The sequence below is a fragment of the Culex pipiens genome, chromosome 3, assembly GCF_016801865.2.
Source record: "Culex pipiens pallens isolate TS chromosome 3, TS_CPP_V2, whole genome shotgun sequence".
Classification (NCBI taxonomy): domain Eukaryota; kingdom Metazoa; phylum Arthropoda; class Insecta; order Diptera; family Culicidae; genus Culex; species Culex pipiens.
This window is the reverse complement of record NC_068939.1, coordinates 144,430,674-144,502,108: the sequence shown is the minus strand read 5'-3', so window position 1 is coordinate 144,502,108 and position 71,435 is coordinate 144,430,674. Positions and strand designations below refer to the sequence as shown.

Here is a 71,435-nt window from a genome sequence, read left to right as displayed (position 1 = left end):
ATAGCTGCGTCATGTGCCATGGTAAATGAATCGAGAAATTTAAAAGCCACTGCTTGATCTATTAAAAATATAGAGCAACCTTGCTCTATAGCAGGTACTAGTAGTGTGTTCAAAGTTTCATTTGATTTGCTCATATTGATCAGAATGCTTGGAAGGTTGGTCTGGAATGCATCATTTTTAAACAATTGACAAATAGTATAGCTACCAAGAGATAGCAAAGCATCTGCAAAGTTTTGTTTAGTTAAATTAGGTTAGCTGAAACTGCGGGCGTTTGCTTACAGATGTAATTTATGAAAAACTCAACGGATTCTCCACTTTGATTGAAATCGTCTTTAACCTCCATTTCTACCGAACTACTCGCACCACAAAGTGTAACAATTGCTAGAACCAGTTATTATAGCTGAACATTCGTGACCTTATTGGAGCCAATACTACAATAATTGCCTACCGTAAATGTTTATCGTACGATTTATAAACTCATTAAACTAATGAAAACATTGCGTAGTGTTTACAACATTCTTATCAATTGCTCATCATCTGGCTTCTCTTCAAATGTGTTCATCCCTATGTTCTAATTGCAGTACTACAATTGAAAAGCCTAATTGATTAACATGATAAAATGGCTAATTCAGCAAATTCTTAGAGGGTGTCGGGGATTGTGGAATGTGTTTATAGAGTGACAGCTAAATACATACTTTTTGGCCCATACCTTTGTCCAATACCATTTCCAATAATAAGTGTTATTGCCAAACATGAGCCAAATTGATTAAGGTTTAGGAGCAGCTTCATAAATGTCTTTGACTGCATCGGTAGTTGATAAGATAAGGAAATAGGGTAATTCTCTGCCAACTCACATAAAATCGGGAAAAGTTGCCCCGACTCCTCTTCGATTTGCGTAAAACTTTGTCCCTGATCACGAATCCGAGGTCCTTTTTTTGATATCTCGTGGCGATGGGCCGGAACGACCCATTCAATTTTTGAACATACTAAAAATATATGTTTTTCAATAATTTGCAGCCTAAAAAGGTAATGAGATGGAAATTTTTGAGTCGATGGGACTTTTATGTAAATTTGGACGCCTGATTTGATGGCGTACACTATTTTTTAAATTCTGCCATATCCCGTTATTTAACTGTACTTTTTTTGGAACATGTCTTTTAAAGGAAAATTTAATAAAGTTTTCGAATCTTCATTAACCCTGAAGGTATTTTTTTTCATTTAGAACAAAATTTTCCATTTTTAAATTTCGTGTTTTTCTTACATTTCAGGGTTAGTTTTCAGAGTGTAATAATGTTCTACAAAGTTGTAGCGCAGGTAATTACAAAAAAAAAATATACATAAACATAAGGGGTTTGTGTATAACCATCACGAATAATCGCGATTTTACGAAAAAAAAACTATTTTTTTTAATTTTCTGCTTCACAACTGTGTAGAATATTAGTATTACACACTAAAAAAGTTAAAAAAAACACGAAATTTTAAAATGAAAACTTTTGTTCTAAATGAAAAAATTACCCTTCTGGGTTAATGTAGATTTTTACCTTAAATTTCCCTAAAAATGACGTGTTCCAATTTTTTGACAGTTCAGTAAGGCCGTTGCAAATATTTTTCAAAGTTTATGTCGCCCCCCCCCCCCCCTTCAAAATTGGTCTGAAAAATCAGAAGGCAAAAAAAAATATTTTTACAAAAACCTTCAAAATTTCCATGAAAATATTAGTCTAATCAACTGAAAACAATCAAAAATGCATTTTTCTGCATTGATAATCATATTAAGCATGTTTGTGCTTGTTTAAAAATGTTTTCAATTTTTATAAAATTCAGATGCACAGAACCGCAAAAAAAAATATTTTTCGCAAAATATATAATTTTTGTCAATGCTTAGATATTTTGGAAATTAATGATGGCAAAACAACTGGACAGGTGTATAACGCATTTTAAAACACTTTTTTTTTTATTCAAATGTTGAAACCATGGCTCGTAATTTCAATTTTTATACTTTTTTTTTATTTTTTTGACCCCCCCTCCCCCTCAAGCTTGATCAAAGTCGAGGGACATAAACTTCAAAAAATATTTGCAACGGTTTAAATAAAAGAAAAAGATTCCTCCATATTTTTTTTTGAAATTCAGCAACACAAACTCTACTGAACGATTTTGCTCGAAATTTGTCCGAAGTTTGTGGTATCGCTTTTGTCTCGTAAGCGGTTGATCGGGGTTCAAATCCCGGCTCAGATAAACACAACTGGTGATCTGGATGATCTGGATTCGATTTCTAAGTAAAGGGAAGGTGTATCATCACAAGCTGGACCTTGTCACGACACCTTAGGGAAGGCGACCTATGGAATTTTAACATTAACATTGCACTAGCGTGCCCAGAGCCTCAAGGTAAGGTGGGCAACACTATAAGCGTTTTCCAAATTTCGTTGGTTATGGAGACCCCAGACTAATTTTAAAACAAATTTCCCTCCACCCTGTGCACGCAAGTGATCAACATTAACATGTTAATATTAAGTTAAGCAATAGCTACTGAATCTGCTTTTTAAATGCGGCCCCGATACTCTTCATGGGTCATGGGAACAATTTACTTTTACTTTTCTCGAAATTTGTGAAAGGAATAGAAACAAGGAGTGGGTCTAGTTTTTATGTTAAGTTGTCACCCTGACATGTTATGGTGAAACTTCACGTCCTCATTCTAAGATAAAGGGGTTTTTTTTTAAACAAACTGCCTTTCCTTTAATTTGAAGAAATTTGATTTATACGCAAATAGCGTACACGTCATTCCACGATAAATATGCAGAGTGGGAAATTTACTGTTGATTATAATAAAATATCTTGAATTTATATATGTATATATTATAGTTCAGCGCAATCAACCTGCCTTTTCAAAGTTTTAGAAAGTCTACACAAATATTCTACTCTTCTAGTAACCGTTGTCTTCCAAAACGAATAATTATTTCCAAAACAAAAACTACAACTGCAATAAGGTAACCTATGCCCAGAATTATGAGTCCCCCCGTGATGTCCTCCACCACGAATGGCTTCAGCTCGTTCGGCGGATGATCCCGGGAGTGCGCAATAGAAGTTTTTTTTTTTTTTTTTTTTTTTTTTTTTTTTGTTTTTTTTTTTTAATTCCGAATTTCTCACTCCACAGCAAAGCTGGGAACATTCACCTACCTCTATGTTTATTTTGAGGTGAGGCTCGGACGGCTTGCACAATCCAGTGAGATATATATCTCTGTTAAGGATGTGCATCTTCAACAATTACAGATAATTATTTATATACTAATATTATGTTGTTCGGTGAACAATAAGTGACGATAAGGATGATCGTCGGTGGGCGGGCGATGTGCGTTGAGCGGTGGGCGGCGGGCGTGGGCGAAGGGCGGCGGGCGGCGGGCTTGAGCGGTGGGCGGCGAGCGGTAGGCGGCGGGCGGTGGGCGGTTTCCACCCAGTAGTCCATGTAGTTGTACACTTCGTTCAGCTCAACGTACTGGTACAGACAGGCATCCCGGATCCACATGGTCAAATAGTCGAACCGATCCAGCATCGGCCACGTTTTTGTGGCGTATCCGGTGTCGTACTCAAAGTATATAAACTCAGTCATAAGTCGGTAGTTTTCTACGTTCTGAGCGGTGACCCAGGTCCCGACCATGTAGTGACCGTAGTTGAGTTCGGCCATGACTAGCGCCTCGGAGCCTTCGTTGGCTTTGGTGTGCAGGTCGGGAATCGGTGCCACGCGAAAGGTGGTCAGGATTTTCTTGACGTAGGGCTGTTGAATGAGTTGAAACATTAGTAGGTGATCCGGAAGGGACTGTTCAAAGAGTTACATTTTCGGTGCCCACCAGGGCATACATCCAAGCCTCGTGAGGTGCGTTCCATGGGATTTCACTGACGGCTAGATCGTAGATGGTATCGATAGGCGGCTGGAAGATGGGAAACGCCAGAATGCTATGAATCTTGCTTATGTAGATCGATGCAACAAGAAGGCAGAAGCTGAGCAAAGCGACTACAAAGATGACATCGGATGGTCGATTTCTTCGCAATGGTGCTGGTAACAATAGTAATGATGCAAGGACGCTTAAGAAGCACCGCGATAGATCTTTGGATTGAGTTGTTGGGTCGTTTGGGTTCATAACTTTTGGTATGACGTACAACAGTAACGAACAAAGGATGAAGGTAGCGATCAGAACGAACCAGACGGGTTTGGAGAACATGAGAAAGATAATGGTCCAAGAAGGAATCAGCCTGCAAAAAATAATTTAGAGAGGTCACAATTTTCAAGCCTCTTTTTTGAATCCTACTCGGGTTTTGGAGCTAAGCTGGTAACTCCAATCCATTGAATTGGTGTTGAAAAACTAAAATATTTAAACAGTTGAAACCAGCCACCAACAGCGCCGATTGCAAAGTCCACTTTGCGCTCAACCAAAGCTCCAATCATTCCATTTCCGGTGTGATTCTCAAATACCTGTCCGTACTGCCAGTACTGGTCTGGGGATGCAAGTGAATCTATAGTTCCTTTAATACTTTGTATAATTGATACACATACCCACCGAGAGATCCCATGTGCAGTTATACCACTGACAGAACTGAACCAAAATGTGTCCGTCCAACCCGTCGATCGTGTACGTTTGGTTCAAATATTGCACGATGCCGTCGTCCGTCTTGCGCATCATTGCCCACGGAAGCAAGTAGAACGTTGCCACCTTCATTGTTTTACCCATCAAGTCATCAAATTTGTTCGGAAAGAGGTATGCTTCGTTAAGAAATGAATCATTTTCTGGAAAGTATTTATCCAGCAGTAGGAAATCCAAACATTCCGGTGGATTACCGACCCAACGGTGCGTTATCAGTTCGAAGGAATCGTCGACAGTGACGACAAGTAGAAGATTCGCTATTTCTAGAATTGCGGGATGGTTTTGGATATCGTCGAGCAGCTGCTTTTGGACAGACCCAGTGCATCCGATGGAAACGATCAGGTATTTCACCGGGTTTCGAAACATACATTCATCGTGAGCCGGAATGAACAAATCAAGAAAATTGAGTACAGATCCTTCATCGGTTAAAAACACAGTACTTCCCAAGTTGATGGCATCAATCAAAGTGCTGTTGGTACTTTTATCATCAAAGTTTACGACAGTCATTGGCAAAGCGGTTTGTATCGCTGGTAATGGAGTTATGGTGATGTTTCTTTGGATAACTCTACATATGGTATAGACTCCAAAAAAATACGTGTACACTGAAAAGATATCAATGTTGATGAATTAAGTCATTCGTACCTATTCGTGATATTTGTATTACATTTTTGAAAGTCGTTTAGTTTATTGGGTGATATTATGAGTTGAACAAATCAAATAGCTTCATAAATGTTTAAACTGGAATGTGCTTAAAATGTGATTTATTTTCTAATTTGTTTATAGTCATCAAGTCATTGTAGAATTAGCATAAGGTCTTTTTAACATGGGTTTTAAAGTAACCGTTTGATTGATTTATCAATTTTATTTCAAAAATATTCCCTTTAGATCATGTTTGACTACCACACGGGCTTTCCATTTTGTGGCTAGTCTTTTGACTAGACGTTTTCTTTCAAAATATTTAAAGACAAACTCAAAGATAAACGAAACAAAGGCCATGAAGTAACCCACTCCAATAATAATCAAACCGCTCTCGATATCTCCAACCTTAAACGGTTTAAGCTCACTCTTTTGGCGATCTCTGGAATGTTTGATGGAAGTTTGCACCCTGTAGTCCATATAGCGGAAAACGTCCACCAACTCCACGTACTGGAACAGACAAACATCGCGCATCCAACCGGTGAGATCATCAAAGTTCGGCAGCAATGGCCAAGTTTTGGTGGCATATGCCGTGTCATACTCAAAGTACAGGTACTCGGACATCATTCGGTAGTTTTCAATATTATCAGCCGTGAACCAGGGTCCTACCATGAAATTTCCGTTGTGAAGCGCGGCCATACAGAGTGGTTCGTTGCCTTCGTCAGCTAAAGTCTTCAGGGCTGGTATAGGGGCCACGTGAAATGCCGACAGAATCATTTTCATGTATGGCTAAAATGAGGCTTACTTTTAGTAGATATTAAATGCGGAAACACAGGCATTACATCTTGAGATTGGCTAATCATGTAGGTCCACACTTCGTGTGGGGCATTCCATCTTAGATTGCTTAATGCCAAGTCCTTAACAGTGTCCACCGGAGGTTGGAACACCGGGAATGCTCGAATGCTGTGGGTTTGGCCTATGTATACATATCCGACAATGAGCGTAAATATGTGCAGAGTTATGGAAACGATAACTTCCGAAGCTCGGCTACGTCGGGAAACAGATGGTAGCAACAGAAAACCGGCAAATACATTCAACAAGTTCCATGTGATACCCTTCTTATTACGGGCTGAGTTGCGGCCAATTGAAGTTGGTAGCAGATATAAAAAGGTAGAATAAAATATGTATGTCACTATTACCAAAGTCCACACTGGTCCGGAGAACATCAGGAATATGATCTTCCAGGCCGGAATCAATCTGCAATGGAAACATTGTAACGGATCCTTTCCTTTAAATTACATTAAGCGCATACTTGGGTTTTGGAGTCAGAGTGGTGATCCCGATCCACTGAATGGAAATCGAGAAGCTGAAGTATTTGAATAGTTGAAACCAACTACCCATTGCTGCTAGAGCAAAATCTACCTTTCGTGCGACCAAGGCCCCGGTCATTCCATTTCCGGTACGATTCTCAAACACTTGTCCATACTGCCAGTATTGATCTAGAATCGATTCATAGCTGAGTTTATGCAAACCCACATAGTCCACGTAGCAACAAGTAATGAAATCTACAAAAGCTCTTCAAGATAGCTACAGCATAACGTCATGATTCGAAATCCGGACACTTAGTAGCATATCATTTTTGTTATAGCTGGCAAAAAATCATGTAATTAGTTGGAAATGTAGAATCAGGATGTAGTATAAACAGTCAGTTTTAAGAGAATGCATGCATAATATGTCTTTTCAAACAATTTTTCTTCAGAATTTGAAAATTAAAATGACTTGTTGTGCTTCGAATCCCGGACACTCGATTTTGCTTATGAAAATTTGGACTGAAATGTTTGTGAATGGCATTCTTTAGGTCTCAAATAAGCTGTTAACGTCGAAACAATCGATATTTTATATAAAATAGTAGTTTATGCAACAAGTTGCAAAAAGAGGATTTTTTCAGCACGAATCGTACTGAAAAGTTCAACTTTTTAGCACCCATTTCAGTGCTGAAAAGTAGAACTTTTCAGCATTTATTTTGAAAAGTGTTGCTATTCGATTCTGTTATTTTTGGTACAGAAAAGTAGGCTATTTTGTCTTTTAAGAATGACAGGAAAAGTAAGTAGTTTCACGACGGAATTGCAAAAATATATATTATATTATATAAAAATGCTACAATTTAAGGAAATCGCATTTTTGGTTAACTTATAATTTTATTTTACTTCATTGTTTTGGCATAAACAACAGCGTTCAAACAAACTTTAAATGAATGTTGATGTTAGAATTCATCAAATAACAGAGTTTTGACATTCATAATGTGAACTTATATCCAAATATTTGATAAAAAAGATGAGGTGTCCGGGTTTCGAAGCTTCCGGGAATCATGACGTTAGCAGTGTAGACCGCATCAGAATACAATTCTCTAAAAACTTCTGTAAGGGTTTGGCAAAATATTTGATGAGAGTTTCATTCTGTCACAGTCCAAACTGCTATGCTGTAGATACATATCTTCAAGAGCTCTCGTAGAACTCCTCATGCTTTCTGTGTTGCTGCCACTTACCAACTGATAAATCCCAAGTGCAGTTGAATCGTATACAAAACTGTACCAGCATGTACCCGTCGATACCATCTATAGTGTACGATTGATTCAGATACCGTACGACTCCATCATCTTTTTGACGCATCATGATCCAAGGAAGCAGATAGAATGCCGCAAGCCGGATTGTCTTACCCATCAGATTGTTCATCTTGTCCGGGAACAGGTCATTGCCATCAACGAATGTGCCACTGTCCGGTTGATAAGTATCCAAATGTAGCAACTCCAACGCCCCCGGGGGATCCCCTACCCAACGATGGGTAATCAATTCAAACACTTTGCCATTCGGAACGACGATGAGCAAATTCGCAATCTCAAGAATTGTTGGATGCAATCGTATTTTCTCCAGTAGATCATTAGCTTCAGCGCCAACAGAATAAATCGTAATGATCAGGTATTTTCCAGGATTTCTGAACATTGCATAGTCATGAAACGGAATGAACTTGTCGAGAAAACTAATGGCAGCGTCTTCATCAACAACGAAAACAGTGCTTCCAAGTTCGATTGCTTGGAACATTGGGTTGTCTTGGATTGCGGGCGTATGTTCGAGATGGATTACCGTGAAGGGAAGCTCGGTTTGAATGATCGTTGAACGTTTCGTGAAGTTGTGCTGGGCCATCACTCTACATAGAGTGAAAATTCCCACGAAATATGTGGATACTGAAATAACACATGAACCGCGACGTCGCGTTAGTTTTTTTTTCTAATCTAATCTAATCTAACCCTATCGCAGCCAGTCTTTCGAGGGCATCCTGGAGAATGCCTTAGGTTGATTAACGCTTAGCATCTTCTTGTCATTATTAACATTTGCAGTGCCTCATTGAATTAAATTTCTCTGAAACATCAAAAACGTTAAAGTGGCCAGGCCAACTGCGTAAAGTTTACCGCAAAGATGATTCGTTGAATTGGATTGAATTTGAGCATAAATGATCAAACAACAACACAGTTCTGAACTACAGGGGAGGAAAAAAACCGCGACGTCACGTTAGTTTTTTTTTCAATACATTATTTCATATAATAAGCCACAATAGTATTAAAAGCACTTTTGTTTTGCCCAGAAATTATACTTGACTGAAAAACTTAGTTTCTATTTTTCCTTTTTTTATAAGTAGAAGCAGACCAACTCTCTCTCAACTCTCGGTTGTGTCTAACTTAAAAGAAAGCAAAGAAAAAATATTTCAAGTGTAAATTAAAATGCTAAATGGATTTTGTTGAATCTACTGTTATGATAATTTTGCTAGATTTTACTAGTTCACCCCTAGTAAAATCTAGCAAAATTATCATAACAGTAGATTCAACAAAATCCATTTAGCATTTCAATTTACACTTCAAATATTTCCTATAGTTAGTGCCTAATTCAAAAAACACTATTACAAATTTAATTGATTAAAAAAAGTCCATGAGACCACAAAAATCATTTTGATACAATTTTTTTTTGTAAGTTGAAAATATACACACCCTCAAAGGGCGCTAGGCTACTTAGAGTACAATTTTTGCTAAACAAAATCTCAATCAGATCTGGCTTGATTTCTAGGTTGGTCAAGGTTAGTCTACGAGTATTTTTTTTTTCAACTTGAAGCTGTTGCAAATATTTTCCAAAGTTTTGGTCTCCCCCGCCCCTTAAAAATCGGCCCGAAAAATCTGGAGGCAAAATAAGTATTGTTTCAAAATATTGAAAAAAAAAATCATTTTTAAGTTCTTTTTTCAGTTTAAGTGACTTTTTAAGCTGTGTACCGGAAAAAGTTTTTTTTTTCTCAGAAAACTATTTTTTCGTCAAAACAAACAACCCACGTGGACACTTTTTTGAAATTCTCACACCCCACCCTCCCCAAAGTGTCCACGAACGATATCATCATATCGTTCGATAGGTAATCGGAAAACCTTTCTAACGAATCCAAAAGATTGAAGATCTGGCAACCCTGTCTCAAGTTATGACGACTTAAGTGTTTTTTTGTGAACATTTTTGAGGCCGGATCTTATTTAAATGTATGTAAACTATGTCCGAATCCTTCAACCGACCCGTCGTTGGTTAGATAATCAAAAAACCTTTCTATCAAGTTTAAAACATTAAAGATCTGGCAACCCTGTCTCATGTTATTATCATTTAGTGATATCCGTCTACTTTTTATTCCGAATTTAACAAAATTAGATGAAATTTTGTGCAAACAATAAAAAAATCGACAGCATCGTTTCAGTATTTTTCTGCCATGTGGTGCGGGTCTCGCCCAAAATTTTTCAAGTGTAAGATTCTTGTAGGAGATTCAATTTCCTTCAACTTTGCCGAAGGCTGCAAAACAATCTGAGTTGATCCTGATTTTGGGTGATTTTTTTAGAAAAAAAGTATTTTCTTATATACTTCCTATATACCCCTTATGTACTTTCAAGTATATAAGCCGATTTCTTTTCATCGCATTGCTAAAAACTCATCAGCAATTGCAATTGCATTTCCTAGAAGAATCTCAAGCTTGGGCATTTTTGTGCGAGACCTGCGCCACCTGCTGCCAAAATCCTGAAGCGATATTTTCCCCCATATATTTTCGCGATTTTTCCCATATAAACTTAAACGATAAAAGCGACCTTAACCGATTTGGCTCAAAATTGGCTCAGTTACTTATTATTGCCTAAATAATCGAGCCAGGGGGTATCTTTTGGGATTTTCCAAAATTTTCAATTTTTCTTGTCACCCTAGTGCAAACCCATCATATCACTCATAGTTAGTAAAGAGTGAGGAAGGCATCAACCACAAAGGTTGATTAAGTTAGTTTTTTTGTCCTCATCCTCGACCTTGGCCAGAGCCGATTTACAAAGGTTTGAAACATATTTGGATCAGCATTAAAAAAATAAAAACACTATATACTGCGCCATAGCTAATTTGTGCAACATTTTATAAAATTGCAACTGAGTTCTTACAAATAACTCAGACACCTTATAGAATTGTTCAGACCTCTGGCAAAAACATATCACACTCTAAAAATTTACACAGTAATAAAAATCATGGTTATATTACATCTGGAAAGGGGTACATCTTTTATGTAAAAAAAGTGTAATTTTACGTCTGAAAATGAGTAATTTTACCACTTTTCTGCTGTAATGTCACTTTTTCAGTCTAAATTGATGTAAAATTAGATCATAAAAGAGGTAATATTCAACCTTCCAAAATTACACCTTCCATATTAACATTATTTTTTACTGCACAGTAAAAAAGTAATGTAAATTTGGAAGCTGTAATTTTGGAAGGTTGAATATTACCTCTTTTATGATGTAATTTTACCTCAATTTAGTCTGAAAAAGTGACTTTACACCAGAAAAGTGGTAAAATTACACATTTCCAGAGGTAAAATTACACCTTTTTTCTGACATAAAAGATGTACCCCTTCCCAGATGTAATATTACTATGTTTTTTTTCTGTGTGTGTATGTAATTTTTTCATTCTTACAATATTTTTGCAATAAAATTTTTGAAAAATCAGACCGAATTATTTTAAATATTTTCTTTTTTTTATCTTGCAAATTAATGTGCTGTAAATTAAAAAAATAACACCTTTTGCGAGATATTTAAAAAAAGTCTGTTTGTAAAAAAGAAGTTAAACAACTTACAAATTTCTGCCAACAGCGTTTCCTGACTGGTTAGGAAAACCATCTCCGAAGTAACTTTTTCCAAGGCTTCCATTTTTTTGATCACTTTTTCACTTGTTCTGAAATAAATCTACCAGTACCGGCTGCCTCCCGGTGGCATTTATAGTAGCAAGTGGTAGCATTCTTTGTTGTTATTTGGGAAACATTTGTGTAAATGTTCACATCGATTTCCTAGTGTTGACCGGCGGACCGTCAACAGATTCGACGTTGAAAATTTTTTTGAACTCGTCAAGATGTTGGTGGGTCCGAAGAAAATGTGCAGTATTTCTTCCTTGTGCAAGCAGCTGTGTTGATACCAAACAGTGATTTGCTCGGTGACCTTTAACTCTAATCCAATATTGGAGTACTAAACTTAGCGTATTGATTCTTGAATCAATGCTGCTGGACTACTGAACGGGATTTCATGATAAACTTTTCCACGAGGAAAACGACCACCGAGACCATGGTCCCTACTCCATGAATGAAGAATCCTCCCACCAGGTGCATCACCCCTAGTGCATGCGGTGCGTTCGGTGCACGCAAATGGGAATTTAAAAGGGTAGTTTGTACAACATAATTGCTGTGTTTGTAGATGACTTGCAGTTCCTGGAAGTATCGTAGGCCGGCCTCGTATGTACGCATGATCAACTCGTCAAACTGGTCCATCAGGGGCCAAGTTTTGGTGGCCATCGCAACTTCGTACTCGTAGTACAGGTCCTGCCTCATAAGTCTGTATTGGTGGACATTTTCCACTGTAATCCAGCTTCCCAGCATGAGATGACCATTTTGCAGACGACCAATGGCCAACCCGATGCCACCTTCATTTGCCATTCGAAGTAATTCTGAAGGTTGGTTAACCTTAAAATTGGATATCAAATTTTTAATTTTGGGCTGAAAAAAGATGATACTGAATTATGTATTTACTTCCATTGAAAAAATCTAGAAAAAAAACTTACATTTTCCGACAGTTTCAGCGAGAAAATCCATGCCTCGTGAGCTTGAAGCCAGGTGATGTCACTTTTCGCAAGCTGATCGATGGTATCTATTGGATTTTTATAGGGTGGAATAGTTCTGAAACTAGCATTTTTGCTGGTGTAGATGTTGCAGAGGTTGAGCGCGAACAGCAACAGCGCCAAGGATAGGATGACTTCAGACGGACTACGTGTACGGACGTGTGTTGATTGCAACATAAATATCGACAAGACGTTCAGTACATTCCATGCTAGACTACGATATTTAGCTTGATCATTGCTAGTGCGAGCTATGACGAAATATAAAGTAACTGCTAGACCAAACGTAATCAAAATCAAAAACCAAGTTGTATCCGTGAAAACCATGACCATCGTTTTCCAAGGCATGATCATCCTGCAAATGAATCGTTAAACCTTTGCAAAACTGAAGGAATTACAATTCATACTCTGGTTTAGGCGTAAGGCAGGTTACGCCTCCTCTAAGAAAAGCTTTTGAGAATCTTAAATGTTTGAGGCTGTGAAACCAACTGCTCATAGCACATGCACCAACATCAGCCTTTCGTTCAATCACACTTCCCATCACCCCATTGCCTGTTTTGTTTTCATGGATGGTTCCCCACATGTTGACTTCATCTAAAATGATCTATAAATGTACACAGTAAAAAAAATCATGGTAAAATTTCATCTAAAAAGGAGTTTATCTTTTATGTCAGAAAAAAACTTTAATTTTACCTCTAATAATGTGTAAATTTACATCTGGCAGACGCTAGGAAAAAATATCTGTAATCCTAAAAAAATATCAAACCAGCGATAGTTATATCTAGCTTACTAAGTCCGCGCCCCAACCCGCACGGCCAACTCGCCGCTATGAAAACTGGATGATCAAAGCCAATGTACCTCTATGTGCTCCGTACATTGTATACTGTATTTACTGCATATACGGTACATAGAGGTACATTGGCTTTGATCATCCAGTTTTCACAGCGGCAAGTTGGCCGTGCGGGTTGGGGCGCGGACTTAGTAAGCTAGATATAAGTATCGCCGGTTTGATATTTTTTTAGGATTACAGATATTTTTCCTAGCGTCTGCCAGATGTAAATTTACTCATTATAAGAGGTAAAATTAAAGCTTTTTTCTGACATAAAAGATGTACCCCTTTTTAGATGTAATTTTACCATGTTTTTTTTTACTGTGACTGCGTGAGCTTATAATCTGTAGCATTACCGAGAATCAAATCGATGGTGCAGTTCAGTCGTTTACAAAATTCAACAACATACAATCCGTCCAGACCATCCAATGTGTATGTTTTGTTTGAATGACGAATAATCGGAAATGTAAAAGCATCCGTTTCCTCAAAAATGATGTGAGGAATCACGTTGAAGGTGGCAAATCGAATGCTCTTTCCAAACAGGTTAGTCGATTCCCCGGAAAGGCTTGAAACGTCCTCATGTAATGAAACATTCAACACATCAAACCGTTTCAAAAGTGGCAGATCGAAACCTTCATTTTTGGAAATCCACCGTTTTGTACGAAGATTAATCGTATGGTTTTGCTCATTTGGTTCGAACACCAACAGATTTTTTATCTCACCCAACGCGTAATGCACTGCTACTTGGTTTAAACTTTTTGGACGGTAAGGATCCAGCAATAGCAAAACCGTTTTGTTGGTATATCTGTACGTTGCTTGATCATGCGCGTGTACGAATCGGTCCAAGAAAACATCAACAAACTCTTGCTCAACAACGAACACGTTGCAACCAAGTTCGATTCCCTTCAGCAGTTGATCATCGTTGCGGGTGGAATCCAATGTGAGCAGAATGGAAGAACCTGGCGTTCGGCCCAAAAACGCACTTTTATTGCTGGAAATTCGACACACAGTGAATGATCCTATCACGTAAAATGCCACTGAAAAAAAATTCAAGCTCATAAGTGCAGTTCTAACGAATGTAAATGTTTGTTATTACGAATATGATTAATGAGTCCTTCGTAGGAATTGTAAAATTTGGATTGCGCACTAATGATCCTGTGAGTTTCATTGAGTGACTGCATTGTGCGTAGCTCAAGTAAATACTAACAATACTGCTTAGTCACGGCTTGCGCTTTTGTTTTCAGCTGCTGAAAGTGAGTAGAGCGTGATTTGTGCTATGATACTCATTCGAATAATGAATTTGCATTGTAATTAAAAAGGGGCTATACTCTGCCAACCCACACGAAATCAGAAACAATTGTCGGCCCTCTTCAATTTTCGTGGAACTTTGTGGATGTGTCATCTTAGTCCCTAAGGCCAATTTTATGTCTCGTGATGGAAGGACGGTACCAACCCTTCCATGTTTTAAAATCTGGAAAATTAATTTTTTTTGAAAACTTCTCGAAGCCCGTTTTGACATATAAAATAAAGCTAAAAAAAAGTTCAAAAACAGTTTCGAAACCATTGGTATTTTTCATTACTTAACTCATTGTGCCATCTTATTGCAAGTCGATTTTGGGCAAAACTGAGTAAAGAATGCAATATTTTGTAGCTTTCAGATCCCCCAAATTCGATTTCAACATTGAAACGAGTTTTTCTTGAAACGAAAAAACAAGAAAGCACGATCACGTTGAACTGTAATCACTGGTGGTAGAAGATAGAGTGCAATATCTTCAAAATTGTTAATTTATGGACGGCCTTTTTCTTCAAAAATTTTAAGATTTGGCAGAGAGAAATTATACAAAATACAAATTAGAATCGCTAAATGTAATCTGTAAACGAAATCATACAAAAGTTTTTTTCAATTGAATAGAAATTGAGTGCAGGATCACTGTTTCAATGTCTTAATAAACGAATTAATAAAAATAAATAAAAAGCTTGAGCAGTGTCGTACAGGCTAGACCGGAACAAAATCATTTTCGGTGATAGCAGACGACATTGCTTGTTTCCCCATGTTACAACGAGATGTCATTATTACAAAACTGAAAGGTAATTAAGCTGACTCACTATATCTCATTGAACGGGTCGAATGCGACCAAACTGGCTCAACATCACGGTTTTGAACCAAATCTGCGATACGTTCTGCTAGGCAACATTTGAGAGGACAAATTCAAAATATAAAAAAAATGCACTTTTCACCCCATGCGCCCCTATTTTACTCATACGTTACTACCACTATCCACGGACTTAACTTACACCCACTTGAGTAGAAAAAAAAGATCAGCTTTAAATTGAATGACCCATGGTCATGCAATTGGTAATCGGACGCATGAATAATTATAGGAAATGTGATCACACTTGCATGATTGGATAGCGGAGCTCTTTATAAACACTGATGGCTTGTGGGAATCGTCCACAGTTTACAGGGAATTGTCCCGCTGGATGGGCAGCTGGGACAGCGAAGATGAGTCGCTTGAAAGTGGCGTTGGTTTTGGCGGTTCTCGTGCTTGCACACGTTCAGGTAATTTTGTTTGAAAACTTAAATGGATAAAATTCAACAAAAATCTCAAATATCTTTAAAGGCCGATGAGGCTTCAGACAAAGAGCAGGTCAAGGAGCAGGCCATGCAGATGCTGCGAAGTATGGCCCAGACGTGCAAGGAAGCCGAGGGGGCGTCCGACGATGACGTAGAGGCCATGATAGATGACGTCATGCCGGAAAGCCAGGTGCAGAAATGCTTTCACTCGTGCGTGCAGCAACAGTTTGGCGTTTCCGACGGGCAAAAGTTCCTCAAGCAGGGCTTTCTGGAGATCATGATGATGGCCGTGGGAGATGACAAGCAACAGCAGGGCCACGCCAAAGAGGTCGCGGAGGAGTGTGACGGTGTTGCGAACGAGGACCGGTGTCAGCTGGCCGTTGACATCATGACCTGCGTGAAACAGGGCATGGAAAAACGGAGCATGAAGGTGGATCGGTGAGAAGAGGATGTGTTGTTGATGTGTGACGACCCTGGCATGTACTAATTGACTTTATAAAAAATAAGCACGAGCATTTAAACGGATTGATTGCCGCAATAAATTTTAACTACACCCAATAACGTATAACTTTTTGTTGTTGTTGTTTGCTAAATGCTGAGGTTCATTTTCAATTACACAGCAATTTCATTTGAAAGATCCTAAACCAAAAACAAAAAAAAAATCCGATCGGGCTTAAATTTTTCTGGGGTTTCCTTGGCCAAAATAATTAGGCCCGTATATAGACACCGTCAAAACGGCATTTTAAAGTTTCATTCGACCTTTTCAAATGTTGAGCTGGATTTTTTGGTCTTTGAACGATTTTCCTAGAAAGACCAAATAATCTCCTTTCATTTGCATCCAAGACACCTAAGATCGGTTGAAATTGCGTGGAGTTATGATTTTTTGAAAAATGTGTTTTTTTTTTCTAAAAATTACGATTGCCGTTTTTTGACCACCCTAACCAGGTGTAGGTCACCCTAATGGCCAAAAAAAAATACGGGTCAAATTATTTTGGTCACCCTTTTTTCGGTTTAGGCTCTTGAGCAATTCTTTACGAAATCGGCCAATTTTGACCATTTTTTATTTTTTTATTTTTTTATTGCGCTCAAACTTTGTGAGGGCCTTCCCTATGCCAAAGAAGCTATTTTGTGTCATTGGTTCACCCATACAAGTCTCCTTACAATTTTGGCAGCTTTCGTCCATACAAAAATGGTACGTCAATATTCAAACAGCTGTATCTTTTGAGCGAATTTTCTGATCAATTTGGTGTCTTCGGCAAAGTTGTAGGTATTGTTGAGGACTATTGTGAAAAAATAGGTACACGGAAAAAATTGCCGATTTTTAACTAACTTGTTTTTTCACAAAAACTCAATTTCCCAAAATATGTATTTTTTAATTTTCGATATGTTTTAGGTGGCAAAAAACCGCAACTTTTGAGCCATAGAGAAGTATGGTCAAAAAATCTGCCACCGAGTTATGATTTTTTGGAAAAATGTAATTTTTTGAATTAATAGAAATTTCAGCCAAAAAAAAATACCTGATTTTTTTATGTAAACTTAAATTTGCAATCGAAGAGTACTTGACAGATTTTTTGATAAAGGGCTCCGTTTTCAAGATATAGCCACCGAAAGTTTGATTTTAGCGAAATATTTGCGGTTTTTCGATTTTGAAAATCTAAAAATATTTTGTTTGAAAAGTTCAGTCCATCTTCCGACTTTCAATGTTAAAACATGAAACATTTTTGAAATTTCCCGATCTTTTCGGAAACAATTTTTTTAAATCAAGACTAACATTTCAAAAGGGCGTAATATTGAATGTTGGCCCTTTTGAAATGTAAGTCTTGACTCAAGTTTTTTTTTAAATATTGTTTTCGAAAAGAACGAAAAATTTCACGAATGTTACATGTTTTAAAATTGAAAATCGACCATTAGTTGCTTAGATATCGACATTAGAAAATGTTGGGTTATTTGGGTGAGACTTAAAAAACTTAAAATTTCCTGGTTCTTTTTCTTTAGGCCGCGTTTATTTTGGGAATCTTCATTGCCTTTCAGCCAATTTTATAGCAAACTTTCTGAACTTTTCAAAAAAAAAAAAAACTCGGAAATGGTTACACATGGCACTATTTTTAAAATCGAAAAACTGCAAATATTTCGCTGAAATCAAACTTTCGGTGGCTATATCTTAAAAACGGAGCCCTTAATAAAAAAAATTGTAAAATACATTTCGATTGCAAATTAAATTTTACTAGAGCATCCTATTTCCCGGGGTTACAAATTTCCCGGGAAACGGGAAATTTTCAACCAATTTCCCGGAAAATCCCGGGAATTCCCGGGAAATTTTAAATTTATTGAAAATTGTTATGATCTTGGGTTTAATTAATATTTTGCATTAAAATTGTATATGACAGCGACTCTAATGGTTTAAATAAATGTTAAGATCAATTAAAAGCTTGACTACATGTAGAAAATCATACAACTACAAGTAAATTTTTTTTTCTTTTTTCTTCATAATGGTTTTAGCTCTTGAACAAAATAGTAAAGCTTTATATCTTTTCCTGAAAAAGCTAACTTCTCGTTATACTTCAAACAACTATTTTTTTTAAAATATTAGAAACAAGTTTTTAAAATATTGTGTTGGCACCTCTGAAACAATACAAAGTAGTTTTTCAATGATTTTTTATGGTTTTATTATGGCACATGGTTTTGGGGTTTATAATTGACTTCGGCTGAAATTTTGTTCACAGCGCAAAAACCATGATTTTGATGAAATGTACGATAAATTAATAGCACTCTACAAGCATTCTTCATTTTTCTTTTCAAATTTAGCCCTAACACCTATTGTTGCACCAGTGCTCCATTATAATGTCTTGAATAGTAGGTATTAAACAAATTGACGAAATTCTTCTTGCAGAAACCTATTTGAAATATTTAATGTTACTACATAATTCAATTTTCATCCCATTTGATCATGATAAACAAAAACGTAAAGAATCTTAATTTTGTTAAAAGTTTATTTTCATTAAGCTAAATCTATTTCCAGATGCTTCTAAGATTAATATTATATCAAATTAGTTTTTTTTTAAATTTTATGATCCTCCGATTAATTCTTTTTTATTAGAACTGAACAATAACTGGAATTGAGCTAATTTTTGTTGAGATTCTTCTTTTATTATTTTTTCAGAGCAATTTCACAAAATTGGTTTCAAAAAGTTGAGAATATGTATACTTTCACTTGAATTTCGGGAATTCCCGGGAAATTTCCAAATTTATCGGGAAACGGGAAATATATTTTTACGGGAAATCCCGGGAATTTTTTTCCCGGGACGGGAAATTGGACGCTCTAGATTCTACATATAAAAATTAGGCAAATATAAATATAATAATATTGAAATAAAATCCAGCAATTTTTTTGTGAAAATAATACTTCAGTATTGAATGTTGTTTATTTTTGCCATAAAGTTTTATTTTAATATTTAAAGTAAAAAAACATTTACTGATACAACGTTTGTGTTCGATAAATGCATGGTAGTATCAAAAACATTCCAACTTTTAAAATAAAAAAAATCAACTTTCTACGAATATATATTTAAATTCAACGAACGATCTTTTTATCCGAACATTTTTTATACTTGTGTGCAACAACGTAGCAAGATTGTGAAAACATTTGCAAACAATTATACGCTTTTAATTGTAATGTACATAAGGAGTAAATTTATTGAAAAAAATGCGAAACTTCCATCACTTTTAAATTAATTTCAACATCTAGGGTAATGTACAAACAGTCTCTCTGTTATTAATTTTGACACTTGACATTAAAAAAAAACACACATCCAACATGAATTGCCACTTTAATTTTGTAAAGTAACTTCTTTCAAAGCCGATAATTTGACCTGGGCGACATCCAAGCCATTTACCCTATCAATAGTTACACATGTAAAACTATAATAACAATATAAAATAATTAAAATTGCGTGTAACTGGTGGTGACCTGAGAGTTACATAGTTACAGAGTTACATCTGGGAAGGGGTACATCTTTTATGTCAGAAAAAGGTGTAATTTTGCCTCTGAAAATTTGTAATTTTACCACTTTTCTGGTGTAATGTCACTTTTTCAGTCTAAATTGAGGTAAAATTACATTATAAAAGAGGTAATGTTCAACGTTCCAAAATTACAGCTTCCAAATTTACATTATTTTTTACTGTGTAGTTCACATAAGATTTCAACAAACAGATTTGAGAGATGAATGTTCTGGATTCTACCCAGTTACGAAATATTCTAGAAGAGCTGAATCTGTCAGAATCCTACTATAACGGTAGAACATTTCTGCTAGAATGCTGTAAAAATATCCAGCTCTGTAAGAACTCTGCCAGAATCCTACTAGAACGTCGTGACTGGGTAAGCGCGTCAAAATGTTGAATTAAACACAATGTGAGGAAAAGACATTTCTTCCATTTTATAACTGTATAGATACTCGAAAAAATACATTCTGTTTGATCTGTGCATCCATTTGTTTTGTTTGTTTATGTTTTTGTTTATGTGTTTATGTTTGTTTTTGTTGAAATTTCCAATGTTGTCATAAGTTGCAATTGCAAATGTATTTTCATGTCATATAGTAAACTCAATTAGCTGTCAGAGATCATATACATAACAATAAGTTATGAGCTGTTCGAATAAGATTGTAACATGTCTGAATTTTTATTATAAAAAAAGCTTTCACACATTCAGCCTTCTACAACCCAACCCTGTCTCTCTTTAAGGTAGCATAATTTGGCAAAAGTTCAAAACTTTATTTTATTGCAAAAATGGCATAAAATTCAACATATTTAAAATGGTAGAACTGGCCCAACACCAAAAAAATCATCAAGATAAGTGTAGATGAAATACTAGAATATAAAACAGAAAAGCTCATTAAAGAGTGATGTAAAGTATTCATAGAACAACGTACGCTATAGCCTGTCGACGCTTTTTATTATTAAGTGTTCTAGACGAGAGATCATTAGCAAGGCTTTTCAAATAGCCAGTGTAAGGCGCCAATAGAGTCATTTGCCTGAGTAGTGTCTAGGGGTTAGGACAGCCCTAAACGGTTTAAGTTAAGATGTGTCGCTTGCAGGTTGTAATTGTTGTTCTAGTGCTTGTGGTCCAAGTTTATTCCCAGGTAGTGAGGGAGTGTTTTTATTGGTTCGGAAAAGTTTTACGCAGAATTTGCCCGCCTCGTTCCAGGGACCGTTTAAGGAAATCCTTCTTGCAGTAAGACGTGGCATGCTTCAGGACTGCAAGGAATCGCTAGGAGCTACGGATGCAGACGTTGAGCATATCATAAACGCGAATGAACCTGAGAATCAGGTTCAGAAGTGCCTTGCCCATTGTGCGATGAAACAGTTTGGAATCTTGCACGGAAGAAAGTTTAACAAGCAGGGCTTTGCCTCCGTTGCAAAGTTGGTTATTTTCCTGGACAAGCGGAAGTCACGATACGTCGATCAGGTCGCGGATGAGTGCGACAAAATCGACAACGAGGACCTTTGTGAGCTGGGGGCCGAATTGTACATGTGTGCAGTGACGGGATTGCGGAAGAGAGGAATACAGCTGTAGTAAAACATTGTTTAGAGAAGTAGCCAAATTATCCCGTTTCTGGAATTATTACATTTCGAAATATAATAATTTTTAACTTTCTCATAAACATTCATGCCAAAAATATAACAATTTTTTATTCAAATAAGCAACTTGTTTTCAACCAACAAAACTATGTCTCCAAGCATTTTTTCAGTCATACTTGTACACTACAGAAACCATGCGGAATTCACAATAAATTGAATCAAAGTTTATACAAGTTATCTGCCTACCTTGTTATTCGATTTTTATTTATTTTTGCATATATTCCCGCCCGTGTGGATCAATCGGACCGCGCACTGGACTCACAATCCAGAGGTCGCCGGTTCGAATCCCGCGGCGGGCGCTCTAAAATTCTTTGTGTAAATATGGGTATTCGGCGCCGTCGCTCCGTGCCATACTTTCATACACTTAGGAGCCCAGGGCGGCGAAGTCCTTGTAGATAAAAAGGAAGACACTAGTGGTTGGTACTAGCAATGGTGGCCGACAGCTATAAAGTCAACTTCGTTTTTTTTCATATATTTGATGTCGTAAAATATGTGGGTAACGAAAACTTACCTTTTCTTGCCTAAGGTTGTCGTTTTCCTTTTTTTTACAATTTATTAATTATTTTTTGACCATGTCACAAACTGAAAAGATTTCTAGCAATTTTTTTTAAATTTGTCTCTTTCAAAAGATGGGATTGGGATGCAGAATGTAAACCTATTATGACGACTAATCAATAGATATTATTGATTGGTGTTAGCTGTCTACTGAATGATTGCTAGAAGTTGTAAATTGACATGCCTTCAATCGAAAACTGCAAAAACCTGTTCCCAATCATTATCTTGTCTGTTGCCGCTGTAATGCGATGAAAATACCATAAAACCTATTATTTATGAACTACTTTGAGAGTGAAATTTACTTAATTTAAAATACCATGACCTAGCGAAAAAAAAAACAGAACAAAGAACAATAAATCATTGCCTAAACATTCTGATGCAAAACTAAAGCGAACATACCGTTAATCGTGAATACCAATTAGCACTGTGATCAAACATAGTTGATAGTGCTGGGATTAAACTGATCACATGAATTAAGTACTTAATACAAACCATCTGGCGCGTGCCTGATCCCGAGCAGGTAGAGATTGTATGGTTCGGGTATTTTTAGCAACTTAAGCTCATCTTTAAGCTTAACCAACTTTTTCAGCAATAAACTGCGACAAGTTTTGCCTAAAAAATTAAATGCAATGAAATTCTAAAATCATCTTGTTTTTTTTTGAATTTTAAAATATAGAACATGAGAAAAATAATCGGTCATCATTTTAAGTGAAAACACTCAACCCCCGGTTTTTGTTACTTTTTTAGTTTCTACCCCGTTGGTTGGTCAAAGTCAAACTAAAAAGTGACAAAGTGTCACTTTTTACATGGCGTTTAAGCAAACTATCAAAAGTGGTGTGTGTGAACTCCGTGTCAAGGGGTGTCAAACTAAAAAGTGACCCCGTTCGTTTGACAACAGTTAGTGTTAAACCATCGGGGTTAATGTTGTTTGGAAATATTCAATAACAGTTTGTAGTTTTGACAAATCTTGTTTTAGTCAGAATGAAGTTAATGTTGGTTTTGAAGTGCTGAATAGAGTTCATAAAAATAATGTTGTCTTTCAAAATAATTCATACAGTGTATGCGCGTCTGTACTACAGCTGATAAGCAGATCCATTACGTAGGTTCATCAGGTAATTACGTTCAGGTTAAAGCTCATAGCTTAGTGATTGTGCTTTGTTAACGCACGCTGCTCATGGATCGAATTGAAATAAAAAACGCAGTTTTGTAGTGATTTCCATGAATTACTTTTATGGCCTTTAGTGGATCTTGGTATTGTTGCCACTCGTCATACATTTTATTTACCAGTTTCGGCATTTGCACTCGTAGAGCAAAGTGATCAACTTTTTATACAGTTTTTTTTGGGTAAAATCTGGAGTTTTTTTTGAAAAGGTAAACCAAATTTCCAGTTTTTACTTTTTGGGTGTTTTTGAAACCGCCTTGAGTCAGGGCTATTAAAAAATACTCAAAAAGCAAAAACTGGAAATTTGATTTATTGGACCTTTTCAAAACAAAAACTCCAGAAATGCAGATTAACCTGCGTGTGTGTCCTCCGAATGCTTAAAAACGCAAAAAAAAAATGTTGCAAATTAGCGCATTCACATCAATCTACAACTAACACGTTGATATCCGTTCAATCAGCGGAGAGCTCATGTATAGCTGTACTTTTCAGCTATACCCGTTCGTTTTCACTACCGTTTCAAGGTCTTGTTTAAACAATCCACTTATACATCGGTGGGAAAATCACACTGGGCTGCAACACCAGTCAAAAAATCGTTGCAAATTGAGAGGCAAAGCTACCTTTTGAGGTGAAATAAAGTTAAAAATTAATGTTTGAAATTGTTCTGATTTCAATTAGATTTTTTGATTTTTTTTCTTGAATTCTTTTTTTTATGCTCGATAGTGTATGTCAAGGGCAGATGTGCATCCGTTCTAACTCCTCTTTTAGAAAAACTTGTTTGGCATTTCGCGTAGATGATTCCCAGCATGTTGTGCCAGTGATTAGAGTACACTAATTAAGCTTATCTTTAAAGCTCCCGAAGACCCTGGGAGGCTATATTATAAACCAAGTGAGATATAGGGTAAGAACCGTTAAGTGCACTCAAAGAGCTTTTAAGAAGTTCTTCTTGAGAGCTTATGAGAACAGTCACATGAAAATGTATCTGAAGTCGGTTTTTCCAATGAACCAATGTTTTCTACACATTATTTATGCTAAAAACAAGACGTTTTTAACTGGCAACAAGCATAACATTACTTTAAACGAAAAAGCCAACTAGTACAAGCTGAGTGCCGTTGGGAAGAGCTCTTAGTGCCGATGCATGTCTGGTCAGGGGTACTCAAATTAATCCAAATTTGTTGGGATTGAGGAGGATGATGGTTGGAGTTACTGTGCTTGATAGGTTTAAAGTTTAAAATAAGTTAAAAAATTTAAATTACAGGCCACGGTATCAACATTTGAATGAAAAAAGTGTTGTACATTGCAATTTCATAAAAGTTTAAAATAATTTTAAACGATCCCAAACAGGCTAAATATGATTATCAATGCAGAAAAAGGCAATTTAGATTGTTCTCAGTCGATGGACTTCTGTATCTATTGTAATTTTGATGTTTTTTGAAAAAATATGTTTTTGCCGCCTGATTTTTCGGACCAATTTTGAAGGGGAGGGGGGCGACATAAACTTTGAAAAATATTTGCAACGGCCTTAGTAGAATGAAAACAACACTTTTTACATTAGGGGAAGTTGAGGCAAGTATAACAAGCTTAGGAAATGCCCATTAAAACATTAAAATATCTGTTTTTTTATAATCATCTTATTCGATCTTATTCATCATATATTATGGTCTCCTTAGGGGGGGGGAGGGGGTCCGAAATGCGACCGAAAAAAACCATGAAAAGCCATGGGGGGGAGGGGGGAGGGGCGACGGCTGACCACGTGGCCTTTAAAAAAAAATCTTTTCTTAAAAAAAACAAAAAAATACGCGCTTTGAATTTACTCATATGCATACATTTTTTGTTACACTTCAAAACCATACAATTATTGTGTTTAAAATTATCACTTATATATTTCGGCAGATCAATACTTTGAGCCTATTATTGAATGTACATTTTTTAATACTCATGTAACTACGTCTTGCAAAAGTTTAAAAGCTGTTAAAAAATAAAGTGACAGTATCGAAAGTTAATATACCCTAAAAAATGCATACCAAAATGCAAACACAATTTCATTTTTTTGTTGATGCTATCAAATAGCTAAAAATGTGCTTGCAAATTTGCATTGAAAGTAGATGTAGTCTTCGATAGTTTTATTTTGAAACAACTTAAAAAATAAATATTGCTGACAATTATATAAGATTTTCGTAACAAGGCAAAAAACTAAATATGTATTATAAATGAAGTGTCTAAAAATGATTCTCTGCGAAAAAAAAAATAATTTTCAAAATCTCAGATCTTAGCTAATTACCGTAGCTGGTCCTATAAGTGATCGAAGAATCTTAATCGAAAGATTTCCTTTTGACACTTAAAACAAACTCAAGATATCTTGTATCTCCTCTCTCATGCAATATTTTTTTAAGTACAAAGAAACTAAAAACCCCAATTTCAGGATTATCGCGCAAAATTTCAGTTTCACTACCTCATTTGCAAGTGAAACGTCTAACATTAAAAAATAACCAGTAACGAAAAAACAAACGATACATACTTTAAGATTCACCAAAAAATTTGATGAATATTTTGGTCTAAAATATATTCCTTATTTCATGGGTTACCATTTCGGATTGTTATATTACATAACATTTCATAAAATACACGTTTACTATCCATCGTCAAAGTTGTAGGTATTTTTTTTAAGTTTTTTTTATGTTAATAGGGACCATCTCTTGAGCCAAAGAGAAACATGGGCAAACATTTTAGATTTTTAGAGAAAAAAAACGAGCTTCAAGCAAACATTGTTTTTGTTTCTCAATTAATTTAAAGATTAAAAAAATAGGGGCCAAAGGTGCCCTTTCCTGAAAATATTAGTTTTTCTTTAAGCTGAGAAAATATACTATACCCTCAACTTCATATTTGAGATAAAACCACTCAAATATATAGACACATTAAAATAATTTAAGTTTTAAAGAGTCACTTAATTTTTAAATGCCGATATCAATTTGTGAAATAAATTTCAATACAATGCCGTTAAAGATCAACATAAATAAAACTCCTTAAAAAAGATGGAACGGTATTTTCAACTTGCTGGTTCTCGGGCATAACTCAACCAACCGGGACATATTTTTTGAGTGAATTATAAGGATGTCTAGATGATTCTTAAACTTTGCAGAACTCGATTTGATCAAATCTGTAATTTATGCGATCAAAAACGTCGTTCCAACTTTTGTTTGCTCTTGTAAAAAAAATCGCCCGAAAATCCGCGGAGACAAGCCCGAAAACCTGTGAGTTAAAGTTACCGTTCCAACGTTTTAGGGAGGCTTTGGCATCCGTGTATATTGGACATGTGTTGGGCGTCTTAGTGTTAATAATTTCAAAGATATTGAAAAGATTGAAAAATTAACTTATTTAATTTTTTTTGTATTTATTTTGAGGTAATATCTCAGCAACCAAAAGTTGAATCAAAAATCTTAAATCGTAGATAATTGCCTATTTAAACAACTGAAAAAAATGTAAAATAAATTCCAAATTTTAGCTCAATCTTTTTTAAATTTATCAAAACACGTAGTCGATAGCAAAATCAATTTAAAGTAAGAGTAAGACTTAAACAATTTGGATGTCCATGACTTAAAGAATGATTTTAAGCGCGTTGTCTACAACTTTTCCAAGGACACGAAATCGATTTTCGAGCAATTCTATACAAAATCGGTCTTTATTCTTAAATTTTAATTTTTGATTTTTTTAATCCGTCTGAAACCTTTTTTGGTGCCCAAGCCATTTTGCATCATTAGTTTGTCCATATAGTTTTCCATACAAATTTGGCAGCAATGAAAATTAAAAAATCTGTATCTTTTGAAGAAATTTTTGGTCGATTTGGTGTCTTCGGCAAAGTTGTAGGTATGGATATGGACTACACTGAAAAAATGATAAATGGTAATTTACTTTGCTGATTTTTAATTTCACTTTTTGTCACTAAAACATGATTTGCAAAAAAGATTGGTGTGCTGGAAGTGGGGACGCGAAGTCGTGATTATTCAGGTTAATTTTTTTGGTGTGCTTTTGTGTCGCTATTCGTGTGGGGTGAGTGATTGTGGTAATCGAATAATAGCATCATTGGTGCGCTGGAAGTGGGGACGCGAAATCGTGATTATTCAGGTTAATTTTTGTGTGTGCTTTTGTGTCGCTATTCGTATGGGGTGAGTGATTGTGGTAATCGAATAATAGCATCATTGGTGCGCTGGAAGTGGGGACGCGAAATCGTGATTATTCAGGTTAATTTTTTGGTGTGCTTTTGTGTCGCTATTCGTATGGGGTGAGTGATTGTGGTAATCGAATAATAGCATGACTTACTGAATAGTTTGTGTCTTGAGCGTAATTTTCGTTGAGTAATTGGTGTTTTTTGTGATTTTTTTTGTGATCTTAATTAATTGTTTTGTCCTTTTCAAAGCCCTTCCTATATCATCGTTGATCGGAAGGCACGGCGTCGGGTAAATTGTGTATATTTTTTTCGAATAAGGTTTTATTTTTTATGGTGAAAAAGCCATTTCTATATAATGATCGAAAGACGCACTGACATTTTGGATTAATTAATAGTGGAGTGAAATAACTGTGTGTGAGTGACTTTGTTTGTTAACCAGAAAGACCTTCCCATAGCATCGTTGCTCGGAAGGCTCGCCGACGGGTTTGTTATGAAAGTCCTCCCCATAGCATCGTAGCTCGGGAGGCATCGAAAAGCCAATACCTTATCCTACTAACCCAAAAAAATAATAATCATGTGATGCTTGAAGGAGATGCTGTGGATTCAACGGTCTCAAGCGGTATCAACAAGTATATAGCGAAAAACTGTGTGCTTGATGAGTCTGCAACTTCAACTATCGGACTAACATTCCTCCCTTTCGTTGAACTGCAGGCTTCTTGGGAGGGCGCCGGTATTGACTAATAAAGTAGGGATCTTCAGAGGTTAAACAGTGAACGGATGGTTGGCTCCCACTGATCATTTTTGATTCATTGTTTAACTTCATCTGATCCGTCAATAACGGAGTAGCAGCTCATTGGCAGTCAACCATGCTCATGCTCATGCTCATGCTCATGCTAAATCATGATTTGCAAAAAACACTATTTTTGATTTTGCCAACTTTTCAGAAATTTCGAGAACGGGCAAAAAATCGTTGTTTGAGTTATGAATTTTTGAATCAATACTGATTAAAAAAAAATCGAAATATTGACCGCAACTTAATTTCAATTTTATTCTTCGATGTAAAATCGAATTTGCAATCTAAAAGTACATAAGTGAAATTTTCAAAGTTATAGCTATTTTTAGGTAACTTTTTTTAAAAAATAGTTGCAGTTATTAATTTAAAAAATTTAGTGCCCATGTTTGCCCAATTTTGAAAAAAAATATTTTTGAAATGCTGAGAAATTTTGTTGTTGCTTTGTTGCTGAGATATTGCCATGCAAAGATTTTAAAACAGAAAAATGGATGTTTACTACCCAAACAACCCATAATTTTCTTATGTCGATATCTCAGCAACTAATGGTGCGATTTTCAATGTTTATAAATAAAACTTTCGTGAAATTTTCCGATCTTTTCGAAATCAATATTTTCAAAAAAAAAATTAAGACTTACATTTCAAAAGGTCGTAATATTGAATGTTTGTTCCTGTCTCTGATTCTTGTATGGAGAAAAAAATTAAACAGCTCGACTTTTTTGGACACACTGAATCATTGGAATCAATCATGCTTAATTAACATTCCAACGCCCAAGGCTCCGAAAAAGTTGGAACGGTAACTTCAACTCAATGGTTCTCGGGCATAACTCAACCAATCAAGATGATTCTTCTTTCCAGTGATTAGTTAGGATGTCTAGATGATTCTAGAACTTTGCAGAACTTAATTTGGTCAAATCTGTAATTTTTGCGAACAAAAACATCGTTCCAACTTTTTTTTTCGCGTGTAAAAAAAAATTCGCCAAAAATTCCGCGGAGGCAGTCTTTTTTTAAAAAGGTGGAACGCTGTTTTCGGTCGCAGAAATTCAGATTTGTTCAAATCAAGTTCTGCAAAATTTTAGGATCATCTGGACATTCTTACAAATCACTGGAAACAAGAATCGTCCCGATTGGTTGAGTAATGCCCGAGAACCAGCGAGTTGAAGTTACCGTTCCACCTTTTTTGGGAGGCTTGGGCGTCCGTGTAAGTTGGACATGCGTTGGGCGTTCCAGTGTTAAAAAGAAAAGTTGCTTTAGTTTGGATTTTTATGAATGTTTGGAATAAAATAAATATTTACTAGGAGCTTTCATAACTATATATTTTTCTTAAAATAAAATGAAAATATTTTTTTCCTGAAACAAAACTTTTCTATTTAATTAATTTCGATTTTAAGAAAATATTGAAAAGCGCATTTAAATTAAATCATGAATGCTGTTTATATATCAAAAAAGCTTTAATTCTTAAATATTTATTCTGGATGCAATTAATTGCACTGCAATTCCATAATTTTGAATACATATGTTTTACTAAGTTGCTTGTTTTGTTGAGAGTATTTTTTACTTTCTGTACCATTTCAATAAATTGTTATACTGTTATTATTTACCTTAAACTTTGTGATATCATACTTTTTTCACACTTTTAAGTGAATTTCTGTTTTTTTATATATTATTAAATTGGTTTTAATGGTGTTACAGCACCTACACAAATTAAAATGTTTTCTATTTGACCCAATGTCACCACCTCTAAAGGGCGAGTTTGAGTTAATTTTAAAACGATTAGCATTCATGAACGGTGTGATAATACTAGCCATATTCTGGGAAAATGTTGGTAAATTCAGGAGCATTCCCCAACATTATTTATTTCGATATAATTTGAAATGTCTTTATTGTGTTAAAATAACAACAGTAATATCGTTTTTTGACCAAAAGTCACCACCACTGATGGTACATCATTTGTGGATAAACATTTTTGATATCTATACTTATTTTTTTTTTTTAAGATTTTTCACCTGGGAGGAAAAAGCCACGTGGCCATATAGGGGGGGGGGGGGTTTGGCGTGAAACCACGAAAAACCATGAGGGGGGAGGGGGGGGGTCAAAAATTCTCCAAAAAAAGGCCACGTGGTTTATGCACGACCCCTTTTTTAGAACATGTTTTCAAAAGTGCAGTTTTGTACCATAAAAAAGAATTTAAAATTTTGTTATTGAGCAACCCGTTTGGACAAGAGGAACAATGCATGAAAAATCATGCTTATTTGCTTACAACTGAATTGTTATCACTTAGAAACATCAGATTAGAATGTGTTTGAAACGTTTCTTTAATTTTTAAATGAAATGATACACAGAAATAAATGGTAATATGATATTACATCAGGAGCTGGTAAGTTTTCACCAGTTTGTGATAAATTTTCATCAGGTTTACATTTCAACCAAATTTTCAACCCTCCAGAAATCAACTTTTTTTTTCTGTGTTATTTCTTGGTTATAGTTTTATCGTTTTTTGATCAAATTAAATTATTTAGAAGATAAACGGTTAATATTCATAATATCATTATATTTAATATGGATTTTTTTTTACAGTTTATTCTTAGTTTATACATATTTTTATGTATTTATTTCCCAATAAATGTTGTTGCAGCAATTCGGAATTTACGGAAATTCGTATGGTATACTTGTCCACCTGCACAAAGTTTTTAAAAGCTCTTAACAAAAAATACCTAACGATAAAACATATTCTTTAATAGGTGAAGTCATTGGCCATTAAAATCGAACTATAAGACATATTTTGTGCTTTTCAAATGTTTTTATATTGTGTCTCGTTGCGTTAACGTCGTTATGACGGTTATATGGTAGTAGAATCAACTAATTGAATTGCTAGCAACAATTGGGTACTAAAGCCCTATGCCAATTTTTATGTACAACGGTAAAAAACACGATTAAAAACCATTTCTGATCACTTTTTTTCAATTTAATGCAAAAAAAAATATTGACAAGACAACATTTTTTCGATGGACCAACTATGGTCCCCTTGGAACGAGCTGTCAAGTAGGAGCCTTTCTGTCAAGAAGGATCGCGAGGTTAATTTTTCAAAATTGATTTAAAAATCCATTTTAAACTCTTTGTGGTCGTATAAAGGGTCATTGTACTCAGAAAAATAAGCTTTATCGCTGTGAACAATAATATCAGCAATCTAAGCTTCATTTTAGGACCCAATTCCTGATACTGGAAATATCAAAATTGTATGAATAACGGCGATTGTTTTTCTTGCCTCATAAGGTCGTCTTGTTCCACATTCCCTTAGAACATCCTAAAACTAAATAAATAAATACACTCAACCCCCGGTGGTTGGTCACTTTTTCGTTTGACACTTTTTTAGTTTGTACCCCGTTGGTTGGTCAAAGTCAAACTAAAAAGTGACGAACTGTCACTTTTTACACGGCGCTCACACACACTATCAAAACAAACGTTTGGTAGTGGGTGTGAACTCCGTGTGAAAGGAGTGTCAAACTAAAAAGTTACCCCGTTCGTTTGACAACAGTTGGTGTCAAACCATCGGGGTTTGAGTGTAAATGAAACAGCTACCTGCCTAGACTTTTGAATGAATTAGGTGAAAAGAAAAGTGGTAAGTGAAATTTTGGGGTGATCAGATTTTGAGAGTTTTAGTTAAATGTATTTTAAATTTTCATATCACAACAAACTGTGACCTGAATCCCTTTTCATATCACATTCATGTCGAGATCGATTTTTAACTAAATGCTACTGTACTTTGCAATATGTCGACCCTGGCCTTATTTAGAGGTTAGGTTGTTGGGTCAATCCAGGTGTGGGAGTCGTCTAGCATCTTTTGGGCACCCCTGGTATGGATGTTAATGTTCTTAAGATGAAAAGAGGCAATGAAGGTTGTATAATAAAGATACATAATTACAATAATTTGACCAAGATGTCACTGGAGCGGAAATTCTTTGCATTTACAAGATTGAACACTTAGAACCACTTTATGTGCCTCAAAAGAACTGCGAATCGCTGGGGTGCGTTTGAACAAAAGTTTATAAATACACAACGAGGAACCGCGAGGGCAACCATTCGGCAGTGTATTGTTTTGCGTGTCAGACGGTGCGAAAAAAGATAAGATGAATCGTTTGCAATTAGCGGTCGCTCTGGTGATTTTCCTAGCAGCTCACGCTTTTGCGCAGGTAATAACGTTAGGCTTGAACTGTGAGGTTGGGGCGTGTATACAACAGTTGCAATAATTCCAGACAGACGAGGAGGTGCTTGAAATACGACGAAATTTGGCGCAAAGTTGCAAGGAGCGGGAAGGTGCCTCCGATGGGGACGTTGAGGGACTGATAACGGCGGTCGAGCCCGTAACGAGGGTTCAGAAGTGTTTGCAGTCGTGTGTTCAGCAGCAGCACGGCGTTTCGGACGGGAGACGATTCCTGAAGGAAGGCTATCTGGCACTTATGCGGGTGGTCGTTGGAACGGACCAGCTGAGACAGCGCATCGTCGAGGAAGCTGCAGACGAGTGCATTGGGGTAGAGAACGAGGATCGCTGCCAGTTGGCGATCGATATCATGACCTGCGTCAAACAGGCACTGCAGAAGAGAGGGTTGCGGTCGAAGAATTGAGCGGAAAATAAATGTTAAGTTGACCTTGCAAAACTGCAGCACTTTTATTTCTCTCTAATAAATACTATTTAGTCGAATTTGTAGTTGCTCGCAACCTCTTCGAACAGGGGCCGGCAGTCAATCTTGGCGTTCAACCTGGCGCACAGCAAAAACACTCCGGACAGCTTACGGTGCAGCGAGTAGATTTCCTCCGGCGGTGGACACAGCCGGTGGGCGATCATCACCGGAACCAGCGCGGCAATCTTCTTGGTGGTGCTTTGCTTGCCAAACTCAAACTCACCCTCCACGCTGAACACTTCGCCCAGAATAAGCACCGCGTCCACGTGGGCATTCTCCATGGCCGTGGTTTCGTACCCGGTCAGGAAGCCCATCTTGCGCGACAGCTCCAAAATGCGCTGGCGGTCGTTTCTGGTGGCGGCTTCAATGACCTAGAAAATAATTAAATCAAATTATATTGTAAATTAACAAAAATCATAATTTGTAATACCCTCATGTAGTCATCCATGAACGGCTTCTGGTAGAAGCGCGTCGCGCCGAAATCGATCAGCATGATCTGTCGCGTGCTGGCGTCGTACAGAAAGTTGGACCAGTTGGGGTCGGTTTGCATGCACCGGAACGTGAACAGCTCGTTCAGCACCAGCTTCATCACCGAGCGGGCGATGTGGTCGCGGTGGTCCTGGCTGGGAAGCGGAGATTAGAAGTGTTAAATGACTATAAAATACGACGCAAAAAAAATAAACTCACCTCAAATTGAAGCACTTATCCATCGGCACCCCCGGCACCAGTTCCGTCGTCAGCACGTACTGCGACGTCAGCTCGCGGATCACCTTGGGCACCCTAAACTCGGGCATGTGCTGAATCATCTCCGCAAAACGTTCCGTGTACTCCGCCTCCCGGGTGTAATCAACCTCCCAGTTGAGCTCTCGCTTGGCCACCGCCACCACGTTGTCGATAAACACGCCCGCGGGGAACACGTTCCACACTTTAAGCATCGACACCAGATTGTCGATGTCACTGCTGATGCTTTTGGCCACGCCCGGGTATTGGATCTTGATGGCAACCTCGGTTCCATCATGCAGCACTCCGCGGTGCACCTGGCCGATAGAGGCCGCCGCGAAGGGAGTCTGGTCGAAGGTGGCAAGCTTCTTGCGCCAATCGGGCCCGAGCTCTTGCACGAGCTGTTTCTCGACCTGCCAATCTGGCATGTAGTCGGCAGCTTGGCGAACTCTCTCGAACGCTTTTATCAGCTGGGGTGAGACGACGTTCGAGTCTTGAATGCTGAGGATCTGGCCAAGTTTGAGGGCAGCTCCGCGAACTTTGCACAGCGTGTCCACGATTCGTTCGGCGTTCGCAGGGCTGAAGAGGGCCTGCTTGGGGTCGAGCGTTCCTCCGAGGCCGAGGGCACCTTTGGCGAGCTCGTTGATTGTGCCGAGTCCTAGGCCGGCAAACAGGTTTCCAAACGAGGCCAGACGGGCGACTCGGGAGGACGGTACCTTGCGCTGTTTTGCAACCGAACTTAGCTGAGGTAGATCGATTGGTGTGGGTGTGGCTGTTGGTTCTGCTGTGCTTGAAGGTCCGTACGAGGAGACTACCTTCATCATGTCGGCTATTACTTTTTCATCCTTCGTTGTTGGTGGTGGAACCTTGTACTCAACGGGCTTCGGTTTTACCGGTTGCACCGGAGGCTCCGGGTCAGTCTTCTTGACCGTCGGTTCTGGAGTTCTACCGTTATCGTAGGACAGCTTGATCTGTCGATTTTTGTTGTGCTCAGATAGAATTGATTCCAATTCTTTGAGCGTAATTTGTGATATGTCCAAGCTTGCTAAAATGAGAAAATAAGTGCTAATTCATGACAAGCTAACAAATATCTTAAACAGTACCAATATCAGAAGCTTTCTCCTTCGGAATCGCACCATCTTGTTGTACGGGAAACACCGCCTTCCCAAACTCGAAGGCCGGCCCCGGTGACCCCACCTTCGGCAGCGATATAGCCGACAGCTGTTTCAACCCCTCGGCCACCACGGCCGTCCGCTCCAGCGTTTCCTTCAGCAGCCCGCCGGCCTTCTCCAGCTCCTTGTTGGGGTTCGCCAGCAGTGCCTTGACCGTGTCCTCGCCCTGGCGCAGCTGTTTTTCGAGCAGTTCACGGATGCTCGAGTTGGCCAGCAGATGCCGGGCATGGTCGCCCTGAGTTTTGGCCACCGCCTCGGCCACGATCTTCACCGCACGCAGCAAGGCAATCGCGTCCTGAGCACGAGACATTATTTCTAGTAAAGTTGTTGTAGGTTGTAGTTTGTAATTGCACTTTAAACTTAACGGGACGTGTCGGCGAAACGCGGTTTATTCATAACACTACTCTTTTGAATGAATTTCACAACAGATGAAACGGCAGAGTTAGATAACTGGATGTGTCAAACAGCTGCTCGAATGTTCGTAGTTTACAAATACCTTTATCGTTTCATGAATGGGCACTAACACAGGCGATGTAAAGTTGTAAACAAGTGTGAATAATTCAAAAATTACACTACAATATTAAAATTTTAAGAAATAGATTTTTTTTGCATTTTGGAAGATTTAGTGATCTTGAATGAAAATCATTAAAATCAACCACCAAATAAAGTCCGTTACGTAATTCACAGCCAGTCCCCCAGCGCGTGGTTATATGGTCGTCTCTTTTGCGCGCGCGTCGAGCACCACGTGCTTTGTGTACGCATGGAGTCTGCGTGAGTATTGCGATGCTGCAGTGATGGAAAATTTCCGTTGTAGCAACATTACGTTTTTCCATAAGGCTGGTACAAATTTTATTTAACGTGAATCCATCATTGTTATAATTTTTCGTTCAAAGATATAAATTTTGCATCGCTTTCAATATTTTGAAAAAAATCCTTCAACAAGTTGTTTAGAATAGTGCCCTACACATGCTGATTCCTTTTGTTAACGATTATCCCATTCCTTGTAAAGTTATGGAAATCGTCATTAATCAATGATTGCCAACTAGGACGTCAATGACTGTGCCACAAAATTATATAAATATTGAAGCACAATTGATTTAGAACAAAAATTCCTTCAGTGGCTTCAAGAAGGCAACAACAGGCACATGCTGATTCCTTTTGGTGCTGAAATTTGTTAAATTGATTTTAATACAGAATATTTTATAGTGATGATCAATTTTCTTCGAAAATTATCAATGGCTTCACCTTAAAGTTTTTGTCTCCCCCCAAATTGTCCCGAAAAATCAGGGGGCAAAAATAATATTTTTTCTAAAAACTTCAAAATTTTAATGCAAATTTAAGTACAATTAGCTGAAATCGATTAAAAATGCATTGCCCTGCGTTTAGAACAGGGGGGCGACATCTATATCTCACAACAGGCAGTTCGCCCGCAGCCAACACAAGCTGTCAACTTCGGCACCAGAACAAAAGGGAGCTGTCGATTACGGCGCCAGCACAAAAGAACAGCTGTTCGTTACGGAACCAAAACAAAGCAACTGCGCACTGTAAAAAAAGTACTAAAACTGCATAAAATGGCATATGGCATAAAAATGGAAATATAGTAATTATTGTTTTTATGTAAAATTTTACCGCAATGTACGTTTAAAAATTAGTGTATGTTTTTGAGGTGATTTTTATCAATTTATTTGCAAAATAAACTACTAAAGTTGGGATTATTAAGCAAACATCGGGCCGATGACCTCATTTAATGTTGTACTTTTATCACATGAAACGTTTAACTTAACTACTGTGTAATTTGACTTTTACTACAGTAATTCTAACAAAAAAATAATTATTAATAAAAAAATATTTTTGTTTTCACTGTACGCAGTTTGCGCGCGTTATCAATCTCAATCACCCAAGATGGCGGCCTTTAGCATCCCCCTGGTTTAGAATCATTTTTAGCATGTTTGGGTTGATTTCAAAATCTGTTGAATTTTTGAAAATTTTCGATGTTTAAGTTATTCTTCGTCATATTTTTTGAAAATTAATGGTTGCAAAGCAACTGAACTATACACAGCTAAAAAAGTAGTAATCCAGCTGCGTGTAAAAGGCTTGGGTGTAAAATAAATATTGCATTATTTTATGCAATTTTATGTAATTTTACACCCTAAAATATGTAGCCCATCAGTATGGGAAACCTACTTGACCGAAATGTCAAGCTGATATATGCGTTTATCCTTACAGCGTTTCATCGGTCTGATGGCCGAGTGGGCTAAGGCGCCAGTCCTCACTGTTGGTGCTGGGTTTGATTCCCGTCGGATGTTACTTTTTTTTTGTTTTTGCAAAAAATGTACATGCAGTGTGTAATATTAAGTGTTTATTTTGACGAAGGTGATGTGCATGCTTTTGCATGCGATTTTACCATCGGATTTTTTGCTGTGTAGTGTAAAATGCATTTTAACACACTTTTTCGATGCAAATGCTGAAACTATGGCTTATTATTTCAATATTAATATTAAAAACGGCCACAGCCGAGGAACAATAACTTTGAAAAATATTTGCACTGGCCTTTAAAAAAAACATTAAAAAAAATTCTCAGGAAATGTCGTAATGACATTGGAATTACTTAACGGCCTAACAACAGCCATTCCGGGATCGACGTTTTACTTCCCCATCGGATGGAAGGTTGTAACAGATGGGAATCGAACTTATAAAGCGGACATATGGCTTAGCCTACATAAAAATGATTCTGAAACTTTCTCTCTGGTTCAGCACCAGTGAACTTCATCAATTAGCCGAAGTTGACACTTTGGATGTTATGTCCAATAAGTGATGCATTTCGACAAAAATCATTGCAGTCTTCAACTGCATTGATCCGCTCTTTATATAGTTTATAAGTTAGTTTTAAGGTATTCCTTTTCCTTTTTGTAAGTGTAGGAGCTCCTACATTTGAAATCAATGAATAGGGAAAAATGCAATATTTTATTATATTTTATTAATAAATTATAATTGCTGGTATTTAAAATTGAGGTGAAAAGTCACCGATTGTGATTGGACACTCATTTTTAACTGAATAAATGAACATGGGAAAGAAAATCTGAATGAATATAAATTAAAAAAAGCCGAGCCTACTGCACTGCCGTTTTACGGCGATATGATGTATACGCCATTTTGGACATTTTCAATTTTATTGTACAGTCTGATAAAGAATCTTAAAAGCTACCTCCTGACGAAAGAATTTTTCAAAAAACTGCTCTGGGGCCCATTTTATTAAGCAAACAAACAATGATGTATACGCCAATTTTACTCATCATGATGTATGTATACATTGAGAATTGCTAGAAGTCAAATTCATTTCTGTTTGAATGTTGATTAAAGGTTTTGGGACCAAATCAAGACTTGGCAATATTTTATTACATTAATTCGATTTAATTCTTAGGGGACGTCCAATAGGCGTCATCCATAAAGTACGTCACGTTCAGTGGGAAGTGGAGGGTTTTGAGTAAGCGTGACATTGCGTGTTAAAAGCATAGGGAAATCGAGACAAAGGGGGGGTGGAGTGAAATTTGGCTGATTTTAATGTGTCGTACTTAATGGTTGACACCTTATCCACATCCACGTAGATACTTTTTTGAAAATTCTAGACCCATCCACCTCCCTTGTGGACAATTGTTCATGCAAAAAATGTGTTTATGGAGCGTAGACAATCGCTAGGGGAGCGTTCTTTCATTACGTAACGCAAAAAACCGAATTTTAAAACCCCCTCTCCCCTAGTAACAAAATTTCCATACAAATTTTAAAAATTTTGTATGGAGCATAACACGGCCTCCAACCCCCCCCCCCGAACTGCGTTACGTAGTAAAAGAACGCTCCCTAATACCCTCCCCCCCTTAAAGTATCCACGTGGACAATGCATTACGGGATCCGCTCAGCTGTCAAAATAGCTGGCACAAAAAATATAGCCAGCCTAGTAGCCAGCTTTGATCAAGCAATGTATACATACATCATTGGAAAGTAAAAGTAGTGATTTTTTATTGCTATTTTTTCGGCCAAATGATGTTTGTGGTTTAAAATCGTAGAGAATAGCAAAAAACAAGAAATTTTGTAGGGGCCACATTTTTATTGTACTTTTTAACAGTTTCTACAGAGCAGACCATAAATTAGTCATTTTAAATTGAAAAAAATGAACAAAAACAGAAAATCGTGTCTACAGCAAAATCACCTCGATGGCGTATACATCATATCGCCGTAAAACGGCAGTGCAATACAATTATGCTACTTTCAAAAAATTGCTTAATATCAATGATTCTATGAAAATATTTTTTCCATAAACTCCAACGTTTTTCTACAACCTAACAAAGAACTATAAAATCCGTTTTTGAATATTCGTCTCTGAAATTTTTTAAGATTTATTTTCAGCAATCTACACTGATTTATCATAATTTGGATTGTTTATTATTTGTGGGATTGCTTTTTCAGCCTTTTTTTTCGCCCAACTCAAGAGGTCCAACTGTTCTGAACAGCAAAATCAACTCCCAATACGAACCGGAACCGGCCATTCATAATCCCACGATATCTCACCAGATTTCAAGCAGCATTGTGATTTGATCGGTACCCTCCCATGACCTTGACATTGCTTAAATTGTACTCGTCCGTCCTTTTTTTTCAGCAAAAAAGTTAGGCACCCACCGCAATTATCACTATCTCCAGGTGGTCAGCTTGTCGTGGGGGTGATTTTAATCGCTGGTTATGAATACATTATCGCCACGTTTTGTTCTGTTTTTAATCGTACCGCAAAAAGGTTGAACAATTTGATTGTCATTGACTGTTTGACGGGTATTTCCAGTGAATCGTTTGAATCGTGAGAATGCATTAATTTTGTGATTGTCTGGTTTAAGAATCTAAAATGAAAATTTGATTTCATTGCGAATGCTATGAAGTTTACAGATGTTCAATGTCTCAATATCAAAATATCAGTTTTCGTGTGTTGTTTTCGCACCAATCAATCAGAGCTCAGGATTCCGTTGTCTCAATTAGTTTCTCATGACGCGTACGGAAGTCTTCTTGAAGAGATCGTTTCTGCAAAAGAACCTCCAAGAAGTGACCAACTGTGGAATTACCTGACAGTTACAACAGAACCACAGCTTTGAAAATTAACAACCCTTTCAACTACTGACTAAGGTTTTGAAATGTTGAATTTGAAAATTTATGCTACAAAGAAGAATTTAAGGAATTTTTAAACTACTTTTCTGATTTTTTTTATTTCGAACTCTTATTCTCTTTTCAAAAACTAATCAAGACTTGGATTCCGTTTCAGCCCATACCGCTACCGTTCTGATGGGTTCGCCAAAAAGTTGCGAAAGATGTCTGAAGCCGAACTGCAATTATCGGTTCATCTACAGAGCTAGAGGGTATCATCACTGACACTGGGTCGGCAAATTGATCCGCAGCGTGATTCTGAGTGAGAAGAGAATCGATTTGTTTCGTGTTTTTTTTTTCATTTCGAAGCTCTGCACAAAAAGTGCACGCATTGCGTTATTTCGAGCGCAAAATGCAAAATGATTTTCATTATTCAATTAGAGGCGAAAAATTGAAAGCATTTATGGAAGTGATGCAATGCAAATATGCCGTGGCCGGAGGCAGAAAACATTCACCGAATCGAACTATTTATGTGGCGAAAAGTGTCAGATCTTTGGCGTGATTTCACGGTCAACTCATAAATAGAAAATTACTTTATAGTTATTATTTCACCAACAAGGGAAACGCTCAATCAAAAACATAAACGGAATAATTAAATTAAGATCTACAGTCCATCGGTTTTCCGAACCCTGACCGTGACTGCAACCGGTCCTTATGTCACGGATGCCCTCCACTATTATGCAACCGCGAGCGCGTCCAAAATCACCCCTTAAAAGTTTGCAACTCTTTCTTACTCAAACTAAACAAACCGTCGTTCCGGTCCGGTAGCCTCGTGGCCAAAGATGTCACAGTCGTGGTCGGGAAATCCGCGTATCGAGCAGATCCAATCCCATTACACTGGCTTGGGACCGCACCGAAATGGAGTCGAGCTGGTTTTCGACCTGGTAATTGAGAAATGCTGGTACTTTTTGCGCCAATTACACGCCACGATTACAACGCGAGAGTATGGTTACAAACTTTTACCAGTTCTAGAGGCACACCACCTATTTTCGATTGGTTAAACTGCGCAACCTAATATAAATGGGCCAAAATTAAAACAATGACGAAAATAGCTTCTCTACCCTTCTTACCAAGTAACGAGCCCACAAACATCAAACGGGAATCAAACGCGCTAGACAATAAGCAATTGTGCTCGTATCAATTAACTTTCGTTTTCATGGCTGTCGCAAAAGGGGCAAAGATCCAGCCAACTGGAGTGTGTCCAGAAGAAAGACCACAGCTGAGAGAGCTGATGGCATCCCTGCGCAGCCAGTGACAAGTGGTGGACGATGGCGTCTCGCAAGTGACAAATTGCAGCGACACTTCAGTCAGGCAAGGCAAGAAAGGCATGAAATGACCGCACTTGATTACCTCTTTAAAGTGTTTGCATTTACAGGCTGGAACTTGGCGAATTATGCAAAAAAATTATGTAATTGGGCTCGCGCACGGTAACGTCTTGTCATGTGCAGTTTCTAGTATTGTCATAATTGGACTTTTAAAGACTATCAAATTTGGTCAAGTTTAATCAGTTGAAACTACAAATTAAGTGATCCAAAATCATTTTCATGCAATATGCCAGATTTGAAAAAAATTACAGTATTTTTTAACAATAATTAATAATTTTTGTGAGCTGGTCGTGGTCATACAAAATTGGCATGTAAATATTCGAAAATCCACCCACCCAATTGTAGGTAATCACAACCTTGCGTCTTTCAATTACGAAAATGTTGGTACCCAAACATGTATAGGTCATCGCTGAAATTTTAAACTTATCCCAGTGAAAAAAGTTAATTTTTTGCCGATTTTGTCCATTTCCGTTCTTGCGCGTGGCGCGTTGAAAACCCCGGATTTTATTTTCAAAAAAAAAAAAAAACAAATTTTGGAATCCTGTTAATGAACTCCTCCCATTTTTTATTATGTTACGTAAGATTGTCCGAATTCGATAAAAATATTTCCAGAAATAGGCTCTTTGGTCCAGACACCGTCAAAACGTGATTTTAACATTTCATACGACCTTTTCATATGTTTGGCTAGATTTTTAAAACTTCTTACTATTTTTCTTTGAAAGGCCAACTTATCACATATCATCAGCTAAAATCGGTTGAAATGGCGGGGAGTTATGATTTTTTTTGAAAAATGTGGTTTTTGCTAAAATATACGCAAATAGCTATTTTTTCGGACCACCCTTACACGGTGTAGGTCACCGTAATGGACAAAAAAAAATATGGGTCTATTCTGAACCCGATTATATGTATATGTATATGTATATTTTTTTATTTGTGCCCTTCGACGAAAGAAAAAGTGGAAATTACAAGTCATGATTTTTACTTTTGTGTGTGTGTGCAACCAACCAAACGGGACCACGCGGCCACTTCTTACAAATTGAAAATTCCATGCAATTTTTAGATCTACATTCTATACATGCAAATAACTTGCATAGGCATTTGGAAGGTGTTAGCTCTGCCGAGCTTCGGTGACCCATTTCTACGCTGGCTGGCCGAGCGCGAGGTACCTCAGCTTTTATCGACAAGCCCCGCTCTGAAGAACGTTTGCATCAATCGGATTCAAACGTTATTTAGAACTTCCAAACTCTTGTCAAATGGACAAAGACCCAGCGCGTATTCAGTTGGTAGTAACAGTTTTCCTAATTCCAGTCATAGCTTGCCAAACCGCGATGGCCTAGTGGTTAGCATTTTTGCTTACCAATCCAATGGACGGGGGATCGAACCCCGACTTTGATTTTTCGTTCATGCTCAAGTATTTCTAAGTCTTAAATTTTCCCGTTGGGAGCAGCTGGGCATCAAACCCAGGACCATTCGCTTACAAAGCAAACACCGTAACTAATCAGACACGGCCGCTCCCCTTTGCAAAATTGGAAAATTGGCTAGCGATTATTTAAAAATCTGTACCTTGAGAAGGGATTTTCCGACCAATTCGGTTTCTTTTGGAGAGTTGTCGGTTATGATAAGTAATTTTCAAAAAATAAAAAAAATAAAATGGTACGCGGAAAAAACACACATATAAAAAATCGAAAATTAGTAATTAAAACCCTTAAAAAGGCAGCTTTTGCGCACATGTTTGAGATGGTGCCAAATCTAGGCCACAAAGATATTTTGGATAAATCAGAATTATTGTCAAACAAAATTTAAATATAATTTTTAAATGCATAATCAAATTTGCAAAATGACTACACAGTAAAAAATTTCTGTGTAAAATCGCATGCAAAAGCATGCACATCACCTTTGTGAGCTAAAGCATGTAATATTGTATGAGAAAACGTGTACACAAAAAGCATGTACAAAAGAAAAATAAATTAATTTTGCACACCCCAAAAATAACCATCAATCTGTTGACAGTCATATCCAGATTACCAAGTCTGCGCCCCAACCATCTCGGCTATCTCGCCGCTGTGAAATTCGCTGGATCAACACCGATGTAGCTGTGCGTTCCCCATACATCGTATACAGTTAATTCAGTATTTGACGTACGGGAAACCTACTGCTACATCGGCGTTGTACACAAATTTACAAGACGGTGAGAGAGCCGAGACGGATGGGGCGCGGACTTGGTAATCTGGATATGACTGTCAACAGATTGATGGTTATTTTTGGGGTGTGCAATATTAATTTATTTTTCTTTTGTACATGCTTTTTGTGTACACGTTTTCGTATACAATATTACATGCTTTTGCTCACAAAGGTGATGTGCATGCTTTTGCATGCGATTTTACCATCGGATTTTTTGCTGTGTATACTCATTTTATAGGCTAGTTGTTTAGATCTGATTCTCTTAAAGTTTGAAGTTTTTGAAAATTTAGTGTTTCTCAGTGTTATTTTAGCCCTTATTTTGCAACTCGCGAAACTGTTGATTCAATTTTCAATGTTAAAAATGAAACTATTGTAAAATTTTTGGAACTTTTGTTCAAAATTAAGCCCACAAAACCTTTGCTAATGTTAAAACCCAACACTAACACTATCTCAAACATCGTGTTTATTATCTCAAAACAGCACAAATTCAGTTTGCATCTCACCTTGAAAATTATATAACCAAACCGTTTTGCGAGGAAATTTTAATAACCAAAACTTGACAGCACTTAAAACGAATAGACCAACCGTCAGCACGTAAGATATGTCAACCAGATAGGCGGTTTTGTTATGCGATCGTTTGAGTGTTTGATACAATTATACTTTTTGTCTTGGGCATGTGTGCGATACAGGTCAAACTATTTTTTACGATCATTCGTTGTGTTTTCGTTTTGACCTGGTTTTATACTGGTGCAATTGGGTCTGTCAACTACATTCGACCTTTTTCTTTGACTTTCAATTCAATTTTCTTTACAATATATTGATTCTATTAATAAATGTTATTAAAAAAAAGTGACAAAATTATCATTTTTATTTTTAAGTGTAATGTAATGACGTATTGTCAAGACAATTTTCTATATGATTGATTCAGCCAGCAACAGCTAAGGGGGTCTCACTCGAACCCTCCAACATAAAAGTATGTCTTTTGTGACTCTTTTACGTCATTCTATTGCACTAATGTTGTTGATATTTTGATCTACGATTGAAGCTCATTTGAATATTTTTGCTAGACGGTCTCGGTCACTGGCTTTCGGGGTTTGTTTTCATTCACCAAAACTAAATACTTTTCTAAATTTTCTTCATCACCAACCACAGCTGAACCTGCCCCATGAAATCCACAGCTGAAGCCATACCCGAAATAAGTATGCTGTAATTTCCCTATAAGAAACACAACGATGCTTCACTCATTTGGGTTTTCATAGACATCTCACTTTCGGTACTATGTAGCGATCGAGGTAGCTTGATAACTTTAGACTGTGATTTTTCTCAAATTTATTTTTATTAAAAAAATTTCAACCAAAACGTTGAAGGATTGCAAGGCAGAGAAGGAAAAGTGCTCAAACTGTGAGAAATTGAGGAATGAAAAAAATGCGGACATCGACGTGAACCATGCTGTGTGGAGCAGTGAGTGTCCGGTGTACAGAAAACAGCAGGAACGGAGGAATAAACTAGTTGATTATACACAATAGCAACCACAACCTGTTGGAGATGTACTGTACTTGAACATAGCGGGAATAAGGACACATTTTGACGAGCTTAAGGTGATAATTCAGAAGGACAAGCCGAAACTGGTGATCTTGACAGAAACGCACTTGACCACGAAACATGATCTTGACGACTATGAGATTGAGAACTACAAGAAAAGCGCCTGTTTGTCAAGATCAGCTCACACGGGAGGTGTATTAATGTACGTGGATGACCGTCTGGACTTCGAGACGATATCTGACTTCGTTGCTGGTGACAACTGGTTCCTGGCAATTGATGTCAAAAGCCCTACACTGAGCGGAATTTATGGAGGAATCTACCACTCACCTAGCAGCAGTGACATCAGTTTCATCGATAGTCTGGAAACATGGCTTCGGAGTGTTTTTGTAGACGAAAAGGCAAATGTTTTCGCTGGCGATTTTAACATCCGTTGGAACGAACCAGGATATTCACGGGAATTGAGAAACGTCACGGAGGCATTGGGAATGAAACAACTGGTTTCTGAACCGACTCGTGTTGGACCGAGCAGCAGCACGATGATAGACCTCGTTTTTTCAAACATGGAGGGTGGAAACGCACGTGTCTTGGAGAAGCTGAAAATTTCCGATCATGAAACCGTAGGAATCACCATCGGAACAAGCAGCATTCACCTGGCTGAACGCAACAAGACCCGGGTAAGTTGGAGCCGGTACTCTAAAGAGAAACTGCAGGAAATTCTTCGTTCGAACCGAAGCCTTTCGATACCTACGGATTCAGTCGACGACGCGGGAGAAGAGTTTGATGCAGGTTTGGTGGCAGCAGTTGGAAGCAACGTTGCCAGATTATTTTTTCGGAAATCTGTATTTTCTTAAAAATAAATCTGTATTTTATCTGTATCATGTCAAATTCGAAGCCATAGAAGATTTTTTAGACTTTTCACAACAGATTTAAGCTTTTTAATCATATTAAAGCATAATTCAATTACTAAATTATTGAAATTTTCAAATTAAATCATTTTTAAAAAATCTGTATATACAGATTTTTGTGATTTTTGGGATCAAAAAATCTGTATAATACAGATTTATCTGTATATCTGGCATGGCTGGTTGGAAGTCTCATCGACGTCCGCACTGATGAACGAGCAGACCCAAACGACTGGTATGGAGATCATCTTAAAATGCTGAAAACCGTGAGAGACAACGCCTATCGGAAGTTTAAGATCACCAAGGCGGCCAGTGATTGGGATGCGTACAAACATTGCAGAAATCAATACGTCAACCAAATTCGCACATCAAAGAACTCGTCAATCAACAGTGAAATCAGGTGTTGCGGTGGAGATTCAAAAAAGCTATGGAGGTGTTTGAAGTCACTGATTCAGCCTGGAGGACAGCCAGCAACGGAGATAGTGTTCGGAAAGCCACGAGGAGATGCTGAAACGGCTAGGCTTTTGAACAACTTCTTTGTTCGGAGTGTGGAGGAGATACACGAAGGGATTCCACCGACGACATTTACGCCTGTTAGCGGAGAAGCGGAACTGGATGAGCTGATGAGTGAGTTTGAGCCAATCACGCTAAGCAAGCTGAAGGAAACAGTTCGGTCACTGAAGGATTGTGCTGGAGTTCGAAATGTCACAAAACGGGTCATGATGGATGCTCTGGACGTGGTTGCAGTAGATCTGTTGGATATAGTGAACAAATCACTGACACGAGGTGAATTCCCAGCCGCATGGAAGAAGACTTTAGTGGTTCCCATCTCAAAAGTTCCAAGATCCAAGAAGCCAGAAGACCACAGACCGATCAACATGCTGCCGCTGTACGAGAAAGTAATGGAGACAATCGTGAAGGAACAGTTAATGTCGTTCATTGATCGAACTGGCGTGCTGCTGAAAGAACAATCTGGTTTCCGGAGGCACCATTCGTGTGAATCGGCGCTGAACCTCCTGTTGCTGAAGTGGAAGCAGTGCATTGAAGAAGGAAGCATTGTTCTTTCAGTCTTCGTGGATTTGAAGCGGGCCTTCGAAACCATTGACCGGAAGAAACTGATTGGTGTTCTGCAGAAAAGCGGGATTCGTGGTACGGTGCTGAGATGGTTCATCAGCTACCTAGACAACCGGAAGCAGGTCACGAAATACAACAGCGCGGTCTCACCAGAAACGTCAGTAAATCTTGGAGTACCACAAGGTAGCGTGCTAGGGCCACTGTTGTTTATACTGTACATAAATGACATCAAACAGGCATTGAGGCGAACACAGGTTAACCTGTTTGCTGATGACACAGTGTTGTTCGTGGTTGGTGACAGCTTTGATGAATGCTTCGATGTCATGAATGAAGAGTTGGTCGGTTTCTCGGAGTGGTTGAAGTGGAAGAAGCTGCAGCTGAACATTGCGAAGACAAAGTGCATGGTGGTGACGACACGGCAGACCAACGAGTGCAGGAGGCGGGTGCAGATGGATGGTGGAAGCGTCGAGCGGGTAACGACGATGAAATACCTCGGGGTCATGCTGGATGAAAAGCTGAACTTCAACGAACACATTGATTTCACCATTCGGAAAGCAGCACGAAAGTTTGGAGTTTTGTGTAGGATTAATCGCTACTTGACAGCAGAGACAAAGGTGTTGTTGTACAACTCGCTCATCGCCCCGCACTTCGATTACTGTTCATCAATTTTATTCTTGGCAACACAACGGCAACTCAAAAGAATGCAAGTTCTACAGAGTAAGATCATGCGGCTCATCCTTAGATGTGATCGATTGACGCCACGACGGAGCATGCTCGAATGTTTGCAGTGGATGTCGGTGAAGCAACGAATTGAGTACAACACCCTTGTTTTTGTTTTTCGTATGAAGGAAAGGATGGCACCACAATACTTGACGGAAGCCATGGTATGCGGAAGGGATATCCATGAGCATGACACTAGAGGAGCTGACGATCTCAGGTTGCAGAATTGGAAAAAGGCATGCACGCAGAACTCGCTATTCTACAAAGGATTTAAGCTTTATAACCAGCTTCCGGAGGCTGCAAAGTTTTCGAGCAATATAAACGAGTTTAAAAGGAGCTGCAAGGAGTTTGTACGGCAACGGCCGTTGGAGTAGAGTGACCCACGATGGTACTGTGACGAAGAGCACGTTATGACGGCTTCTTGGCAGTAGGTTTCCTCATTCATTGTTTGGGTTTTCTGTTATGCGTCTTCTTCTTTCAGGTTTTATTCAGTTCTCTTGAATGAACTCTGATGCGAAAAGAGTGCATCCATCAGTGAAAATTGTTTTAATTACAGTTCTCAGATGTGCCCTCGGAAAGTAACATTTGACCCTCCCCCCTCTGACGTGGCTGATGTGGGTGCATTTCATGGGTGTAGGTAAATTTTTTGAACGATTGATGATTTTTTTTTTTGATTTATTATAGAGATTTTACACCATTGTGCAATCGTCTCTTCAAGGTGGATAGTAGAAGAGGAAAGTTTACAAAGTTTTTGATCACTTGTCTGGCTATATTTTAATAATTGATACCATGCCTTTTTTCTAACGATTTCTGTCTTAGTTTCAAATATTTACGGGCAAATTTGGATCTTAAATTATCAAGTTCTTTACTTTTTTCTTCGTCCTCTTCCTTCGAGGATTTAACCGTTAACTCATAACACTTATTGTAATAATATTTTGCTTGTATGGCATCTTCATCTTCTTCATCTGTTGTTTCTTCTTTAGCCATCTCTCTTCGTTTTGTTCTTAAGTCGTAATCCGCGTCCAAATATGCTTGCAAGCGCTTCCGGGATTTGCGAGTGTGCTTAGAAAGCACGGTCTCGAATCCATCGTTAGATTCTTCGGCAATTTCACTTGTTTCCATTGCATTTTGGTCTGGTTTACTGTTGTTGCTTTTTCTGCTGCTGCTGCTGCTTGGCTCAGGTTCAGTCGGTGGTGTACTGCTTTTTTGGTTCACCTTTTTACTCGAATCCCCACATTTTTTGTTCTTTGCTTTGAGTTTGCAAAGCGATTTTTTGCCTATAATCGTCACTGCTGCAGCAGCGTTGTTTACAGTGATTGATTTCGGCGTTGGCTGTTTCAGCAACATCCGCAGGGTCCGAACTCCATTTGGGATCCCTGGGAAGAAGTTAATCCAGCGGTCGTTGGTGATGGTTAAAATTTCGCCGTATTTACTCATCACTTTGACTACGTCATCATTGCTTATGCCTAGAGGTAGGTCAAGCACACGAACTTCCGTAGCGTTGTTGTCCAGGTAAATCGGGATTTTGCAACCCTGATATACCAGAGGTTTGTCGATGATGGACGAGGCCATTGCTGAATCGGCGAACTGCAGCACGGCTATTCTTCTTCTATTGCATAATTGCAATGCTCGCAAGTTTTCTTGGTTTATTTGAAGGTCAGCGAGAAGTTTTTTTACAAGCTTTGGGCTTGGTTGGTTTTGGAGTTGACAAAAATCCAGAACCACACTGTTTTTGTCTACGGTGCACATTTTGAAAAAGCGGCGACGCGCACACAAACTGCGGACTGGTGTTAAGAATGCGACTTGTATTGTCGGCGGTTACTTTGCAACTGATTGATGATTTGAGTACTATTTTTAACTTTTGTTTTTTTTCATGTTTTCTGTTTTATCTTGTTTAATTAACGTGGATCAAGCTGTTTATCGTTTTATTCACCATTGAACAAATAAAAACATTTGAATGGGGACCATGAAAGCAGATTAAACTGTGTATTAGAGTGTAAAAAAAATGACTTTTTGGCGGGCATTCAAGGGTTTGTTCCGGTGGGCATACTAAGCCCAAATCCAAAATATGAGTTTGATTGGACGTAACAGGAGCTGGCGCTCCACCCTTCAATTTTAAATGGGATTTAACCCGTAAAAAAAGATTTTTTCAAAAATGTCACTTTTTGAGACGTTTTGGCCACTGATGCGTTTATTTTCAACATCATTGGCGTGTAGGCCAGATCCTTGCGCATCTTTTGGTATGTATAACATTGAAATTTGGAGCTCCATGGAGCTCGGTACAGACCTTCAAAGTTTGGCATTTTTGCAAAAAATCGGCCCCGGCAAAAAAGATATGCGTCGCGCCTCGCAACGCCCTAGACGCCATTTGATTTTGCTGGGGTCAATTTTTCGAAAAAATGCCAAACTTTGAAGGTCGGTACCGAGCTCCAGGGTGCTCCAAATTTCAATGTTATACATACCAAAAGATGCGCAAGGATCTGGCCTACACGCCAATGATGTTGAAAATAATCGCTTCAGTGGCCAAAACGCCTCAAAAAGTGAAATTTTTGAAAAAACAATTTTTTACGGGTTAAATCCCATTTAAAATTGAAGGGCGGAGCGCCAGCTCCTGTTACGTCGAATCAAGCTCATATTTTGGATTTGGGCTTAGTATGCCCACCGGAACAAACCCTTGAATGCCCGCCAAAAAGTCATTTTTGTTACATCCTACTGTGTATCTTGCATCTGATGAGTGACATCACATTGTTGTGGTTGGAACACGTTTGCTATGGCATTGATTCTTACCTTCTTTCTATCTTTACATGTTATAGAGTTCTTTTTCAAATTTATCTTTTGTTTTCGTTTTAAAAAGTTTGAATTGAAGTGAAATCGAAATCCCTTTTTGATTATGTGATACAATCTCAGAGGACTGATTCCGTTACTCAAAAATCGTTTTAAAAAACTTCAAAAGCTGTAAGTCGGAATTGAATCCCTTGGAGGTGATCCAATAAACAGAAATGTGGTGAGGCATCAAGCAAAACAATAGCAAATGAAAACTTGGGTGATATAAACTTTAACGATACTTATGGAAAAGTTACTAAAAATTTCGCAATGAGAGTAGCTTTAAGTGATAGAAAATAAAAAGTTTGATTCAACAATCATCCGAAATCGATTGCCTTCTCTCTTCTTAGCAAAAAGTGAAAAGCAATTGCACCATCCCAATTTCGTTCCGCGGGTAATTTATTCTTGAGCCCTCCATAAAAGCAAACTCCGTTCAAGTCGTTGGTTTGACGGCGGACTGGCTAGTTACGTAACGCCTTTCGATGTGGTCAATTAGCCAGCCGTCCGAGATTCATCTCTATCTCCGTGCGGCAGCCACCTCTCATCCCGGCCATTCAATCATGCCTATTAATGAAATTAACCTTATCGATGCACTTTTGCACCACCTGTTCTGGTGCACCGTCGCCTGCTGGCAATCAGAGCAGGCGCAGTAGCAAACTGGAAAGTGACGGCCTGTCCGGAGGAGGTGATTGCTTTTTACCTTTTACCATTCAATTGTTGGGCACTGAAAAGCCATAAAACACCGAGCTTGTTAACTGGGTGTAGTTGGGATGTTTTGTATCGATTTTCTTTTATAAATAAATTGAAAGGCAATTTATTCTATACTAAAAGTGCTGAATTTTTCAGCACTCAAAAGTGCACTATAATGTACTTTTCAGGAGTGTTATTTATCGTATTGATAAATAGAATTTTTTTTACTACAAAATGCAGGGAAAGTAAGTGTTTTTTAAACGTAATTGCAAAAAAAAAGTTTTTTACCCTTTTATGATCATGTATAAAATGTGGACATCACTATTTCATCCCCCTAACGCTAATAAAGTTGAGCAGCGTACTCTGATTTGTAGCCCAAAAGACAGATTCCATTCACAAAAGAAAGACGAAGGGAGAAAAAAAGGAAAGCTGGGGTATTTGGAAACATTGTTTAGATTTATTCTGAAAATAAAAATATTGCTTCTTTATTTTAGAAAAATACACACATTTAAGCAGTAATTTCAAAAGCACACGATTTAGTTTATGGGGTGAACACTTTAAAAAACTGGTCAAAATCACCACTTTTTCATAAACTTTTTCTTAAAAAGCTCAAGAATAGCACTAGTCTGCAAGCGACAAGAAAAAAATAAAATTTTGGGAAATTTAAAGAGATACTCCGTACCTCGGTAATTTAGGTAAAAATAAGGATCTGTGCCAAAATGTATGGGGAAAATATCGTTTCAGATTTTTTCTGCAGATGGCGCAGGTCTTGCCTTAAATTTTACATGTGTGAGATTCTTCTAGAAAATTCAATTCTCTACAACTTTGCCGAAGAGTGCAAAAAGATCCGAGTTGTAGATTTTTGTTATTGTCGCCCTATTGCAGACCCATATCGATGCCTCTGTGCTCTCTTGTTCTAAGCTTGCTGGTTTGGTCTAGTTAGCATAAGAGAGTACAGAGGCATCGATATGTTTAAACCTTAATTTTTTCTCTGCTCTACAGCTTTGTTTGACATTGATACACTTTTAAAAGTAACCCTACAAAGTTTCATAAAAAGTTGCAGGTGGTTATGTTACACACGACCAATATGGCAAAGAACTTCGCACAAAGCTCGTACAAAGTATCTCGAAAATGCGCAGGCCATATTTTAGCTCCTAGTAAAATCATTATATTAACCCTTAAGAAAACGAAATACGCGAACAAAAATTGATATTATAACACTTTAGCTCAATTCTTAGGGCAGATTCTGATTCAGCGGGCAAAATTACATGGGAAAACATATAGTTTAACAGTTTTTTAATTTCATTAAATCTAAAATCTAAACCATTCTAATTTTTAACAAAGCCAAAAGTTGCCCCTTCCCAATTACAACAACTCTTTTGAAGACACCAAAGCTTCAAAACGCTCATTTTTTTTCAGAAAAATCAATTTCAACTTAATTTTGCGATCTGGACCACTGTGCATTAGGGTGCCCAGAAAAAATGATGTTTTGCTTCGCAAGCGGAATACGCATTTATTGTTTATTTGGTTACTCATCAATATTAACAACCCGAGCCTGAAGTTGAAAAAAAGGATTTACATACAAATATGACTTTTTTAAATCGTTATTAATTTTTCAGGATCGTTTAATATTCGGTTTTACGGTTTGGGCGGGGACGGAAAACTACTCATTAATAAGAAGAAACTTATGAAAATTATAGGTGGATAGGCGATAAGTGTCTTAGAAGGACGGAAACTAAGTCAGTGAAAGGCCCTTATGAGACAGCGTTTGTGTGTGATCAAGGCTTTTAACCTTCTAATTTGACTGTGTTCAAGTTTAGAATAGCAGGATCAAATTTGGCTGTTTGACAAAGTTGTAGAACATTAAATTTCCGATAAGAATCACACTTTTGGGAATCTGTGGATGGAAGTATCGCACGCTGCAGCAGAAACGCTAACAAATTGGGGTTTTCATACATTTTCCATTTTTCCCAAACAAACTTCATCGTCGAGTGTCAATGGGTAAACGTTGGCCGATTTTTTTCCATATTGGCTCAGATTCCTAAAATAGCTCAAGAAACAATATTAAGGTTGTGGGCGACGTTTTGAAAAAGTCCCTTATTATGGGCACCCTACTGTGCATTGGTATCGACCAACTTGCCAACTTGAGCATTGAAAAAATATAAATTTATCCCTAATAAACCCAACCTCCCCTCAAAATAGGCGTCCAAGCGAGGGTGATCTTGGGCGGGTGATTCGCAAAGAATGCCCACCATCAACTACGTGGACGGACGCCGCGACGCCTCAGCTGCAGAAAGCAAGCAACGAAACGCCATCGGACATCGGAATTGGCTTTTGAAGCCGTGGCGGCGCCGATCGCGAACTGGGTCGTTGTATATAAACAAGTGATTTTTGGCAGCTCGGTCGCATTTCATTATTGTCGACCGCGCGCGGAAAACGGCACTGCCGGCGTGAACTGTTTCGTTTTGAATTTTCTATCCGTTTTTTGTAGTTTTTGGGGTGGTACCGATCGGTGTTGTTGGAGCAGATTTGGTTTGGGGACCCTGACTGGAAGGACATTCGAAGATTTGCGGCCAAAGTTGAAGGAGATTTGGGTGGACCGTTGGATGCTGGCGTGAAGAGACGTATTGCTGTTGTGCAGAGTTGCAGTGTTTCAGTGAACTTCAAGAAGAATAAATCTGGTGACGTTTGGGATGATGGTTAGTTAACATGAAAAATGTCATCCAAAGAAGATGCACGAACAAATTAAGTTTTATTTAACGCAATAAAAGAGACTCCTCCTTAATGAACAAAAATATACGTGATTCAGGTGGAATGAAACATTCTGCGAACGAAAAAATAGTTTAATAAAGTGTTAAATTTAATGGAACTTGTGAACTGTGAAAACTTGCCAAAAAATCCCGAGTGCTGAAAAGGCTTATTGACTCAATTGCGAACTAAAATAGGCTGTAGCTCATCAAATTATGAAGTTGTTCATAACTTTATGAGCAAACACGAGATAAATTTTCAATGGAATGAAGCAATTATTAGATATCGTCAGTGGTTACGTCTAAAAAACAACAAGAAATTAATATCGAAAATCTTTCTACGTAAGATTGTTCTTAAATAGTAGGTTATCAACATTTTCTCAACATATAATGGAATTTGTTGAACTCTACCTTAAATGCCAAACGACTTTTTGACCTAAATTCACCCCGTAGAGGGGGTGACATTGGGTCAAACGAAACTAAAATCATGCTCGAACACAAAGAATGGGTGAAAACAAGTCATCCAATAGTGTAACTCGTTTGAGGGAATCGTATTGGCATGCTTAAATGATTTTTAAACATTTAGGTACTTTTGTAGTAATTTCAAAAAATATATTAAAAGGATTTTTTTTTCGAAATGTAATTTTTGGCCAAAACTCAAGTTTAGATAGCTGCAAAATGAAAGGATTAGGTCTAGGAACGTGATCTTCTCACAACTCTTTAAACAGAATTAGAATTTGCAAAATCCTTAAAAATTGACCTGCAAAACAAGAAAAACTTGTGACGTACAAAAAATAAATATTTTTTTATCTACCGATAAAGCTGATGCTGATATTAAAAAAATGTGTTTGTCCCTCGACTCTAGTTGGGGGATGGAGAAACAACAATTGAAATTACTAGCCAGAATTTCAACATTTCAATGAAAACAATGTTGGAAAATGCATTTTACAACCCGATTACAGATTTGTAATCATTAGTTGGCAAAAATGTAAAATTTGACGAAACAAAATTAGCAATAAAAAAAAAATTTACGGTGCTGTCAAGCTAAAAATGATTCAGTTCCACTTAATTGCACTTGAATTTCCTTTGACATTTTAAGCTCCCTGAACAAAAAAAAAAAATCCACCTGATTTTTTCGATCCGATTTTGGAAAGGGTGACAGAAACTTGGAAAAATATTTGCATCAGACTAAGTATTTTAATTAAAATTTTATGTTAATATTTTTAAATAAATAATGTGAAATTAGGAAAAAAAAATTAATGCATAAAATTTGAAATTAAGTTGAACTTTTCATTTTCTATTTCACAGCATTTCAGACTGGCAGCCATCGTGCTGCTATCGGCAGCCGTGTTGGCCGCTAAGGAGCCACAAAAGCCGAAACCTACCAAGGCCACACCCGTGACTGCTTCACCAAAAGCACCAGCCAAAACTCCCCATGGAAAACGTGAAGCTCCGGTCGGATACGGTCACATGGATTACATCCCACCAAGTCATCCCGGATACAGTTATGGCATTGCGCAGCCCTCGTTCAACTTGCCACAGTACTCGGGCCACAAATACTTTGGCATGCCGTCGTACAAGTTTGCTGCCGCTCCGCAGAGTTCATATTTTGCTCCGGTCAGCCAGCATGGGTTCAATTCGCTCGCGGACAGTTCGGTAAAATATAGCATTGGCTCGAAGGAACTTGCCGAGCTGATCAAGGCGCTGCACTCACCGAGTCCAGCGATTTCGATCAAGGCCGTCCCCACGGGTCATGGCTGGGATACACCGTACAACTATGACGCGTTTGCCCACTATAAGCCAACAATGTACAAAGTTCATGAGATCTCTCCATCCTATGGAGCTCCGTTGGCAACACCCTACCTTCCACCGAGTTATGGTATTCCTCAACAACCATCAGAACCAACGTATCCCACTGGAGTCAAGGGAGTTAGGCACTACGCATCATCGGTCAATGCACCCGTTCCGGACATCTACTCCGGAAACAAGTACATCTCGGCCATCAAGCCAATAAACGTCCACACTCCGGCCCAGGTTGTATCCCCGTTGCACACCTCGATCCATGCCCAGAAACCGTTCAAACCTTCAACCTACCTTGGATCTTCCAACGACATCTCCGATTATACCCAAACCCAAACCCCCACTTCATCATCCGCTCACAATGCATACCTTGCCCCTACTCTGCAGTACCTTCCACCGGCCAAACCCCAGAACAAAATAACCTTTGACCAGCCCTCCAAGTCCTACCTGCCACCAGTTCCAGTCAAAACCAACAACGGATATCTACCACCCCCTAAACCAGCCAACACGTACCTTCCAGTAGCATCTCCCAACCACAACTACATTCCGGTGACCTCGAACGATGACAACGTCAAGCACTACCAACATCTGCAACCACCGCACAGCTCGGAAGAGTCCAACGAATCCGCGTACGATTACCACGCGTCGGCCCCGTCCGGCTCTACGGCCAAGCCTCACCACCACCCGTGGCAGCCCTAGACGATGGGACGCTGTCCTGCCGTCGATCAAGCCCTACTGCGGAAAATCATCCAAAGACTTTAATATATTTTGCTGTTGTTGTTCGAAGACTCCGAAACTAGGTGACTGAATCCCACGGTGATGACGCACGTTCTTCCCCTCTCCCAACGCAAGCATTTAATCTTAATTTTTTGGCCGATAAGTTATTGTTCCCTTCTAAGGCTTACCCTAGGTTTAAGAGATCCTTGTCGAAATGTGATGCACTGAACACTGAACAAACGCCATCCGGATAGGGTCGTAATATATAATGCCATTTTCTTTATATCGTGCACTGTGAATGCGGAATTAATCGAACGAACAAAAAAGGCGCGATTCTTGCGCAACGATAAAGTGAACTAATCTTACAGAATTATGCATGAAGTAATTCTAGCGATAGGTTTACCGGGCGATTGCTCCGAGTGTATATTATTTAATTGATCGAATTGTACTTGTTGATTTAATGTACGAAGAAAGAAATAAAACATAAATAAATACATAAAAGAAAAATTAGTGTTATTTTGTTTTCTGTTATTAAAGCATTGGTGCAGTATTTCTGTAGCAAAAAGCCAAATCAAACTCTTTGACCCTCTACCGGCCACAATTTTTTTTTCGATTTTTTTTAATTTTTCCCGTGTCTATGAGGTCTCTTGTTTTTTTTCCTATTTTTCTTGTTTTTTTTAATATATTTTTATTTGCATTTATCTTGTTTAGTTTATGTTTGTTTCTGATAGTATTTGGCTTACTCTACCACCTCCTATCATTACCTTTTGCCTATCTAGTTTTTTCATGTTTTTACAGTCACTTTTTCAATTTTTTGCTTGTTTTTCACATTTTCTACTATAGAACGATACCAATTTAAGTTGTAAACAAATGCGTAGAGGTACACTACAAAAATTACTGCATACTTATTTGTACAAAACATACAGCAAATTTTATCGAAAAACACAGCCAAAGTTGACCTCAGAAAAAATAACGTTTTTTAAAACATTGGCAAACTTTCAGCATAAAATTTTCCAATGCAAAGATCGGAAAATTTCACGATTGTTTAATGTTTTAATATTGAAAATCGGACAATTTGTTGCTGTTTCTTTTTCTTAAAGCGGCTGGATCTCAGCAACCATAGGTCCATTCTTCAATGTCTCTTAGACAATTTCATAGCAAATTTTCTGAACTTTAAAAAAAAATCGAAAAACTGCAAATATTTCGTTAAAATCAAACTTTCGGTGGCTATATCTTGAAAACAGAGCCCTTTATCAAAAAATCTGTAAAGTACTTTTCGATTGGAAATTCAATTTTACATTAAAAAATTGAGGTCAAATTTGTTTTTGCATGAAATTTCGCTATTTTTTTCAAAAAATCAAAAAATCGGTGGCAGATTTTTTGACCATGTTTCTATATGACTCAAAAGTTGCGGGTTTTTGTCCCCTAAAACATATCAAAAAATCTCGAAAATAAAAAAATACGTATTTTGGGAAATTGAGTTTTTGTGAAAAAAATGTTGATTAAAAAATCAGCAAATTTTTTTTCCGTGTACCTATTTTTTTTCTCAATAGTCCTCAACAATACCTACAACTTTGCCCAAGACACCAAATTGATCAGAAAATTCACTCAAAAGTTACAGCTGTTTGAATATGTACGTACCATTTTTGTTTGAACAGCTGCCAACATTGTATGGAGACTTGTATGAGTGAACCAATGACACAAAATAGCGTTTTTAGTCATAGGGAAGGCCCCCACAAAGTTTGAGCCAAATAAAAAAAATACAAAAAATAAAATGGTTGAAATCGGCCGATTTTGTAGAGAGTTGCTCAGGTGCTATAATTTAATTTCTCTTCATAATTTATCACCGAAACACAACAATCGTATAAAACATATGTTTACAATAGAATAAATACACAGTCGTTGACGGAATATCACTCCAAACAGGAGGTGAAAGAATTGCGTAACCATACTGGTACCGCCGATACACTTAAAATTGAGATCAACAAAGTTCAAACTACTTCAACGCCAGCAATCCAATCAACTAACCTTTCCTTCGCCGATCCAACCGAGATCCGCGTGTGCTGTATGATCAACCCTTGGCTGTCGCAGAGAAAATTGGTCGCGCACTTATTTCATCAAAACAAACGATAATCACGATGAAAACTGAACTGAAAATGAACTATCACTTTCCATCGAGCAGTACAAGACACGTACACTCGTACACGTGGAAACGATGCTCATAATCAGCAAAACAGGGAAATAAAAGTGCCCTCGAAAAGCTCAAGCCACTACAAGTGAGTCAGAAGTGGACGTTGCTGTTGACGGGTTCGTCGCTTGTTTGTGGCTTGCAAGTCTCTTCGGGAAATGTGCACCTCCAGAAGGGTTGTTCAGTGTCTTTCACAGCTTATAGTTTTACAAATATAAGCATGCGGCAACATTTTTAAATCTCAAAACTTAATGGAATTGATGATACCCAAACTTACCGAAAAACTTACTAAATTATGTATCAAAATGCATAAACTCGCTAATAATATATTTCTCGCCGACTGGTCGTTTGTTAAGCAGGCACTCACCAGGCTGAGTGATTAACTGTAGTAAGCTTCGCTGCGCTTCATTCACTCTCGTTTAACCATGAACCTGAGCTTTTCTACAGAGGCGTCGAGGCGCGAACGCGAGTGTGGTGGTTCACCGAGTATGCGGCCAATTTCCCACGGAATGCCGCAATTAAACGGTGGATGGCTCGGCCGGGTCGAGTGGACTCACTGCAACTGAGTGGCGCTTAAAGTGCGAAGAAATACCACAGACAAATACAGACACAGACGTGAAACGTTGGATACTCTTTTAGAATCACCAACAATTACTTCAATGCTCAAGCATTGAAAATTGATTACATGTTGTGCTGATTAAAAAAAGATTTCCTTCTACTTGTCTGTGAAAATACTTTGTATTAAGTTTCTTCAACATAGTTCATGAAATGTTATGATGTGCGATTTATTGATTTTTAATTTTTCGTGTTCATTGAAAACACTACTTACTTTTCCTGTCCTTCTGAAGTGAAAACAGGCTTGCTTTTCATCGTCCAAAAAAAGGAGTGCTATAAAGTTCATTATGAAACTCATTTGAGTTGCGAAAGGTCAACTTATCAGAACGTCGCCAAGCACAAAAAAACTTTTATAAAAGCAAATGAAAAGTTATTTTTTTTATTTAAGCAAGAATAAACATAAGGATTGTTAAGTGGATCAATGAACAAAAGGTGCAATTAAAAAACAATTGGAAGACAATTGTTGAAATTCAAGCACCAATATTTCAAAAGTGCGTAGCAAAAAAAATAGGAAAACTTTGAATAAATAAGTTTTTCAATGATCACATATTCTGATAACGAAGTTAAAATCATGTTAGACTGTTAAATCAATCGTTATTAAATAAAATATTGGAATTGCTTGCCAAAAATATATGATGTTGTGGATGACCTGCCATCCATGCATACATTTAAAAAAATAAATTTATTTGAAGAGTGGCTTTATAAAGAGAAAAACTTAGTTAAAAAAGCGCTCAGTTCTGATTAAATAAAATACGGTTGCTGACCTCAAAATTATTTTCTTCAGATTTTTTAAAAGTGTGAACTCATTTACCATAGTATTGTAACCTCCATAGAAACATAGATGCAAGTTTTGCATGGGGACATGGTCTTTTTGGTGGAAAGTCATATACATTATAAAATTATGCATTTTTTGAACTGATGAGACAATTTTCTCCGAAATATTTGCATTTTTCATAAAAAGGGTAATCTTTGCATAATTATTATAAATTATTACTGATATATTGGTTTATATGGGTATTTGAGATACACCATATTCTTTTTTTAAGTCACCTTTTTTTAAACGATTCTCGATTTACGCAACTTTTTTTAAGTCATGACTTAAAATGAGAATGTCTATGACTTAAATTGAGAATATGACTTAAATTAAGAATCTTTGGGATTTCGTAATCTTTCGGAGAATTTTCAAAATGTATCAGTTGTATTTTGTTTAGTTATGTTATTAAAACATTTTAGCATGGTTTTGGAACACCTGGGATGTTCTAGTCCATCCGAAACTTCCGGAAATTTTGTGCAACAGGCTTACCAAAGAAACAAGTCGAAACTTCAAAATATTGACAACGGATCCTACCCAGACTACTTCAGTGAGTGTGGTAGGCTACAGTACATTGTTTTAACAACTTATAGGGATGATCTGGGTCATCCAAGAACCCTCTGGAGTTAAGATCGACCTCTGGCTTGTTACGGCGGTAGACCCACAGATCTTAGCTCCAGAGGGTTCTTGGATGACCCAAGACAGCCCAAAATATCGGCAAAGTAGTCTACCATACTCACTGAAGCTATGCGGATATGTTCCGGGGTCAAAAACTGTCGACTTCTGGCTTGTTACGGCGGTAGATCCACAGATCTTAACTCCAGGGAGTCCTTGGATGACCCAGGACATTCCAACACATCAGAAAAGTAGTCTACCATACTCACTGAATCTATGCGGATATGTTCCGGGATCAAAAACCGTCGACCTCTGGCTTGTTACGGCGGTAGACCCACAGATCTTAACTCAAGGGATTCCTTGGATGACCTAGGACATCCCAATACATCAGAAAAGTAGTCTACCATACTCACTGAAGCTATGCGGATATGTTCAGGAGTCAAACCCCGTTGACCTCTGGCTTGTTACGGCGGTGGACCCACAGATCTTAACTCCAGGGAGTCCTTAGATGACCCAGATCATCCCAATAAGTTGTTAGAACAATGTACTGTAGCCTACCACACTCACTGAAGTAGTCTGGGTAGGATCCGTTGTCAAAATTTTGAAGTTTCGACTTGTTTCTTTGGTAAGCCTGTTGCACAAAATTTCCGGAAGTTTCGGATGGACTAGAACATCCCAGGTGTTTCAAAACCTTGCTGAAATGTTTTAATAACATAACTAAACAAAATACTACTGATACATTTTGAAAATTCTCCGAAAGATTACAAAATCCCAAAGATTCTTGATTTAAGTCATATTCTCAATTTAAGTCATGGGCATTCTTTTTTTTAAACGATTCTTGATTTAAACACCACCATTTCGTACTTTGAAACTTCCTTAGTTTTGATGGTGATAAAAATCTTAGTTTTATTTCTATCACCATTATTTTAATTCATTGTTTTTATTTTCCCAGTAGACTTAAATGAAACAGAGGCCTACATTGAAATTACTTAATTTGTATCGTCATTTATGATTTAATTACTAGCTTGGTCAAAACCAGGAAGCATATCTTCAAAAACATACACATTTACACCTTAATTTTCTCCCTCCTCTTGGTCTCACTTCAAAAACTGAAACCTATATCATCCTTGCTTTAATTTTGCGTGTCGTCCAACGCAGGTCAACTCATTGTTCCATACTAATCGTTGGTCAATCCAAAACTCCACTTCCACTTCTCACGCCTTAATTTCCATAGTTGCGCCCTCCAAACGTCGCAGAAACGCTGACGACTTCCCCAATTGCTTAGTTTTTTAATAAAACCATAAAGATCCCGCCCGTCAGATTTATGTTACGTGATGGAAAATCCCACCAGAAGCCAACATTTCCGGTGTTGGTCCAAAAGTGGGTAAAACGTACCAATCCGTAGACAAGAAAAAAAAAAACGCAATCCATGAATTGCTAGTGCTGATGGTGTGCATTGGCGGACGTTTCCAGTTTTCTCGAGCACATTTAGTCGATATAGTGCCATAATTTACTCCGCGAGTCACGAATCATGTTGAGTTGTTTATGGTAGTGATCTGGTGTAATCGTTGGGACCATTTCTACAGTTCGACTTATTATTAGTTCTTTTTTAGAATTTGGTCATTTTAGTAATAATGTTTAGTAAGGTTTTTGTTTAATGTTTACAATTGTATTGATTTTTTTTTGTTCAATTAAGTGACTTATTTGGTAAATAACATTTGGAGAAATGGCTGACTCTCTGTTTTGTTGATGCGGAAATACTCGTAACTTGAAGTGAATGACGCGGTCAACAGCCTCTTTATTGGGTCTATGACCCATAGTTGATCTAGTTCAGTTTATGCAATTTTCTTCAGAAGGTTTTAAAAATCGAATAAAAACAGACATGACGAAAAGCCAAGAAATGAAAAACGATTTTATTAAGGGACAGTATTTTGTTTAGATTTAAAATAGGCACAATTACCTCTATGTACCTACATGGAAAGCTCTCGACATGCTGTCCTCATTTACAGCTGTTATCTCATCGCCACAACTCCCTGTCATCACCGCGCACTGGATCGCGGTCAGATCGTGGAAAACCGCGGACATAAATATGGCACACATGACCATGTTCGTCCAGCCAGGTTTATGCTTCTGGTTCACCTGTTTTTCCGGAGCAGCACACTCCGCGTACTCCGATAGAGACAGCTAGCTTGAAACAACTTTCGCTCTCGTTTCGTCCAGTTTTCTGACCAAATTGGCGTTAAACCCTTGGGTAGACGAACTTTTCATCTTGTAAGTGTGTATGGCGAATGTTTTCAAAAGGATGCATCAATATTCACTTGAAAACTTTAAAATAAAAGATAAAACGCCTAAAATATGGAAATAAATTCAGTAAATCTTAGTTTTAAGTTAACGAAACTTTCTCAAAACTTCCATATATAAACCGTTTAGCGCAGGAAGCACTCAGAGCTGTCCCAGCAAGTGGCGGTGGTCGTCATCACCACCACCGCATGATGGATTCAACTAATCGCGAATGGTAATTGCATCCACCCAAGGCATCATGGGCTGCGCAGTATTTCTGTGCTTTTTTTCTGTTTTGCATGGCTGATTGCCGTATCTGCCAGTACGCGTGCCGTATGTGTTCCTGGAGCATAATTTGCATTATTTCGTAATTTTTCGTTTTGGCTGCGTGAGCGAGCCTAACGAGTGTCGATCGGCATCGTTTAGGTGGAAAAGTTATCAATTATTTTTGAAACATTTTAATTTGTTTCCTATTTTTGAACATCATTTCAAACAAAATATTTGTCTTTGAATAGTTCGTCTATTCTATAAATTACAACAATGTATAATGTAGAGGTTGGCAAAACCGCTCTTTTTTAGGAGCCGCTCATTTTCGTTCGCTCATTAAAAATAGCTGCTCTTTTGAACGGCTTTTTCGCTCTTTTTCAAAATTTTGATAAAAAGGCTGTTTTATAGAATTGTGTGATTTTTAAGATTTTTTAATGGACTTGTAATAATTATTAAAAAAAAAAAACTAAAAACGAGAAAATGCGTTTGAAAACCATAAGTCTTGGCGGGCTCTTTCTACTCAAACCTAAATATCATTCAAAATTAAATCTAGGATTTTGGAGAAAATTGCTCTTAGTTCAACGAAATTGCGTTTGTTTCTGTCAACATTGAACAAGTGCTGATCTTTGGAGAAAATTTACTGCGAATTCTTTTTTACATTCTGATTAAATCGATGAAGTCGATAAATGCTTAAGTTTAACCGGGCAAGAAGATTTCATTTTTTTCCAAAATTTCGTATGCTATTTATTATATTTTGGTAAATTTTTCCATGCTAAGCAAATTGAAATGCTCAAATTTATATTCGGGTCATACTTTAATCAAGTTTTTTTTTATTTTGTTAAAAAATCATTCACTTTTGGAATTTCAATGAAAACAAGGGTACTGTAAACTTTTAGGTGGTGTTCATATATGGGCATCAATGCTGTTTAGAGTCTTTTAATATATAATGATGAGAAAATTGCAATAGACCCCCAACAAAATCTGACGATTCAGCTCTCAAGTTGTCGTAAAATAGCCTGTCGCTTTTTTTATCCTAAATTACTGGGAAAAAACACCGTGGGACAATATTGGGATTAATTTTTTTAATGCTTTGAAAAATATGAAATTGCATTTAGGGTAATTCTCCACCACCTCACACGTAATCGGAAAAAGATTTTCATGAAACTTTGTTTTAAGGGGTAATTTTGGTCCCTGATCACGAATCCGAGGTACATTTTTCGATATCTCGTGACGGTGGGGCGGTACGACCCCTTTCATTTTTCTGGTTTTTTACTAAGACACGTTTTTATGTGATTTGTAGCTCGCTACCGTGAAGAAATAGAAATTTGGTGTCAAAGTGTTGTGGCCTGAACCACAACACGCCCTTTTTCTATATTTATCATCTCTGTTTGGCGATATAAGACAATAAAACTTATGTACGTCTACAGGTAAATGTAAGGATCACAATAAGTGTCGAAGTAAAGTCGATAGGTAGAAAATTATAATACTAGGAGGTAGTTGATCTACCTATATGAAAATACTTAATAAAGATGAGCTCGTCCTTGGACGAGCAGAGTTGAAGTACAACCGACAAATGTGTACTTTGTTTTAATTAAAAGAAAGTTCGCGATAATAAATATTTAACAATTTGGTGTTAGAAGTAAAAAAATGTAGCTGAAGTGTAGTGATTTTCATAAGGATCAACGGCCAGGAACCCTGCAGTAAACACGGACACGATTGGTAACGTATAATAAAAAATTAAAAAAAAACTTTAACGAACATGGAAAATTGGTTGAAATTTAAACACATCGAACTATTTGACGGTTCGGTGCAAAAATTAAAATCCTTTATAGAAATTGTGGATCTTTTTCACGAAATCTATAAAACAAAAAATGTAAATGAGAAACATTTTCTTACAGTGATTAAATACTGTAAACTTTCGGAAAATGTACAATATGAATTAAAAAACGAAAAATTTGATACTTGGGACCAACTTAAATCTTTATTGCAAGATAGATTTAAACCAAGTTTAAAATTGATGTTGGAATTATTAGACGAAATGAATGCATCATCAATCAAGCAAAATGAAACCTTAACTGATTTCATTGCTAGACTTAATTATATTCTGACAAAAATAAAAAAACAATTGTGGCTCCGAATTTGAATTATTCCATCAGCATGCCATGGGCAAAGCTGTATGGAAAATAAAAGATTTCGTCACTTCTGTGCTATCTTGTGACAAACGCCATTTAGTACTTTTCGAGTAAATCGATTTTTAAAGTTTAAAGTTGAATATTTTCACATCAGTTACTGATAGAATCATTCTGAATGAAGCGATCGGTCCGTACACTATCACTCAACAAACGCTCCAAGTATGAACTCATTTAGTAACACCTACTAAAAGATATAGTACAGAAAGTATACAAAAATCAGAAAAGCACGTGTCACAAGTGTGCCCTGAAAGTAAAAAATGTACTACGTGTCACAAGTGTGCCCAAAATTCCCATACAAACTAAGTTAACATAAAATTGATGTTTTTATGAACTTAAACAATATTATTTTTAAATCCAATGTTGTCATTGATCAGAAACTATTTAAATTATTATTATTTGGAATAAAAAGATAAAATTTTCCCGATTTTCTTGGATTTTCCGGCTATTTTTGTGACTGCTGGTAAAATGGCACTAAAAGTCATTTTAATCAACTAAATTCATACAAAAATTATTGGAAAATACAAAAAATCAAAACATTCAACACGCTTTCAACAAATACAATCAAAAGAAAGTTGGAAAAATCGAGAAAACCCCTGATAATCAAAGGTTTTCCCGCATATCCGAAAAGCAAAGACAATAACCCCGGATGGAAAATTATTTCATTCTAGACACAAACCTTTTATGATTTATGGCAGATCAACGTGTAACAAGATAGCACAAAATTTTCGAATTGAAAATGTACTACGTGTCACAAGTGTGTTCCTAAGAATTAATTAAAGGGCTCGTTGAATGTTGATGGCGATTTGTATGGCGGTTGTCACAAGTGTGCCACCAATATTTTGATGGCGATTTGTATGGCGGTTGTCACAAGTGTGCCACCAATATTTTGATGGAGTTTTGTATGGCGGTTGTCACAAGTGTGCCACCAATATTTTGATGGCGATTTGTAAGGCGGTTGTCACAAGTGTGCCACCAATATTTTGATGGAGTTTTGTATGGCGGTTGTCACAAGTGTGCCACCAATATTTTGATGGAGATTTGTATGGCGGTTGTCACAAGTGTGCCACCAATATTTTGATGGCGATTTGTATGGCGGTTGTCACAAGTGTGCCACCAATATTTTGATGGCGATTTGTATGGCGGTTGTCACAAGTGTGCCACCAATATTTTGATGGAGATTTGTATGCGGTTGTCACAATTGTGCCACCAATATTTTGATGGCGATTTGTATGGCGGTTGTCACAAGTGTGCCACCAATATTTTGATGGCGATTTGTAAGGCGGTTGTCACAAGTGTGCCACCAATATTTTGATGGAGTTTTGTATGGCGGTTGTCACAAGTGTGCCATCAATATTTTGATGGAGTTTTGTATGGCGGTTGTCACAAGTGTGCCACCAATATTTTGATGGCGATTTGTATGGCGGTTGTCACAAGTGTGCCACCAAAATTTTGATGGAGTTTTGTATGGCGGTTGTCACAAGTGTGCCATCAATATTTTGATGGAGTTTTGTATGGCGGTTGTCACAAGTGTGCCGCCAATATTTTGATGGCGATTTGTATGGCGGTTGTCACAAGTGTGCCACCAATATTTTGATGGAGATTTGTATGCGGTTGTCACAATTGTGCCACCAATATTTTGATGGCGATTTGTATGGCGGTTGTCACAAGTGTGCCACCAATATTTTGATGGAGTTTTGTATGGCGGTTGTCACAAGTGTGCCATCAATATTTTGATGGAGTTTTGTATGGCGGTTGTCACAAGTGTGCCACCAATATTTTGATGGCGATTTGTACTGCGGTTGTCATAAGTGTGCCACCAAAATTTTGATGGAGTTTTGTATGGCGGTTGTCACAAGTGAACCATCAATATTTTGATGGAGTTTTGTATGGCGGTTGTCACAAGTGTGCCACCAATATTTTGATGGCGATTTGTATGGCGGTTGTCACAAGTGTGCCACCAATATTTTGATGGCGATTTGTAAGGCGGTTGTCACAAGTGTGCCACCAATATTTTGATGGAGTTTTGTATGGCGGTTGTCACAAGTGTGCCATCAATATTTTGATGGAGTTTTGTATGGCGGTTGTCACAAGTGTGCCACCAATATTTTGATGGCGATTTGTATGGCGGTTGTCACAAGTGTGCCACCAAAATTTTGATGGAGTTTTGTATGGCGGTTGTCACAAGTGTGCCACCAATATTTTGATGGAGTTTTGTATGGCGGTTGTCACAAGTGTGCCACCAATATTTTGATGGCGATTTGTATGGCGGTTGTCACAAGTGTGCCACCAAAATTTTGATGGAGTTTTGTATGGCGGTTGTCACAAGTGTGCCACCAATATTTTGATGGCGATTTGTAAGGCGGTTGTCACAAGTGTGCCACCAAAATTTTGATGGAGTTTTGTATGGCGGTGGTCACAAGTGTGCCACCAATATAACATTCATTACACCGTAACATTCGTTACACCGTAGTTTGGTCACACCGTAATATTGTTACACCGCAATATTCGTTACACAACAGTATGGTTACACCGCAGTATGGTTACACCGCAGTATGGTTACACCGCAGTATGGTTACACCGCAGTATGGTTACACCGCAGTATGGTTACACCGTAACATAGTTACACCGTAGTATGTTCACACCGTAATATTGTTACACCGCAATATTCGTTACACCGCAGTATGGTTACACCGCAGTATGGTTACACCGTAACATAGTTACACCGTAATATGATTACACCGTAACATTGTTACACCGCAACATTAGTTACTCTGTAACATTTCTTCACACCGTAGTTTGATTACACCGTAACATTGTTACACCACAACATTCGTTACACCGTCACATTCGTTACACAGCTACATTCGTTACACCGTAATATTGTTACACCGCAACATTCGTTACACCGTAACATTCGTTACACCTTAGTTTGGTTACACCGTAACATTGTTACACCGCAACATCCGTTGCTTCGTAGCATTCATTACACCGTGGCATTCGTTACACCGTAATAAAGTTACGGTGTATGGAATGATGCGGTGTAACGGTGTAACGAATGTAACTGTGTATTGAATGTAACGGTGTAATGAATGTAACGGTGTAACGGTGTAACCAATGTTGTGATGTAACAATTTTATGGTGTAATCAAACTACGGTGTGAAGAAATGTTACGGTGTAACGAATGTAGCGGTGTAACAATGTTACGGTGTAACAATGTTACGGTGTAACAATGTTACGGTGTAACAATGTTACGGTGTAACAATGTTACGGTGTAACAATGTTACGGTGTAACAATGTTACGGTGTAACAATGTTACGGTGTAACAATGTTACGGTGTAACAATGTTACGGTGTAACAATGTTACAGTGTAACAATGTTACGGTGTAACAATGTTACGGTGTAACAATGTTACGGTGTATCAATGTTACGGTGTTACAATGTTACGGTGTAACAATGTTACGGTGTAACGAATGTTGTGGTGTAACAAGTGTACGGTGTAATCATACTACGAAGTAACGAATGTTGCGGTGTAACAATGTAACGGTGTAATCATATTACGGTGTTACTATGTTACGGTGTAACCATACTGCGGTGTAACGAATATTGCGGTGTAACAATGTTACGGTGTGACCATACTACGGTGTAACGAATGTTACGGTGTAATGAATGTTATATTGGTGGCACACTTGTGACAACGACCATACAAATCTCCATAAAAATATTGATGGCACACTTGTGACAACCGCCATACAAATCGCCATCAAAATATTGGTGGCACACTTGTGACAACCGCCATACAAAACTCCATCAAAATATTGGTGACACACTTGTGACAACCGCCTTACAAATCGCCATCAAAATATTGGTGGCACACTTGTGACAACCGCCATACAAATCGCCATCAAAATATTGGTGGCACACTTGTGACAACCGCCATACAAAACTCCATCAAAATATTGGTGGCACACTTGTGACAACCGCCATACAAATCGCCATCAAAATATTGGTGGCACACTTGTGACAACCGCCATACAAAACTCCATCAAAATATTGGTGGCACACTTGTGACAACCGCCTTACAAATCGCCATCAAAATATTGGTGGCACACTTGTGACAACCGCCATACAAATCGCCATTAAAATATTGATGGCACACTTGTGACAACCGCCATACAAAACTCCATCAAAATATTGGTGGCACACTTGTGACAACCGCCATACAAATCGCCATCAAAATATTGGTGGCACACTTGTGACAACCGCCATACAAATCTCCATCAAAATATTGGTGGCACACTTGTGACAACCGCCATACAAAACTCCATCAAAATATTGGTGGCACACTTGTGACAACCGCCTTACAAATCGCCATCAAAATATTGGTGGCACACTTGTGACAACCGCCATACAAAACTCCATCAAAATATTGGTGACACACTTGTGACAACCGCCATACAAAACTCCATCAAAATATTGGTGGCACACTTGTGACAACCGCCATACAAATCTCCATAAAAATATTGGTGGCACACTTGTGACAACCGCCATACAAATCTCCATCAAAATTTTGGTGGCACACTTGTGACAACCGCCATACAAATCGCCATCAAAATATTGGTGGCACACTTGTGACAACCGCCATACAAAACTCCATCAAAATATTGGTGACACACTTGTGACAACCGCCATACAAAACTCCATCAAAATATTGGTGGCACACTTGTGACAACCGCCATACAAATCTCCATCAAAATATTGGTGGCACACTTGTGACAACCGCCATACAAATCTCCATAAAAATATTGATGGCACACTTGTGACAACCGCCATACAAAACTCCATCAAAATTTTGGTGGCACACTTGTGACAACCGCCATACAAATCGCCATCAAAATATTGGTGGCACACTTGTGACAACCGCCATACAAAACTCCATCAAAATATTGGTGGCACACTTGTGACAACCGCCATACAAATCTCCATAAAAATATTGGTGGCACACTTGTGACAACCGCCATACAAATCTCCATCAAAATTTTGGTGACACACTTGTGACAACCGCCATACAAAACTCCATCAAAATATTGGTGGCACACTTGTGACAACCGCCATACAAAACTCCATCAAAATATTGGTGGCACACTTGTGACAACCGCCTTACAAATCGCCATCAAAATATTGGTGGCACACTTGTGACAACCGCCATACAAAACTCCATCAAAATATTGGTGGCACACTTGTGACAACCGCCATACAAAACTCCATCAAAATATTGGTGGCACACTTGTGACAACCGCCATACAAATCTCCATAAAAATATTGGTGGCACACTTGTGACAACCGCCATACAAATCTCCATCAAAATTTTGGTGGCACACTTGTGACAACCGCCATACAAATCGCCATCAAAATATTGGTGGCACACTTGTGACAACCGCCATACAAATCGCCATCAAAATATTGGTGGCACACTTGTGACAACCGCCATACAAATCTCCATAAAAATATTGGTGGCACACTTGTGACAACCGCCATACAAAACTCCATCAAAATATTGGTGACACACTTGTGACAACCGCCATACAAAACTCCATCAAAATATTGGTGGCACACTTGTGACAACCGCCATACAAAACTCCATCAAAATATTGGTGGCACACTTGTGACAACCGCCTTACAAATCGCCATCAAAATATTGGTGGCACACTTGTGACAACCGCCATACAAAACTCCATCAAAATATTGGTGACACACTTGTGACAACCGCCATACAAAACTCCATCAAAATATTGGTGGCACACTTGTGACAACCGCCATACAAATCTCCATAAAAATATTGGTGGCACACTTGTGACAACCGCCATACAAATCTCCATCAAAATTTTGGTGGCACACTTGTGACAACCGCCTTACAAATCGCCATCAAAATATTGGTGGCACACTTGTGACAACCGCCATACAAATCTCCATCAAAATATTGGTGGCACACTTGTGACAACCGCCATACAAATCGCC

General features: G+C 37.9%; 6 protein-coding genes across 7 annotated transcripts; 4 read left to right on the top strand and 2 right to left on the bottom strand.

Moving 5' to 3' along the window:
* Window positions 1-2,650: 2,650 nt before the first annotated feature.
* LOC120415939 (uncharacterized) lies at window positions 2,651-8,539 on the bottom strand. Its single transcript, XM_039577583.2, is given in 11 exon segments — window positions 2,651-2,689; window positions 2,926-2,942; window positions 2,945-3,082; window positions 3,442-3,766; window positions 3,825-4,242; window positions 4,299-4,485; window positions 4,544-5,158; window positions 5,537-6,056; window positions 6,110-6,524; window positions 6,580-6,766; window positions 7,813-8,539. Coding segments are annotated over 11 exon segments (3,516 nt in total). The 5' UTR covers window positions 8,468-8,539.
* A 7,220-nt stretch (window positions 8,540-15,759) lies between these two features.
* LOC120415958 (general odorant-binding protein 19d-like) lies at window positions 15,760-16,444 on the top strand. The gene is made up of 2 exons (XM_039577600.2): window positions 15,760-15,861; window positions 15,923-16,444. Exons 1-2 carry the CDS (start codon window positions 15,805-15,807, stop codon window positions 16,316-16,318), a joined length of 453 nt encoding a protein of 150 aa, XP_039433534.1. The 5' UTR covers window positions 15,760-15,804; the 3' UTR covers window positions 16,319-16,444.
* A 4,434-nt stretch (window positions 16,445-20,878) lies between these two features.
* LOC120415961 (general odorant-binding protein 19d-like) lies at window positions 20,879-21,659 on the top strand. Of its 2 annotated transcripts, none has more exons than XM_039577604.2 (2): window positions 20,879-21,011; window positions 21,077-21,655. In XM_039577604.2, the coding sequence occupies exons 1-2, from the start codon at window positions 20,952-20,954 to the stop codon at window positions 21,443-21,445; spliced, it is 429 nt and encodes a 142-aa protein (XP_039433538.1). In that variant the 5' UTR covers window positions 20,879-20,951; the 3' UTR covers window positions 21,446-21,655. The 2 variants fall into 2 exon arrangements, with proteins under 2 accessions (XP_039433538.1, XP_052565407.1); XM_052709447.1 differs by having other exon boundaries at window positions 20,915-21,014; window positions 21,077-21,659.
* Window positions 21,660-30,787: 9,128 nt separating this feature from the next.
* Window positions 30,788-32,850, top strand: LOC120415888 (general odorant-binding protein 28a-like). Its single transcript, XM_039577529.2, has 2 exons — window positions 30,788-32,369; window positions 32,433-32,850. The coding sequence occupies exons 1-2, from the start codon at window positions 32,307-32,309 to the stop codon at window positions 32,799-32,801; spliced, it is 432 nt and encodes a 143-aa protein (XP_039433463.1). The 5' UTR covers window positions 30,788-32,306; the 3' UTR covers window positions 32,802-32,850.
* Window positions 32,816-35,190, bottom strand: LOC120415887 (atypical kinase COQ8B, mitochondrial-like). The gene is made up of 4 exons (XM_039577528.2): window positions 34,682-35,190; window positions 33,546-34,623; window positions 33,289-33,481; window positions 32,816-33,229 (listed from the first exon to the last, which is right to left on the bottom strand). The coding sequence occupies exons 1-4, from the start codon at window positions 35,058-35,060 to the stop codon at window positions 32,870-32,872; spliced, it is 2,010 nt and encodes a 669-aa protein (XP_039433462.1). The 5' UTR covers window positions 35,061-35,190; the 3' UTR covers window positions 32,816-32,869.
* A 10,349-nt stretch (window positions 35,191-45,539) lies between these two features.
* LOC120415942 (uncharacterized) lies at window positions 45,540-56,847 on the top strand. The gene is made up of 3 exons (XM_039577585.2): window positions 45,540-45,653; window positions 46,337-47,428; window positions 55,244-56,847. Exons 1-3 carry the CDS (start codon window positions 45,540-45,542, stop codon window positions 56,432-56,434), a joined length of 2,397 nt encoding a protein of 798 aa, XP_039433519.1. The 3' UTR covers window positions 56,435-56,847.
* The last annotated feature ends 14,588 nt before the right edge of the window (window positions 56,848-71,435 follow it).

Excerpts from the sequence above, each read along its gene's own strand:
- LOC120415958 (XM_039577600.2), top strand. The coding sequence starts at position 15,805 with ATGAGTCGCTTGAAAGTGGCGTTGGTTTTGGCGGTTCTCGTGCTTGCA. Across the intron at positions 15,862-15,922 it reads TCGTGCTTGCACACGTTCAG|GCCGATGAGGCTTCAGACAA; the intron begins GTAATTTTGTTT and ends ATATCTTTAAAG.
- LOC120415961 (XM_052709447.1), top strand. The coding sequence starts at position 20,952 with ATGTGTCGCTTGCAGGTTGTAATTGTTGTTCTAGTGCTTGTGGTCCAA. Across the intron at positions 21,015-21,076 it reads TCCAAGTTTATTCCCAGGTA|GGACCGTTTAAGGAAATCCT; the intron begins GTGAGGGAGTGT and ends GCCTCGTTCCAG.
- LOC120415888 (XM_039577529.2), top strand. The coding sequence starts at position 32,307 with ATGAATCGTTTGCAATTAGCGGTCGCTCTGGTGATTTTCCTAGCAGCT. Across the intron at positions 32,370-32,432 it reads CAGCTCACGCTTTTGCGCAG|ACAGACGAGGAGGTGCTTGA; the intron begins GTAATAACGTTA and ends CAATAATTCCAG.
- LOC120415887 (XM_039577528.2), bottom strand. The coding sequence starts at position 35,060 with ATGTCTCGTGCTCAGGACGCGATTGCCTTGCTGCGTGCGGTGAAGATC. Across the intron at positions 33,482-33,545 it reads GATAAGTGCTTCAATTTGAG|CCAGGACCACCGCGACCACA; the intron begins GTGAGTTTATTT and ends TCCGCTTCCCAG. Across the intron at positions 33,230-33,288 it reads TCATGGATGACTACATGAGG|GTCATTGAAGCCGCCACCAG; the intron begins GTATTACAAATT and ends ATTATTTTCTAG.
- LOC120415942 (XM_039577585.2), top strand. The coding sequence starts at position 45,540 with ATGGAGGGTGGAAACGCACGTGTCTTGGAGAAGCTGAAAATTTCCGAT. Across the intron at positions 45,654-46,336 it reads CTGAACGCAACAAGACCCGG|CCTGGAGGACAGCCAGCAAC; the intron begins GTAAGTTGGAGC and ends TCACTGATTCAG. Across the intron at positions 47,429-55,243 it reads ATGGTGGAAGCGTCGAGCGG|CATTTCAGACTGGCAGCCAT; the intron begins GTAACGACGATG and ends TCTATTTCACAG.